This window comes from Silene latifolia, chromosome X (assembly GCF_048544455.1).
Source record: "Silene latifolia isolate original U9 population chromosome X, ASM4854445v1, whole genome shotgun sequence".
Classification (NCBI taxonomy): Eukaryota; Viridiplantae; Streptophyta; class Magnoliopsida; order Caryophyllales; family Caryophyllaceae; genus Silene; species Silene latifolia.
In genome coordinates, this window is record NC_133537.1 from 324,504,095 (window position 1) to 324,576,183 (window position 72,089).

The following is a 72,089-nucleotide window of genomic DNA, read 5'->3' on the forward strand; positions in this document are numbered from 1 at the left end:
GGCGGCCAGTTATCCGGTGTGAGGTATCCCAGCCCTTGTGGAGTTATTCTTCCATCTGACGGTACTGTAGCTAGATCCAGCCTTGTTACTAGTTCGGCTGGTATCTGTCGAAGCGGATTCATGCTGCCTGATGCTCCTTGCGTCAGATCCACTACTGGAGCCCTTCCTTCACTTGCCTTGCTTGCTGAGGTGACAGATTGCTGCTTTAGAATATCTATCTGCGCCCAGAGCTCTCTGTCTCTTTTCCTTGCTTTGGCTTCAGCTTTCTTCTGGTCTTCTCTCATGTTCTCCATGGCCTTTTGAAGGTTCTCTACGCCAGCGAGCAAGATCTGTGTTGGACTGGGTGGTGGAGTAGGGCCTGAGCTTGTTGTTCCTTTATCTGATCTGGCTTGGGTTGTGGCAGCAGGGGTTTTAGGGGATAAAGAGGTTTTTGCCGTTGGTATAATTCTCGAGGTATGTCCAGGAGCCTGCGTTGCCACCGTTGATGCCGGATTTTGAGTAGAGTTTGGCGGTAGCGACAGTTGACTGCTCCTTGACATGGCTTCTGATACTTGCTTATCCATTTCGTACTTAGATTATCAACGATTGACGACCACAATGCCCCACGGTGGGCGACAATCTGTTTAGGTGATTTTTACCGAATTGGTTGTTTCGGATCAATGCGGTCTTACTCGTTGGTTGCTTAATTGATTGTTGGTATTTGATGCGTAAATAAATAAATAAAGCACGTAATATAAATTGACACGTGGGATTTGGTGACGCGGAAAACCCAATGTGGGAACAACCGTGGGAGTGACGGTACCCTGCCAAATATTGCACTAGCTTTGAATGAGAGAAAGAATACAATTGGGACGTAATGTAAATCTTGCTAGCACGAGGTATTGTGTTTATGAGATCTTGAATGTCCTCCTTTGATTGCTTCCTTGGCTATTTATAGGGTAAGAACCCTAGGTATATCCTACCATGTTTATGGAAAGGAGTACGACTTCCATAATAACTCTTTCCATATCTTACCGTCTCCCTCAATTCTCCCTGATCTCCCTGACTTCTCCCTAAATCCCCTTTCCTAAACACAGATGCTCTTTTCAATGGGCTTAGCCTTCCTTTACACGCACTCGTTGGCCCATTCCCTTTTCAGCGTCCTTGCTCCCATTCGTGGGCTCCCCTTCTTTCATTCCTCCCTTCATGGTCCATTACTTGCTAAGTGGGCTTTACTTATTGTGTGAATTTTAGCCCAAACAAATCCGTTTCATTCAGATATTTTTCTATATCCCGTGCTAAAGCACGACATTTGTGAGGGTTAAATTAATTGAGCGGTTTATACATAAATGAGTTGTAGTTATAATAGTATGTTATAATTATAATGTACTGATTATAATGTTAGTAATATTATTATAAAAAAAATTTATTATTTAAAGGACTTTTAGATTAAGTTATTTTTGTGTGAACCTATTTTTATTATTAAAAATAATGATAACTGACTATGATAAAATAACCTAATCTAATATAGGGTCAGTACTATGTTATTATAAAGCGCCCCAGAAACATATATAAACAGTATACGACACATCTAGAAGGACGATTTACAAACAATTAAAAATACTATTTACCCCTATATTCTTTTAAATAAAAGAAAATATTAGAATTATTGATTCATATTCATTATCCTTTCTTAAGAACAACCCATATTAATAAGGATTATTTAACTTAAAAAAAAGGAAAATTTATTTTAGAAAGAAAAAAGCAAATAAAATTGAAACCTTATCAGCTCAAACCACCAACTTAAAAAAGAACAAATTAGTATACTGCGGGTATATTAAGCGTGAATAATAGCCGTGTTAAGCCTATTTTTAATTGGCTTTTGATTTGATTGTAATATTTTATTCTGATTGTAATATTTTATTCGGTGGATGCAATATTTAGTCAAAAAAATTAAAAGTCATAATTTTAATGTGAGCCAATCATATTTGTCAATCAATTGAGCGGGAAAATTGTGAGTAAGTCTTATTCTTTTATTAGTTTAGTGGGGAAGCGAATCGATCCGTATTAGTGAATTGTTTTATTTGTAATACACTCAACATATCGTATACGCTAAATAGAGCGAATCGCGAATTCGTAAATTCGTATTACGAATTCGTATCGAGCGTATTACGTATCTGGTAACATTGCTGTTAAATTCAACAACGGGTCTGGGCCGCACCCAAACGGAGGAGAAAGAGTCCACATACAACAGGCCCAAGAGGGTTCCACTCTAAAACCAATTGGCAATAAAGGGAGTAGCCCCTTGCCTTATAAAGTGATAATTCTTCTCCTCTTTTATCAATGTGGGACAACCCTCACATGTGGAACTTTGGGTTTCTTCACAAGCTAAACTTATTTTCAATTTGGAGAACCTTTTTTTTATTTTGAGGCATACTGGAAGTTTGAAATTTTGATGTAAAGTATTCTATGTTTCTCGGACTCATAAATTTGATAGCACATTTGTGCAACTTCAAGTGTAATGTTTACCGTTGTTCTTATATTTTGGATTAAATTTTATCCACTTAGCTGGAGTGATTTGGATTTTTCATGAAAATTTTCAAGTTAATGGATTTCGCATCCTAGATCTTTTTATGAAGAGAATATATAAAAAAAGCACAAAATAACAATAATAATATCACATTTTTATATTGGACATTAAAACATGTTAGCTTGTATAGTTGTATAATATGGAAAGAATAAAAAGAGCGAAGTTGATACGTTTTATTTATAGAATCAGTTGGTTTTTTTACTTAGCTTTAATCAAACTCAATTTTAATGTCAAAATTTATTTATACATTATAGCTAATTTTTGTACGTTATTAAAATGGCAAAATTTATTTATACATTATAAGATTTTGGAGATTTTATTTGTATTATTATACTCTTTAATTATACTTTATAATCTATGGAGTATTATACTTTATACAAACACTATAATGTTTAGAGCCATAACTTTTCTGTGTATAGAAATATAAGATACTGAATATTTTATTTGTGGCAAAGATTGCGCCTATAGTTATGGAAATTCTATAAGGTAGTATAAATATAAAATACCAATATTTGGGCCCACCGAGTTTCTTGTTTTACGGAAAAAATTATACTTACACGTTGAATTGAGTTTTCTTATTCTTTTAGTTTAGTGGGGATTTATCTATCTTACTTATACTTTGTTTAAATGCACCATATTATTTGTGTTATATTCAATTCATTTTAGGTTTATTTTACAAAGTATTTGTGTAAGACAATTTTACATAAGAATAAATACATTTTTTTTTCCAAAAAGTACATACAAAATTTCCAGTTGTGTTTTTCATTTATTTATGTTAGTAGGGCTACTTTCAATAATGAAAATTATCACAACAAAATATGAAATAAAAATATAGAACATCTCGGGATAAAAATAGAGAATTTTACTTACTCGGATGTAGCGATAATTACTTCCTAAATTAATGGAGTGGTCTATGTCTCTTGCTAAGCATCCACATAACTAATTAATTGTACAAATTTGCAAGTAACTTTAACTTCGAAACATAAACCACTCCATAATTTTCTAAATATCATTTTTGAACCAAAAAGAAAATTTTTCTAATTATCAATTATATAATGACTTGTAAAAATGAAGTTTCACCGAACACCTCATCATCCTCAACATCATGGAACATCTCGTAATCCACTTTAATGGGACAACCAAAATAACATGGAAAGTAGTGGTGTCACCAAGGAAAGTACTAGTGACACCAACTAATAAACCAAGTAGTAGTGTCACCAAAAGAGAATAAAACAAATTTATTAGATCTCATCAAATGCTTTCACACTATATAATTAGGAACTTAAGTGACGGAGTCTGAATTTACCATTAATAAAAATAATTAGTCTTCAACTTTGAAGACGGTCGGAAAGAAGTGACGGATAATGCCACTCACAAAACGGATAGTGGGGACAAGGTGAGGGCACACCATGTGCTTCTCTCTCTCTCCTCTATTTAGGTCATTTGTGAGGAAAAATGGTATCCGTCACTCCAAAGTAACGGATACGTGCCGTCACAAATGAGATTTTGTGTAATAAAAAGGATAATTTGACTTAATCAGAAATATTAAATTTAGATAATTCTTAGTAAATGAAAACTAGGGTCTTCTTTCAGTCAAAAATATTAAATTTCTGTTATTTAGAAAGATGCAGTCCCTATTAAGGCTCTGTTTCGCAAGGCTTTTCGTGTAATTTATTTGACCAAAGTAGCTTATTTGATCAAAATTTTAGCTACTTTATTTCTTTTGAAAAGTGTTTGGCAAAGCATTTTTATTTAATCAAATAAGCTACCCGAAATGAAATACTATATATGGGGTGACATTTGAGAAATAAGGTACCTCATTTGTTTTAATTTTCCTTTTTTACCCTTTCATTCTATAATATTAATTAATTATCATACTCTTTTACGTCATTTCACCAAAAATCAGCTACCTTTTCAGCTAGTTTGCCAAACATTTTTTATATAATCAGTTACTTTATTAGTTCCTAATTTTCAGCTACCTTATCAGTTATCTTTTCAGGTTTCAGTTAGCTTTTCAGTTTTCAACTACCTTTTCATGTTTTTAATTTACCTTTTCGGTCGTTTACCAAACAGCCTAATTCTTTCCTGGATGAACCACAGAATAAAAACCTCGTCCACGTCTTTCAACTAGTCTTCTTTGTGATGGAGGTATTTGACTTAATAATAAAACGGGTTGTACCTTGTGGGCATATAGGACACTTTTTTCCTAATGTATTCTGTTTTTTCTTATTCTTTCCACATGAACATACTTGCTTGTTTTAAATTTAGAACAGATATATTCCTCTTAAATAGGAATTTACCCATGTCTTTAAGTAAACTAGTGCTATATAAATCCCAACCCCAACACTCCTCAACTTCAAGCCCATTTTCTAGTCCCCTAAATTTAGAGGATATAAACACTAAACATGGCACTACTATTATGGGAAAACATGCAATTAGCAAGAAAAATATACTTTCTAATTTCATTTTTATTCATGTTTTACATCAAACCATTAAATGTACAAGCACAATTAGCACCAGCTTTGTTTATGTTTGGAGACTCATTAGCTGATGTTGGAAACAACAATCATCTTCCTTTGTCCATTGAAAAGGCTGATTTCCCTCACAATGGAATCGATTTTCCTACTCATAAGCATACGGGTCGATTCAGCAATGGCAAGAATGCTGCAGATTTTCTAGGTAATTATTGCTACTCCCATTCAAGTGAATTTTATACACTTTATATTCATATATGAGGTATATTTTAATCAAACGTACGAAATTCATTTGAAAGGATCGAGGGAGTACTTTGTTGTTTTATTAGCGGAATAATGAGTTAATATCTCCTGGATGGTTTTAAAATGTGCACCTCCATAATCCGAATAATTGTTTTATTGATATAATAAAAGATATACTGAACTCATTACGGGGTCCTTTACCAAAATAACCATTATCACGAAACTATTTTCCAAAATAACCATTTTATATAACTATTTTCCAGAATAACGGTTTTAACCAATATTCCCATAATTTTCAAACTAGTGTAGCTCTCGTACTATAGCATGGTTTTTCTAGATGGAAATGTAAGAAAAATTAACAATTAAACTATTGGTATGTTTCTATTTTCAATTATACATCATATATTTATGGCTACTTTTATTGTGTACAAAATCCGAATATCATTAAAATGAATTAGGGGAGTAGTTAATTAGAGAAATATACTAAGTATTGTAAGTAGTAGTTAGCGATGTAGGCGGTAAACTTAGGCGGAAAAAGTTTGAGATTTGTTGTTTTTTTAGTAAAAGGGGGATGTCAAGTGATTCTGTAAAATAATAATTATTGCATTATTGAAAAATTTAACAACTTTTAATTTATAATTACTAATTTTATTTAATTTTAATAAAAAAATAATAGTTATGAATTTAATAAAAAGATTGGAGTTATAATTATTAAAACATATTTATTGAAAAGATAATTTTATGATACTTAATTCCTAATTTAGGTAGATGCTTTTTGGAGGGAAAACTAAGAGAATTTTTATTCTCTTAGTAGTAGGGGGATTACCCATGATTAAGATGCAAATCCACGTCCATTTATGCACCCCTCTTGGAACATGTCTTCCTCTTTCCTTTATTGATTTCCCTAGCTCTGTCCTTACCCTGCAACTGTGCAAATACCAATAAACATACCAAATCGATAAAGAGTTAAGCGAGTTGAGTTCAAGTTATGATTATACGGGTCACGTACGAATACGAGTCGAGTTAATACAAGTCAGACTGAATTTAGCGCAAAATACTTCAAACATTTGTTCACACTCTTTTAAACCAAATTTTCATAATACTTCTGCTATAATTTCATATTGATGTAAATTCAAATTTTGATTACCCTAAATCATGTTCATCGCTTCTATTTTTATCCATTTTCATTCTTATTATTAGCACGCTCATTTGTGACAATTCATCTCCAAATCACTGCTAATAAGGGGTGGGAAAGCATTTGATTGTTTTTTTTTTTTCATTGCAAATACTCAATGGTTAACGGACCAGCTATATAAATTGAGGAGAAATAATGAAGCATGATTGACTCTGTATATTAAGAGAAGAAGTAATTATTTAAGATTTGATTGTTGATTATGGCTACTTTGCAAAATAATTATATAAAATTGTTATTTTGGTAATTAGTTTTGACATAATAGTCATTTAGGCAAAAGACCCCTTATTACGATCTAATTACTAAATTAATTAACACTAGTTGAGATCTCGTGCTAAAGCACAGCATTTGTGAGGGTTAAATTAATTGAGCTTTAATTTTTACATAAATGAGTTGTAGTTATAATAGTATGTTGTAATATACTGATTATAATGTTAGTAATATTATAAAAAAAAAGTTTATTATTCAAAGGACTTTTAGATTAAGTTACTTTTGTGTGAATCTATTTTTATTATTAAAAATAATGATAGCATCCTAGATCTTTTTATGAAGAGAATATATATATATAAAAAGCACAAAATAACAATAATAATATCACATTTTTATATTGGATATTAAAACATGTTAGTTTGTATAGTTGTATACGATGGAAAGATTGAAATAAGCGAAGTTGACACGTTTTATTTATATAATCAGTTGATTTTTTTTACTTAGCTTTAATCAAACTCAGTTTTAATGTCAAAATTTATTTATACATCAAAATTTATTATACATCATAAGATTTTGGAGATTTTATTTGTATTAATTATACTCTATAATCTATATTATACTTTATACAAACACTATAATGTTTGGAGCTAGAACTTTTCTGTGTATAGAAATATAGGATACTGAATATTTTATTTGTGGCAAAGATTGCGCATATAGTTATGGAAATTCTATTATTATTATTAAATAAGGTAATATTAATATAAAATATCAATGTTTGGGGCCCACCGAGTTTCTTGTTTTATAGAAAAAATTATACTTAGGCCATGTTCTTTTGTACTGAAATTGTCTGAACTGAACTGAACTTAATGGAGCTGAACTGAACTGAATTGAACTTAATAGAGCTGAACTGAATTGAACTGATCTGAACTAAACTGAACTGAAATAAAAATAAAAGATTATAATAATAATAATAAAATTAATACCAATAACAATAATAAATATTATAACAATATTATTCATTATTCATTATTATTAATATATTAATATAATATAATAATAATCTAATAATATATATATATATATATAAATAGTAATATAATGATAAATATAGTATTAAAAATATATTAGTAATATAAATGTTAAAATTATTAATAATAATATAATATTAAATAATACAATATATTAATTATAATAACCAAAAAATAAATACGATAAATATAATATAATATAAATATTATAAATAATTTTATCAATTAATAATAATAATAATAATAATAATAATAATATATGTAATATAATAACAATAATAATAATAATAATAATAATATAAAAATAATAATAAATATTAATACTTTATACTACTAATATTGCCATTAATCATAATAATATAATAATAAATAAATATATTAAATATAAATAAAATAATAAAAATAATAATAAAAACATTAGTAATATAATAAATATATATTAATATAATAATAAAAATAGTAAATAGATTAATATAATAATAATGATGATAACAGTAAGAATATAAAAAATGAATAGTATTATTAATGTTGAAATAAACTGAATCGAATCGATCGAATCGAATCGAATGGAGTCGAACTAAATCGAATCGAATTAATAAGTGAATTGAATTGAATCGAATCGAAACTTATAAGAACTGAAATTAAGTCCAAAAGAACAGGGCCTTACACATTGATTTTTTCGTTGGCCCACTAATGTATTGAATTGTAGTGAGTTAAGATGACAAAAAAATAGGCCCACTTATAGGAGAATGCATTTATGCGGGAAAAACATTAAGTTTTCTTATTTTTTTAGTTTAGTGGGGATGTAATTTTCCCTTTATTTATTACAATTTACAAGGGCATGGTCGCATTCAAAAATCACAAATACTTGTATAAAATTGTAGTTAGACATGTTATGATCTAATACGAGTATAATATTATAAGCTTATGGATTTGAGAATAAATTTTACACTAATTTATTGCAAGTATGTGCTATTGAGAGACCGTCTCTCCAAAGTTTTTGTGCCGAAAATATGGCCGATTCAGGATAATTTTCTTAATCCAATATTCCAATAATGTGTCTTTTTTTTTTCTTTCTTTTTTCTATTCAAAAATTCACAGTATAATTATTTCTCCATTTATGATATTAAAAATTCATGCAAATGTCCAAAGATTATTTGTTTTTAACTCAAAATTGTCATAAGGTGTGAGCATGACATGATGAGTTGGGACAGTTGAATAGTAATTTAGCCGACTCAAGTAATAATCATAATACGCGTTTATTTAGCAGTTTGTGTTGTTCATATCACATACATATGTCCGTACATGATTGAATGCAGCATTCAACATTATTTGCAACTTACTTCATTCTTTTGCCATGCATGTATATTGTTACTTACGTACGTGTTCTGGTTTGATGCTGTGGACATCTGGTCATATATATCATTATTATAATCTACTGGGGGGTTCGATTCTCAATCGCAACATAAGTGCACTCAATTAAACCAAAAAAAAAAAAACTAAAAGTATAATCTGTTTTTATGTAATCAAATTTAAAGTATAGCGTAAACATAGTGATATTAATGCAATGATAAAATCTTAAGGATGAAGTCTTGAAGTAAACTAACTTGTTCAACAGATCTGTTGCATAAAAATATCAATGAAATACGTAGAATCTAGATGTTATTGATAACATGGCTCATGCTTTATGAAACAATTTATGAATATTAAAAATTGAGATTTAATGAAACAATATTTGAGATTCAATGAAACACTATCAAAAAAACAAGTTACCATTAACTATAATACTGGTTATATCATACATTATGGTTACATTTAACCATAAAATGTTTACATATGCCTGTTTAATACTTCAAACGAAAAGTGACCGTCTAAAATAAGAATTTGCGTTCGGGTAATGGTACTAACTTATACAAGTCTCATGCTCTATGCCTCTATGACTTAAGGAGTACAGTCGCCACCATCCCTTACATTTGTCGACCGTCCATGTCAAGTAGATACAAATATTTCGTGTAATTATTTTAGCAAATGTTACAATTAACTAATACTCGTATTTCATATTTGTATTATTTCATACTTCCTCCATTCAACTCCAAACTACCATATTGATTTTTGCATACTATTCACAAATGAATCTTCAATTGCAATTTTCTCTCAATATATAAGTGAAAATATATTCTTGTCGGATCTTATTTGATTCGTCTTTACGAGTACATTAAAAATATGTAACTTTTATAATTTTTGCATATACGTAGCTAATAGTCCTAATTATTCATTCCTCTCTCCAATTCACAAACCCACCATCTTCTTTTATTCAATCCTTTAATCATCTCCTAAAATCTTGTGTCCACAACAAAGGGGAAGAAAATACCAATAGAAGGGAGTATATGAATTTGTATATTCCCTCTGTTCTGATCATTTGTACACCACAACAAAGGGGAAGAAAATACCGAATAAAAGGGAGTATATGAATTTGTATATTCCCTTGTTCTGATCATTTATACACCATAACTGTTTTGTATGTCAGATGTATTATCAGATATCCCATTTTAACGAGAGAATAAAATTAAAATGTAACAGCGGAAAAGTTGGGGCTGCCGTCTTCGTTACCGTATCTATTACTGATGCACACAAAAAGCAATAACTTTTCAAGTGGAGTTAGCTTCGCATCTGGTGGTGCTGGTATTTTTGATGCTGATGATCAACTTTTAGTATGCTTCTTTTCTCTGTCATCTATTTTCCACATTCGTAGCATCTTCTATATGTTGCACCAACATCCAATTATGCATTAGGAAAACCAAAAACATATCATATTTTCAACAAACGGAAACGGAAAAAGTAATATCGAATTATGCATTAGGAAAACCAAAAAAAGTAATATCGAATTATGCATTAGGAAAACCAAAAACATATTAAAATGCGGTGAGCGTGGATCGAACACGCGACCAACAAGCAAATAGAAAAATCCAATTATTTTCCCAAAATGCAGCGAGCATGGATCGAACACGCAACTTTCAGTCTGACATTCTCCCAACTGAGCTATTACCGCTGAATAAATAAACTGACTTAAAGGTATTTTATAACTATAGCGTCAGTCGATACCGATGAACAAGCAAATAGAGTACTATGCGGCTGTACAAGGGACAATAATGCAGCAAACGGGACAAGCAGAGGCCAGTGACTTCTTATCAAAATCAATATTTGCGATTGTGATTGGAAGTAACGATATTTTGGGTTACTTTGGATCATCCTCGAAGAAAATGAAGAAAACTACACCTCAAGAGTTTGTGGCTTCAATGGTTCAAGCTATTAAAGGACAACTTAAGGTATTCCTCTCTTATGTGCTTATCATTTGTATACAGTACGACACTTTTAAGTAGTACAGAGTACGTAGTTTATGGCACTTCTCATATTAGATTTCTTAGTTAAATGTTTTAGGCACGACCGCACGACGAGTGTCAGTATATAAAAGACGGTAGTCAAAGTTTCGTGTTAAAAAAGAGTTTTGGGTCAAGTCGGTCAACCCACGAGGCCATGATACAAAATCGTAAGAACGAGTAGAAGTAGCTGAAAAAATCACAGGTTATAGAAGTAGCTGAAAAAATCACAGGTTATACTTGTGAGCTGTGGCTAAAACTGTCCGTTTTTCGTGTCTGGCAGACAATATACGATATGGGGGCTCGGAAATTTGTGATAATTGGGGTCGCATCAGTTGGATGCAGCCCAGCACAAAGAGCGAAAAGCAAAACAGAAGCATGCAACGAAGAAGCCAACATTTGGGCGTCTAAGTATAACCAAGGACTGCTCTCAGTTTTGCAGCAATTTAAAACAGAGCTTCAAGGCTTCCAGTATTCTTACTTCAACACCTACGATGTCTTACTTAACCTCATTCAACAGCCTGCTAACTATGGTATGCCTCGATCATTGTCAAAAAGACACATAAAAGAACGTTAAAAGGAAATGAATTACAGAGAAAAGGACTTCTCTAACAATTTATACATGCATAAAATTTGTGTGCAGGATTCAAGGAAACGAAAACTGCGTGTTGTGGACTAGGAAATCTAAATGCACAGGTCCCTTGTATACCAATATCAAATCTTTGTACCAACAGAAGTGACCATGTTTTCTGGGATTTCTACCATCCAACCGAAGCAGCTGATCGGCTATTCATAGACATCGCTTTTGATGGCCCCAAACAATATGTGTTCCCACTGAATGTTCGTGAGCTGGTTTCTTCGTAAGCTGTTGACAGTATTGAGTACAAGTCATATATATTTAGGTAGCGTAATTCATTTACACAGCTCGTAAAGCATGGAGTCATTATCAATTTACATAAGTCAGTAAGTCACACCATACAATTTCTAGGATTTACGTGATTGATAATAAGCAATGCTCGAGTTTCATACAGTCCCAAGATGTGCTAATGACATCAGTACTCAATGAGACATGGAAACATCCGACTCAAGAAAAAATCATGGCTTACCATAACCATGGTTTGTAATGTTATTCTAAGCAACACGAAAAATGTCTTGTAAAAAGAGCTGGAGATTGCCGTTCCTAGGCTCGAAAGCCAACAGTTTATCAAGTGCATCCTGCAATTACAGTAAAAAAAAAAAAAAAAAAAAAAAAAAAAAAAAAAAAAAACTACTGTTAACATAGCAATTAGAGATGCAAGATGTTTTATGTATTGCTGCTACTCAGTGAAATGCACTATTGCGTATTTCTTCGGTAAAACTTAATCTACGACAATAATGAGAAATAAGACCTTGTATTGTTGATCTTGAATTACTAAGTTCTCGGTAGATAGTCGCTCGACGTGGTTATTGTCAGAGGTTGCATCCAATATCAAGGCCGCTCTCTTTATAACATCCTCAGGAATACCTACGGATGTTCGTAAATGTTTCTTTTGAAGTCAAATATTCAGTCAAGATAATAAAAAATTTTAAACTTCAGTATGGACAACATATAGTTGAAATAGCATTGTCTCAAAAGTAATTGCAAACGTACCAGCAAGCATTGCACAATGCATCCCTGTAAAGCCGCAAGATGATCAAATGAGGATGAAAAGTCGAACAAACAATTACAGATATTGCCTCAAGAAGTAACGAGTAGTGAGACACCTACCATAACTCAAGTGTGCCTGTCCAGGAACTAATCTGTATAGCATGTCATGAAACGTTCAGTTTACACGATTAAGCTATTCAAATATGATAGCAAAGGTATGTAAGGGCTTGCAATATCCTTAGCCATGTTGATAGCTATGGTTAGGGATTAGATGGTGGTGCAGTCTATGAACTGTCCTTTCAGATAGAAGTATTATGGAATTAACAAAAACTCATAATGGATAGTATCATCCTAATGAAAGTATACCGACTAGGAAAATTTTGGTTCATTTTAATGTGCATAAACACTGAACAGGGTCGGCCCAACAAGTGCTTCTTAGGAGGCACTTCATATATACCTGAACTTCTAAAAGAAGAAGCACCATCATGAAAGCTTCTCAAAGAAAAAATACCTGTACAGAAAGACAATGTCTTCCACAGGCAAACTGCTCTCCTCGGGCCTCAAAACACTCATTGTGTAAAACATAATCTTCTCAGACTACACGATTTATAAAAAGTACTGAGAATTCCATCAAGAAGCAAACCTCATTAAGTTGAGTAATGCTCAAAAATTAACACAGAATTAACCTTGGGCAATACACACTCCTGAAATATTTCAGTCAAGTGAGTGCAAAGCAAAACCTGTATATCGAAAATTAACCATCAGTCATCCAAAATCTTCTCTTCAAAGTAGTAACAGATACTGTTAGCAACTCAGAACAGAAGCTTTTGAAAAAAAAAAAAAAGTTCAACTTGAAGATTATGCAAGCGAAGACTTCGAGCGATTCATGACAGGACAAATTAACAGTGGAAGTACTAGTACCACAAGAAGGCTCATAAGAGTGTCAAGAATGCAAGCAAAATAAATACCACATAATTTTAATGTCATCAGAAATTTGTTATAACAAATGCATAACGAGTAAAACGGAATAGTATTTAAAAGCTGCACTCATAAGAACATCAACTTCAACTCAACGACTCTCTAGAGCATAATTATTCATCTAGCCATGTGTATGGGTGTCAGTGGGTCACTTTCTTGGTGTCTTCTCCATTCACAGCCTTGGTGTCCACTAATAGAAAGAAACGAAAAAATAGCTTGGCGGTTATGTCAGTAAACACTGGCTCAAGTTGGTACATGTTGACAAATTAATGATTCCACTTTCAGTTATACTCACTCTGGTGTTTACCCATTCCTGTGCACTCACGAATTATTTGAGATAACTTGGGGAAGGAAGTTCACCATCTAACCTTTGGAGTAACTTCACTTTCCGCAAAATATTTCACAGTTCCACCGAGAAGACCAATGCCATCTGAAATGGGCATGTGAAGCATTATACACTACCGACTAAGTTACTACAATCACAGATCAGGTCACACAGGCCTCCAATTTTTACCTTCCGCAAGAGTGCCTTTCCCAAATTCATCCAGAAGACAAAGAGATCTCGCCGTAGCTTGCCTACAATTATTCCCATTTAGCCTACCTTGATTAAGAAAGCTTGGACAAGATTTCAGAGGTAATTGAAGACTCCTGTTTCCAGGAGAGCAGCTAGAGCACTATGCAAGTGACAGCTAATGGAATGAAGCACTGATATTTACTATTCAACAGAGATGATCAACTGATTTATATCTGAATCTTCTCAGTATATCAGTACCAGCCACGGAAAAGATGATGTTAAAATTAGTAAGTACCACCTCGTCTTCATCCCAAGCTTATTGTTCCCATTCGACTCTTGCAGTCAACCGGTGTCAATTCTAAACACCAATTTCTTTAAAGAGTAAATTAAAAATAACTCCCTTTTAAAATTCAGTTTTTAAAAATTACTCCCTTATATAATTTTTTTCTAAAATTACTCCCTTAAGATGCACTTTTATTAAAAATTGCTTCAAAACTTATAAGGGAATAATTTTAGAAAAAAATTATATAAGGGAGTAATTTTAAAAAACTGGATTTTAAAAGGGAGTTATTTTTAATTTAATCTTCTATAAATATACGTAAAGATAAAAAAAGTAAAATATCATGTTTAATTTAGAGTAAATTATTAATTACAACCACGCTTAATCCACTTTTTTACATTTACTCCCACGTCAAATTTTTTTAATAAATTACACCCAACTTAATAGCTCAGGTTATAAATTGCACCCAATATCGGATTCCTACCACATTTTCGTCAAATTTCAAATTTATTGGGTTAAAACATTTATTTTAGGACGATTTTGCCCTTCTTCCTTCCTTTATTAAGCTCATGTTTGTTTGATGTTTAAAATCTCATTCATTCCCTTCTTCAATCTTCTCTCTCATATCTTCCCCAATTTGATTTCCTTCATTGTGTTCCTCATCATCAAGGTAACTCATTCCCCATTGTTTTGTTTCCGTTCATTGTGTTCAGTTTAATTAATTTGCAGTCAATAAAATTCATGACTTTGAAGAATGAAGGAGAACTTACCCGGAGATTAATTAAGGTCACCAAAATTAACCTAATTTAAATTCCAACAATCATAAATCCATCAATTAGGGTAAAAAACATTGAATACTTTCCAAGCAAAGATTAACAATCACACAATAAACTACAAACAAATACGAAAAAACAAAAAGAAAGAGAACTTACATAAATTTGGGGATGGATGAACAATCTTTCAAATAAAGGAGCTCAATGATTCAAGGATTATGATGGAGATTTGGGGGAATATTTAGGGGAAAATGTTTTAAGGGAAATATTTGGGGAAAGTTGAGGGAAAAAGAGATTGAGGAGATGAAATAGAGGAAATAACTCAAAAATCACACAAAACTTAAACTAATAGTCGGGGGCAAATTTGTCATTTCATAATTTTTTTGGCCGGAAAATGGGGTTGGGTGCAAATTATAACCTGAGCTAATAACTTGGGTGTAAAATAAAAAAAAAATTGACGTGGGAGTAAATGTAAAAAAGTGGATTAAGCGTGGGTGTAATTGATAATTTACTCTTTAATTTATGAAAACAACTAATATCATAGATCGTCTTTAAAGGGCTGTATACTAAGTTGTAAATTAAGAGAAAATATCCTTCAAAACAGCAGGCAAAATGAGAACAATGTTAATGGGATGGAGGAATACAATTTATGCACACTCCACACGTCTGAAACTGCTCAATATTTATACCTCAACATCATGCCTACTTGTTGTAAATCAATCATAAATGTTGATTGCTCAGCAGCAATGAGCTTGCTTCCCATTGCACAAAATATCCTATCCACAAAATACAAAAATTTGAGTGTTATGAAGACAAGTTTGTGGCACCTTCATTGTAAGAAGTTTGAGATATCAGAAAGGTACCTATCAGTTAATCCTATCACAGCAGCATCCGCAGGTACAAAACTTCCAATATGAGATAGGAATACTATCAATGCTACCTGAGCCAAAAAATCCTATATTATGAAACACAAGCTGCTCAAAATTTTATCGCACCTCACTTTTGCAGGTACGTGAACTAAACAAAGGTGACAAATCCAATAATAAATTTCAGGCACTTTTTTGGAGACAGTAATATCCTGCAGGCTGAACTATAAGAATTCTAAACTAAATGGAAAAATACGGTCATGATGGTTGTGGCTCGGTTTTGAATAATGGTCAAGTCTGCAAGAAACATGAACAAGGGGTATTCTGACAGGCCTTATCAATGGATCTTATATGCTGAAGCAGACACCAAAAACTGAATGTCGGAGCATGGAACCAGAACTAAGGGGCCTAAAGCATATTAATATTTGAGTGTAATCAAACATTAACTTTTGATGTATGTCAAATGAAATGCGGAGTACTTCGTTATAAATTATAGCAAAACATGAGTGATTTGAGTATTGATTCAGTAGGTGTCAATAAAAAAAATAAGTTCATTTTTCCATCTAAAACTAGAACTAAGAACTCTTTGAAAATGGAACATTATAAAATAAGTTGGGAAATGGAGAGAGCAGAGTGGCATAATAGTCATGTATATTGGTATAGTGTCGCAATTAGACCTGTTTGACAGGTCAGTCGGGTTACAGATTTGGTCATTTCACGCCGGGTAAGATACGGGTAGGTTTGTTTCGGGTTTGTAAGATACACGTTTGTACGGGTCGGGTTAGGGACAAAAACGGGTCAGATTAACACATACGGAGTATTTACAAATGTCTGCATTCTTTAATTTTAATAATAAACATATAGATATTTTTTTTTTAAATATCTATATTTAATACTCCATATGATATTAGTAAGATTAAACATTTTTTGTTTAATACATTCAATATCGCAAGGATATACGACATATTTGATTGATCCGTTATTGCGTACATGACAAGCAGTGACTATATTTATATGGTAATCATATATTTATATGGTAAATCATTTGACTAATTAAGCATGTGGTAAAACTATGCTTTAAAAAAATCATATTTTATTCTAAAACTTTGACAGTTTAGAAGTTTAGATTATTTTTATCATTTTATATTAGTTTTATGGGCTTTTTTGACAGAAACTACCTTTTATCTAGGCTCGTTTGTGATTGACTACATTTCTTGTTTTTTTTATTCGACTTTCTACTATTTTACTTCTTTTTGCAAAAGCCTATAAAAAAATCCAGTTTCAGCAAAAAAAGTCAAATTCCCGTCGTTGACTTGCCATTTTCATGCGTGAATCTAACTCTTTACTTCATAACCCTAATAATTGACGATAAACATTGATTAAACCCAACATTAATCACCTCAATTTGTCCATCTCTTACCCCAAATCAAAGCCTAATTCACCTAAACAAAATCGCCATCAACATTTAACTGAACATGGTAAATTCTTTTTCAACAACTATGATCTATCATGGGCAAAATCAACGCCTAGTCTTAACTTTTCGAAAATCATCATGGATTCAATGTCAGGATCACTTATCTGCTATCTCATTAATTTTATTATGTTCTGATGCCCGCCATCTTCACCGTGCAGAGGACAAGAGGGTACTTTTATATAACTGCGATGAAGAGGGAGATTGAGGTGGTTGATGCGATGAAGATGGGATGGAAAGGACTTTTGATAGGTCATTGGGTATGGAGAGAAGCTTTTTGGGATTTTGTTAGATGAACAAAGGGGAAAAACCTGGGTTGTATGTATGAAAAGGGAGAAAACAGCCAGTCAACGTGGAAGTTGAATTTTTTCGTCAGAAGTGAATTTTTGGCAGGCTTTTGCAAAAAGAAGACATAAAAGGTAGTCAAAAGCCAAAAAAAAGTTACTCTCGCACAAACGAGCCTAAATAAAAGGTAGTTTCAGGAAGAAAAAAAAAAAAACCTAGTTTCATTTTTTTTAAATACAAATTTTCAATAAATTTACCTATCTACGGGTCGGTTTATATGTTGGGCGGGTCTTGACCGTAAATATGCGGATTATTGTCGGGTTGGATCGTTTCCAACTTCGGGTTGAAGAGAGCGGGTTACTCCCAGGTTATTTTCGGATGGGTTTCGGTTGGTTTTTGGGTCGGGTCATCTTTTGACAGGTTTAGTTGCAATGCATAGCAAAGAGACAAAAACAGAGCTTGACAGGATAGATTGGTGAACTTGAATGTTGAAATGAAAGACTCTTCGAAAGTATGTCTGAGGATCTCATGGGCAGCCACAGACTTATACTACCATAAACTATGTTACTCAAACACGTTCAGAAGTATCCGACACAGGTGCGTGTCAATGTGGCGGAGACACTGCTTTGTATATGAAAAATATGCATATTAGCTTTAAATAAGGTCCAAGTGTCATATCCATGTCCGAGTATCGAGTGTCTGACAATGGTACGCGAGGGAATAAGAAGAGTTGGAGTAGCATAGCCTAGGCATCAAAGCCACACTAGGTCAACCACCTCATCACTTGGGGGCAGGGGCAGAAAAGAAAGGAAGAGGTCTATTGAGTGAGGAGTGTTTTTATAAGTTTTTGTTTTTTTGTGCATATTCCATTAAAGGCTAAGCAAGGAAAATCAAACATTCCTATTACTGAAATCAACAACAAACAAAACAAAAGAAATTTATGTGCTTATCTACAGTAGGTCGAGTAATTAAGTAATTAACACACCTGCTTTATATAAATACTTTTTCCAGAATAATTAGGTCCAGTGATGATGTTAATTCTTCCTGAGAAAGAGCAAACATAATGTAAGTGTCGCTGCAACTTTGGACAAACACACGGTAATGGCCAGATATTTAGGTGCAACGCCTAAAGCCACTGACCATTATCAAGAATTTTCGTGTCATTTGGAATAAATGTATCGACGGTCATCTCCTGCAGAAGATGCCTGACAGGAAGCAGTGTTGCATATTACAGATTCATTCCACAGCACCCTCCTTTTGAAAAATTATTGGTCATTATTTCATCTTGTAAGACACAGTAACCGGCACTAACCTCCCATTTTGTATATGGAGTATGGATTCAGTAGTCAGAACGGGCCTTACATAGTTGTTTTGCTGAGATACCAATGCCAAAGACAAATAGCTGAACATGTGAAACCAGATAAACTGGTATCAGAATCGTTTAAACCAAATGACAGACTAAGCAGTAACGTTGAATAAGATCTACATACCAGTCAAGTTCTGCGGCAAAGTTCACAGCCTTGAGCAAGTGTGCCAAGAATAAGAGAACGTGTGATATCAGATCCCTTATAATCACCCTCTCCATGTCTATGCCATTTGAAAGTAAAAGTAAACAAATCAAAACCAAGCAAGTGTAGAGAAGTCGTGCCAGCATTCTCCATCTTTTCAGCTAGCAACACCGGCCATGCAGGCAAAAAGATGAAGCATGTGTAGACACAGAGTAGCATGCTAACCCAAAATCTTGTGATATATGTCTCCGAGGATGTCATCCAACTCTCTTGTTTTTGAGGTTCGGTAGAAAAACCTTCTTGGCTCGTTGTCACCGTCAGAAAACTGCATTATGTAGCACTCCTAATTCAGTCACTCATGCTGTTCTCATTGATTTATAAGCTACTCGTTTAATGCAACTTACAGCAAATTCGACATCTTCAAGATTTTTTAGTGTGGACTCGTCGAGCTTTTCCTCAAATATACATAGCAGGTATCCTAAACAGGTGTTCAAACACATTGACGTTTCCCCAAGTTAAAAGAAAAGACATAGTACAGTACATGAACAGAAATAACATGACTTGTGAAGATTCAGTCAGCCTGATGATGATTACACAATATGCATCAGCCTTAAACAGAAACACACCTAAAAAATATAGAGTCCAAGATATATTATGATAGCTTTTTCGTCTTTTTACTAGTGAAGTTACTAACAAGTACATTGATGTCACAAAATTATGTTGACACACAGAAGGAATAATACAAATCCACTAGTTCTCTGATTCCTCAAAGTATTATAACTATATGACAGGCACAGGCCAGATCAACGGTAAAAAAATACAAGGGATACTTTACATCAGACAACGAGGTACAAATTGTAGATCAAACCTATTTGGTGTATGTACACAGTACAAGGCACAAGCTTTCCTCCATGCAAGTGGGGCAGCCGTGCAAGCTCTAGTGATGAAACCTGCATCATATTTGAACCTGAACCATCAATAATGAAACGTTACATGAATGTGCATTGCTCAATTTTCAACTTGTTTAATAGCTACCTCTTCCAGAAGTTCCGGCAGTTCCTCGTATATTTGCCTCAGTTCGTCCAACTAGGTATGAGAACAAAATTCAAAATTACCAACTGATACTACTACTTTGCAACAACAATATCCCTATAGTACCCTGTATTGCTCGGACTCTTCAAAATTACCTCGCGTACCCATATTGGACACTCTACACTCGGACATGGGTAGGACACTCGGACATTTCATTTTAGACCAAAAACATGATTTTTTTTTTCCATAAATAGCCAAATCCAACACTTGGACACACACCCATGTTGGATACTTCTAACCAACTCCGAGCAACATAGGTACTACCAACTCACAGAGGTCGTCTACAGAATAGTTAATGTTCACTTGTTTAATTTAGAAAGAAATTCCGTGGAATAAGAAATTGACACTGCTAAAAAGGAGCATTCCATTTCCTTCAACGAGAAATTATAAACTGCTACAAATATGTATTCAATATCTGACCTCATCACAGAAACCCTCTTTGACAATTGTTGAATAACCTTTCTCTTTTACTCTAGCTACATCAATGACACCAATGACCTGCACAGTGCAAAGCATAAATTATCCCACCCAGAGCCAAAGAAGAAAGACACAATGAAGAAGCTAGATGTTGAAATAAGTAACACAGAAAAGAACTCTAAAAGAGGCTAAAGAACATTGACAAATATGGAAAAACAGAAACAAAGAAACTTACCCTTGACAAAAAAAACATAAGAGAATCTTTAGCTAAGTATACAGATCACTCACACATCACATATCACAGTTAAGTAAATGGATAAAACGTCGTTTTTAGTTAGGGAGGAAGGGAGAGGGACTTGAATAGAATTATCATCATCATCATTATAACGAAGATTGTCAGCAATGTGGATGAAGTTGCAATGCCTAACCAGTTCATAGATATAGGAGAGCTCCGTTGTAATGCATAAAGCAGCCTGCAATATGGCATGAATAGCTAGGTTTAGACTCAATAGAGAATTATGTTACTCTTGACATTTTTATTTCCCAATGTGTCTCTCCTCAGTTTGTCATATAGGCATATAACACAGCAGCAGGACATGAATCTTAGACACGTCCTTTCAGCCAAAAAAAATACTCCCTACGTCCCATTCATTTGTTTACCTTTTTTATTCTTGGTGAGAGGTATTTTAATCAAAGGTAAACAAATGACTAAGACGGTGGGAGTATGATTTTTTACAAAAACAAACTTTGTCAGACACTAAGACAGGAGCCTGCGTCTAAAACTTCAGGCTCAACGTGTATAACATAGACAAAGATAATGGTGCAGGACAAATACCTCATCGATAATTTTGAGGTTGACATGGTTGATATGTTCCCTTAGACTCTCAGATATACCTACTTCAAATATCTTGTTCAAGTGCAGCAGGGACGATAGGCTCTGGAAGAAGAGGGTTCGTAGATGTAATAAACCCAGATTAAAAGAAGAAAAGAAAGACATGATAAAATGACGATGGAATCTCCGCAAGATCTTGCGTAAAAGTAAAACCGTCTTACATTTGTTTTTAAGTGTTTAACGACCATTGTTTCTGGGAAGGGTAAATGTGGTAGTTACAAAAGAAAAACAATTGGAGAGGAAAGTTAATATAAAACCCATTCACTAATTAGTGGCACCATAAACCATGGTAGTTACAAAAGAAAATTTTGAAAGAGTATTTGAATCAGATAACATGTGGCTTTAGTGTTTTAAACGAAAATGGTCTTATACAAGAATTTGCAATTTTGGAGAGAACAAAACAACAACAACAACAACATCAGAGCCTTAATCCCAAAATGATTTGGGGTCGGCTGACATGAATCATCCTTTCGAACCGTCCATGGGTGAACGCACGCCTCAAAATGCGAATAAAAAGGGAAAATGAAAAACAAAAAGGGAGAACGAAAATGTAATGGAGAGAACAAAGAGCAAGAGAAAAATAACCCCAAGAGTTCGACATGATTATCTGACCCAAAACTGTTTTAGAAAGCGTTCAAGCAAATTTTGCTAAACCACCATTAACCACTTTTATTTGGACTTTGAGATAAGAAGATAACTCATAACCTACTCTTTCAATAAAGAACTTCAGGTCTTAAACGAATTGGCTTCATTAACTAAGAACTGATTATATAACAGTTTGGTTAGGTCATGAATTCTGAAAACAAATAGTAAATAGATATTGCTGCAGTAACACCATGTAATTATTCACAAGTGGTACACTGGTACCCACTAATAATAATTCAGCACAAGGTAAGGAAATAAAATTTCTCCGCACACTCCAACTACTCATCCAAGCCATCCCACGACCATCAATTGACTGCCATACCCCTATCAAGCTTAACTTCGCATCTTTTCACAGCCCGCTGAGAAGGTAATTAGCCTTCACTTCCTTTGGACACTATCAAAGGCTACCAAACCTCCTACAGGAAGTACCTGCCACCACGGCTTAGGCAATTTACATCCTATTCGAAAATGATGAACCTGAGGAAAAAGGATATAACGCAGGGATGTTGATCCAGGATAGCAGGAACAGGAAGTTTTGGGTCAAAGCAGCTGCGGCAGAAAGGATGTAGATGGAATGCGCAGAATTTGGGAGATGAAATGTTTTACCACAGTTTTCTTTTTCGTATATAATACAAGATGTAAATATGATAGGTCACACCAACTCGGCATGTTGATATGGTGTAAAGAACGTACTCCGTAGATATTTCTTGAGAAACATCCACGCCTAACTAACAGTTATAAATACAAACCCAGACACTCGAAAAAATGAAGATTGTCAAACCAACCAAACCACTGTGAAGAGTCAAAGCCTTGACAGATTCCACATATTTCACCAAAAAATCACTTAAAGAACCTGCTACTGACCTTTAAAAATGCTGCCCAATCACTACTCGTACATAATGAGCTTGGAGAGTTAAATTTCTGCAATAAAGCAGGTAGATATTTATAACTGAAGTAAATAATTTTCAAACATTCCGAGTGCTATGAAGTAAAGTGTCAGACATAAAAGATAACCTTGAATACGGAATTGGGAAAAGAAATTACATGGCAAGAGCACAGCGAGAGAAAAAGTGTGGTACCTTGACTAAGTATGGAACATCTTTTATGGACTTTAGTGTACCACGCAAAGAGACTATCAGTTCTTCAGAATATAAGAAAAAGGTTATCTTCACAACATTAAGAAAATTCAAATCATCATTTATCATCATCATCAAAGCAACAGAATCGCATCTCCGCTATGAGCCATTTAATCCATCCATCTCTTCTCCTTTTATTAACTAAGAATTAACATAGAAGTGGTTCTTGGTTTCTTGGGATGTATGGAAGATCATCAAAGAGAATCTGCAAGGAATACTCGTGCCAGTCACCAAGAAAGTTCAGTTATCAGCACTCTCCTACTAGTCTGACGCGCTCTTATCCCCAAGGATCCCCATATCAGTCAGAACACTCGACTCTCTCGAAGCACCCAGTTTTAGCAATTTAACATAGCTATATTATTCAATTCTCTGTCACTCCAAGTGTTGAATCCTCGAATCCTTGCTCATTTATGAAGTAACAAACTAAAAACATACTTGCACATACAAAAGTTACTTCCGAAGTTAGTCAGAAAGGTTTGCACTTACTCCGCAAAGAGCTCTGTATCCAATACATTCACGTGCACATATAGGTTCTGAAAAAATTTCTATTATCAAAACATCTACTGGAAGGAGTTTATCACACCAAAACAGGCTTACAATTTGCACTGCCTACAAAAGTCATGCAGAAGGATACAGCATCAAGTCGACTGTTTAGAATTTCCAGGTCAAGTATAGGTCGGAGGAACCAGTTTCTGCATAACAGGACACCATGTGCCTGAGCTCTTAGTAAGTATTGTGTCAAGTTATTCAAATAATATCATAATTACCGGGCAAGCTTACCTCAAGAGACGTCGACCCATTGGTGTGACACACTGCAACGAAAGAAAAGCACCCATACCAAATTCAGAAACAATATTATCAGTAAAGAATAGCAGACAAGAGCCTGTAGTCCTGTACCTTATTCATAACACCAAAAACAGAAAACCTGCAAATTAAAAAAAAAATAGCTACTCAGATTACATTAGTGCACAACTTAAGAACACAAGACCAACAAAAATAAAAGGTACCCTTCTTTTGATCGACCAATGCCCATATGGCTGGGATGCTTATCAATTTGGAAAATCTGTAGTGCTTCATGAGCTGCGGCATCAAGTTTAAGGAATTTATTTCTAATCTTATGTCAAGAAAAACTATGGACAGCCTTTGTATACAATGCATCCCAAAAGAGCTTGGATACTATATTCGGCATAGTACTCTCTTTGTCCCAATCATTTATTTGCCTTTTTTTATTCTTGTGAAGAGTATGTTAATCAAAGGCAAACAAATGATTGGAATGGAGGGAGTATATAATTGCATCTCAGGATATCTCCAATATAAACTATAAAGCATAACAAAATATTATCCTTCAAACCATCATATCAACAGTACACTAGAGGATACAGTGAAACTTCAGATACAGAATCAATGGCAATTGACGTGTCTCCATATTCCATGGGTTCAAGGGTATCAACAATTCTTTCGTTCTCCAATATTGCAAGAAGACCCCCACTAGCTCGAACTTGAACCTCGCTTGCTATATCCATCATGGAACTAAGCTGACAGAAAACCAAAAATCAAAGAATTACATTCGGAAAATGTAATAAAAGGGAATTCTACAATAAAGAACCCAATCCATCTCTAGCTGTTTGCCCACTTTAAAATACGTGACTCTCAGGGCAAAAAATATTGGGTTTGGTTGGAGTAATCAGAGGATTATCATTATAGTAGCATCAGAAAGTCTAAATGTTTATGATATGAATGACAATTTCGAAAAATTATAATTGGATAAAGTAAAGCAAGGGGATTCACTCTCATTTAGTGCAATGTTGTATCGCAATGATTTTAACTGAGCAAAATAGCCTTCAAATAGCTGCCGCTTTAATGCAATGTATTATGCAAACTGTCCATTGTTGAGCAATATCGCACATATCATACCTGCTGACTCACGTGATTAGATCCATTTAGATGTAGCAAAAGTGAACTGAACCGAATGAACCTAATCCTAGTTAGCCCAATCCAAATGCAATCTGAACCAGAAAAGTACAACCCAAATTTGACCCAAACCTAATATGTCCCAATTCAAACTGAAGCGATACGAAAATACCCATAATGACTGATTTGAAAGTTGAAACCAGGAGCTTTTTTATAATTATGACCAAAACTGACTCGTAACGATCAGAATGACCCATCCCAAATATGACCCGACCCGGAAATGATCCAACTCAAATTGACTCATCCCCAAAATGATCTGATAGCAGCGCCCCCATAAATGACCAGAGCCACACCTGACCCGAGTGAGTTGTTTGCTAAGTCTAATCTGAAGTAATGAAGTACATTGTTGATGGATGTGCCAAATATCACTCCCTAATAAGTGTGTGCTTATAGTGGATGCCTAACATGTTTATTTCTAGGGTGCAGAATGCAGCTGAAGAGAGAGTGGAAACTTACAAAGGTTATGCGCTCTTTAACACTCAATCCATCATCCATTCCCGAAACTCTGAGATATATCAACCTATGATATTCACAAAATGAGTGAGAATCTAAAAAGAAAGAAAAAGACAAACACCACGAGCATTTTAGAAACATGCCAATAATCATATACTTAAAATAAACTCAGTACCATTTTCACTACATTTTTAAAAAGGACTGACAAATAAAACAATATTATCATTTTCTCATTTTCTTCCCTTTTTCAGGGCCCCGTTACAAATCCAGGGATTACTAATACAAATATATATACATCTCATGTCTTTATGACATCACCTTGCAACAAAATAACACTCCCAAAAACTAATGACTATACAGTATTAAATGGACCACTTGGCGTTTCATATTCAATTTAGCAGTGCAAGAAAGTGAAGCAGCATCTCAATGTTCCAAACAATAAGGTCCCAAATCCAGATCACTCAATTACAAAACAGGAAGGAGCTAAACTATGGATATAGGTAGAATGAAAGGCTTCAATAATAATTGCAGCTGATCTTGAAGCTTTCTGTTCCAAGATTTTTAAGAATCAACATAACGCAGCTCAAGATCAATGTTGCAGAAAACTACAAGAATATGAACCTGTGCCAAGCTTGCTCGTAACTAAATAATGAACTTTTCATTAGCTTCAATGTGGGTGCCAAGTCCATTCCATCTGCAACGTTTTGTTATAGGATTACAAAACTGATGGCTTTGACGAATGCAGAATAGACCACATACCATTTCTCTGCAAAGCCGATAAGAACGCTTCTTCACATTTGGTGCTGGTGTAAATGATCGCAGGTTGGGCCTGATATTTCACTGTTGAAATACCAAAGTCAAAAACAATATTTTAATACCATGACATGGACAATACCAAGCTACATTACTTCATCAATGAACAATATGACAATTATAAGATAGAATCTCCAACCCAAATCAATTAGAGGATAATCTGCACCATCCTCCCAAAATTCAAGCACATTAAGTTGCCTAATAGTCGAATCGTAATAGGAGACTCCGATTCTGTCAAATACAATGGAACTGGTTAGCAAATGGCCAGAGCATTACACAGGTTATTGAGGCTAACCATCTAGTCCAATGGCACGTGGGTCGTGTTGCAGTAAATATTGATGAATAACATAATTCTTCAAATTAGGCATTAATAACGTCGACCAGAAGCTTAGGAGGCAAGTACCACGATAGCACTCTTTCCAAAATTAAGCATTTAAGGAGTAATATATTGCATTAGACATACCTATGACCATGCACAACACAGGCCATATAAACCTGCATAAATGATGAAAGAAAGCACATCAATTTCTGGCAGTTGATGATAGGCTAAACTGCTAAAGGTAGTTTGTTGTAGAGTAACTCTGAAGGAAAATCTAAGATCAGAATGTTGTTTCAGTGTTTTTTTTTTTTACTTACATTTAACCTTGTTCCATGTAACTAATATTTTTTACAGAAAGTAAAGGCTAAAATTCACAATGGATGTCCTCGCTTTTTGCACTATTACAGATTAATTATACAATGGTTTCCTCCTACACTCGTCGTTCATATATCCAGCGGATAATAAGTACAAGAATAGAAGGTCCTTAAACATCATTGCATCCCTTCTCCCTCATGTCGATGAATCACATCTTGTTCAACTTACAAACAAGTTATAGACTATGTTCTTTACATCTCCAAACACCTCTTTACCTCAATGCCAAACTAGCCTATGTGATCTCTGTATGGCATATTGAGCCTCCTATATACACTATTAGAAAAGTTCAAAGATTATCTTCACAATCAATATTATATTTCGATAAAACATAACAGCTACCTTCATATAGAGAAAACACTAGAAGAATTGTGAATTTCAATTCTGTATAATATGACATACGGACAATAATCATACTTTACTTATAAGCAGCAAGAAGATCATGTATTCGTCCGTGCTACTTAAATCTACCTAATACTTGCTCTATGTTTGTTCAAATTTATGCTTTCTTACTTTAACAAACGTGAGGAAATACCTGATACGCAATCCTTATATTTCAATAAACATAACAAGTACCTTCATATGGAAAAAACATAGCAGAATTGTGAATTTTAGTTGTGTATAATGTGAAAGGACGGACAATAATCATACTTCTAAGTTCTAATCAGCAAGAAGATCAATTATTTGTCCGTCGCTTTACCTAAATATACCTGATACTCCCTCCATTCAAAATTACTCACTTATTTTCAACAAATGTATGAAAATGAATTCAATAGTCAATCATTCCCTTTCTAAATGAAAAATAATCAAACAATGATCAACTCAGAAACCGGCAAACCAAATTACGAACAATCTCCACAAGTTGAGGCGATAAAATTATAATCTAATTTACGGATAAAACCTTAATTCACGTCGCATACAATAATTTCGCACATCATTACCGCATAAACGAAGATTATCAAAACTCCAATAAAATCAATACGAGTAACTAAATAGGACACTTTGTGCGGTTGAATCTGTAAGAGAAATTACGAACAATCAATCATCATCACACACAGCAAAAAAAAAAAAGAAAGAAAAAAAAAAAGAAAAATCAGCAACAAGAGCGATAAATTGAAGCAAATGGAACATAAAATCGAGGTTAACATGATGTTGAACTACTAGAAAATGCAATTTCGGTGAAGTACGAACAATAAAGTTGAAGAAAATGTTGTAAAAATGAGAGAAATAACCTGAGATTGCGATTCGGCTTCGTCAATTTCGTCTTCCATTGTTGACAGCTGAGAAGATGAGCAGAATAGAATAGGAAGGTGGAAGAGGGGAGAGAGAGAGGGAGAGGGAGAGAGAGGGGGGGGGAGGGATTTGAGAGCCGTGTATTTCGCTCTTATTTATACCTTTTGTTCAGATTTAACAAAATTCAAATGCGAGCTTTATTATGAGTTTATCTTTAACTAGGTAGTAACTAGGATCCCGCGCTTTGTACGACCTCTTTTAATCAATCAATCATCAGCTACTCTCCTATAGGACTGTTCTATACCATAGGACGGGCCCAATAAGACATATTAGTCCAACAAGAGATTTTGATTTAAAAAAAAAAAAAAGGCTAAGTTGCTGTTAATACATAAGAAAACGTGGCCTAAATGGAAAAGGAAGTTGTGCTTGTATCCTCACGTGGGACCCACTCCATGTCTCCATGTAGTACCGTGTTAGTTAATGAAATTATTCATACCACAAATTAGTTAATCACGATACATCTTTATAATTAAACCTTTATAATTTGGCTTATAAATGTTGAATGTTAAATTAAAATGTCTAGTTCTTAAGCTAAAAATACATGATTTACAAATTAAAAGATAAACTATCTAATATCAAAATATTATATGTTATTTTTAGTAATTTGGATTTTTAATATTTGTTTCATTTTTATGTTGGATTTTCAGCTATATTCAAAAAAAAAATTGTTGGATTTTCAACTTAATATGTCATTTTCAAACATATGATATTGAGTTTTCAACTTATATTTAAAATTGAAATTTCAGAATAATAGACAGAGTTTCATTGTTAAACCTTTGAGTTTTCAATTTAAAACATAAAAAAACAATTTACTGATAATTTCCCAACTTTTTAGTTACGAAAACCTCAAGCTATCAAATTAAAATCTAGAATTTTGAACTTAAAAACTCATAATTTAAGTTTAAACTAATTTTTTTAAAACTAAATCTCTTAGATACTTGGAATCTTCCAAGTTAAAATCCATGGTTTTTAACCCAAATATGAGCTTGAACTTATAACTGTTTCTCAACTAGAAGTATACCAATTGAGTTAAATGCCAATATTTCTAAAAACAAATTATAACTAATGATGACATAGGCGTTCATTTTGTTGCTGCCAAACACCAAATATCACGTAGCTAACGCGGGATTCGAACCCACACCTTGTGCCTTTACACATGCTCTTCCATTTGAGCTAGTTAGCTTTTGACAAAAGTACAACCTAAAACATGAGTTTTTAAGTTAAAATGTCAAGTTATTTACATAAAATGAAAGTTTTAATTCAAATCCAACTTTTGAAAAAATAATTTGAAATAACCGAACTTCAGGTCAAGATCTCAATATAGGACTAGCTAAAATACACAAATTTGAAGAACTTGACAAAATTGAATGACAACCAATGCATATAAACGAAATGTTTATGACACGAAATAGTACACAAAGACACAAATTTGACAAACCTTAATATCGAGTCGAAAATTTTGCTAAATACACAAAATTACCCAACATTCTAAAAATATCGTTATCTGAAAAATACAATAAAGATCGAAATTGGACTATAAATTTAACGAAAACTAATATACAATTAAGAGAAGGAAAAAGTTACTTACTTTATTTTATCAATTTAGCACGAACCCTGTATTTTGTAATGAAGATGGGTAAAAAAAGTCTTCTAAGGAGTTTATAATGTGATTGACTTAGATTAAGCACATAAGAAAAAAGAATTTGATGGTGAGGACGAGTTAGAGAGAGGAGAGAGAAGGAAATTATGAAAGAGAAACAAAAATGGTAGCAAACTGGGTATTTGTAATCTTTTTTCCGGTAGAAAATACAATTAGAAGGGATTTTGGACTGGGCTTCAATTAGGGAGGTCTTATCATATAAGACCGCCCTATATAACAATTTGTGATCAATCATTAATCAATACGTATATATAAAGCAAGTGATATTAGAGAGTCCAATTTTATAGAACTTCTTAATATATAAATGTTTGGGCCAAATTCTGAATATTAGGACAAGAAGGCTAATTGGACCGAGGAGCGAGACGAGTTCATGGGTTGGTGATCAAATGAGGAAAAAAGGAAGTCGTGGGTCACACATAATGGGCTAAGGGTAGCAGAAAATAGGCCCACCGGGTGAATTTCAGTTGACTTGGGAAGCAAGCTAGCTAAACCCTAATAGGGTTTTGCCCTATATAAGACATGAAGGAGAAGAGCACTTCATTCATTCATACACACGTCGCCTCATGCATAGCACTAGCAATTGAATCATCTTACTTCATGTACTTGTGACCTAGATTACGTATTATTGCTAATTGAATCTTGGAAGGATACCAACTCCTTCCCGCGGTCGTTTCCCACATTGGGTTTTCTGCGTCCCCAAATCTCTCGTGTCAAGTCTCTTATTTACGTATTTTATTACTTGCATTAGCATCTTATAATCACACATACAATTCAACAAACGACGACGTACGATTAACAATATTAGACCGCTTTAACCCTAATCAGATAACTCGGTAAAAAATACCAAAACAGTTTAGCGTCCATCGGGTCATAGTGGTCGTCATCGTTAATCGTGTTACAAGCAACAGTGAAACTATGTCAGGAAACAAGCAGAACACCGCATCAAGATCTGAAGGGAGTCAGTCACCACATCTGACGGAGGACCACCACCCGTGGTAGGAGTGCAGGCTTCAGTATCATGGCCTCCGCAAAAAGCTAGTCTCTCACCCAAAATAAGCCATACAAAAGCAACCAGGGAGGTAGAAGTCCAGACGAGAACGGAGAAAGAGGCGGGGTCTGTCCAGTAAGAGCCAGAAGCCCGTGTAACACCCGCTCATTTCGTATAATAGTTATAATAATGCTTTTACATTACTTTATTGAATTAACTCCTTTTTAAACGAAAATTTTTATTAAATCTATAATTCTACAGCTTATTTTATATAAAATATACGTTTTCGTCGGATAGAATAATAGTAATAATATTAATAATAGTAAATTTCCGTCTCAAATTATAATAGGTTTAAGACGAATTTTCGTCTAGCAAGACCGTCACATTTTCACATGTGAGACCAATTTATTTCCGACCTATCCCGTATTGACAACACATCACTCACTTTTGTACCTAAATGAAATATCATTTTACTTTGTTGTCCCTCACTTATATCCCATACGGACCAAACCCCTCTCACATTTTGTTTTTGTGGTTGACCAATCCAAACCCTCCTTTTCCGATTAACCTCTTGAACAAAGAAATGAAAAACAACAACGCAGTAGCAGCTCATGTAGCAGCACCATTTTCGCGAGCTTAAAACTCAGATTTCCCGCTCATTTCTTCACCTCTTCCTCTGATTTTTGCACCTCTCTCATCCCCTTCCTTCCTCCTTCATTCTAGGTGAAGGGCTTGAAGATTCAGACGGAAACTCTTACATTGTTGACGACACTCTTGAGGATTAGAGGCAAATAAGGTAACGGTGATGGGATTACTCGACATTATGTCGAAATCTATATGTGCTGAAGTTTGTTTTACCCTTTTATAACATAAAGTTTGTGTCTTGATTGAGTTCATGTGGTGTCCTTTGAGACGGTTTTATTCGAGTTTTACTTATCCATTTTGAGAAAAGTTGGTACCTTTGGATTCTTGGTGGAGTGGGGAATCATGTTGGGCAATTTGTTTGGAGGGATACTATCATTCCATGCTTAAAATTTCGTCTTAAGACGGACGCAAAACTGGACATAAAACCTTGAAAACAGGGGCTGTGTTGGGGCGTTTTTGGACGCGATTTGTGGGTTGAAATGGTTGTTGGTTCGAGTCAATTTGATTGTTCATGTCTTGTATGCATATACATGAATGAATATAGTCTTTTGTTTGGTTTAATTCCGCCTTGTAACATGCTTAAAAACTTGTCTTAAGACGGCCTCATGAATTATTAGAAAAACCAAGTATAAATGAGTTGATGATGGATGATTTTTGGGGACTGTTTTGGGGTCGATTCCACGGATGAATTGAACCAAATAGTTGATTTCCGTCTCATGTGAATATCCATGTATGTAATGGGTTGGTTGTATGTGAAAAATTCCTTTCTCTTCATGCTTAAAATTTCGTCTTAAGACGGTCACAAATGAGCTTCTTTAACCGCGAAAATGGGTTTTGTCGGGCAGTTTTTACGGGCTGTTTTGACGGGTTTCTTTATACTAAATTGAACCAATTTTCTTGCTTATGTCACAAGTATATGTACATGTTTGGATTGAGTCTTTTGTACGGGTGAAATCCGCCTTAGTTTGGCCTAGGAAACCTTCCTAAAACGGCTGGGCAGAGAAGGGATGGTGAGTTTTTTTTTGTGCTCTGTACTTAAATTGAACCAATTTTCTTGCTTATGTCACAAGTATATGTACATGTTTGGATTGAGTCTTTTGTACGGGTGAAATCCGTCTTAGTTTGGCTTAGGAAACCGTCCTAAAACGGCTGGGCAGAGAAGGGATGGTGCGTTTTTTTTGGGTGCTCAGACGTCTTGCTCTGCGTCTTTGCTTTGCTTCTTTGCATTATTTTGGTGCAAGAACCAGACATGTTTGGGCAGTGGGCACATGGAGCAGGTTGGCTGGGCAGCACGACTTTAAATCCGTGGGTGTCCAGCTCGTCTTTTGTGTAGTTCGCGACCGTCTTTCCTCCTTTGTTTTATGTCTTCTCATGTCCTACGTTAAGTTTTGAGCATGCCTTGTGGTTGTTGGGTTACTCGTATACTACGGCATATGCTTATGAATGGCTCACTGGTGATTATTTACGTCTCATCTCATGTTTTACATAATGCAATTGTTCATTCCCGCTTGTTTTCATTTTGCTCAAATGGCTTAGTTATATGAAATAAAATGGTGGTCCTCGTTATAAAAGTATGAAATGGCGTGGAATACTCCATTTAAGAGTTTTTACTCGCTCTTTTTCATTTATTTATCACGCCTCAAGTACGTATGATTTATTCTACATGTTAATTAAATTAGGTTAATTTTTATCCGTGAAATATTTTTATTCGGGTTTAATTAAATTGAATTTCTTCACATGTTTTATGTATCTTAAATTCCTTATTTGCCGTTTATTTACATATTTCTCACATGAATCATAAATGTGGAACTTATTGTTTATTCATGTCATAACTATATGAAATATCTTCATTTATCTATTATATGAGCTTTAATTCATTTATTCTCATTTATTTATCGTATTTCAAATACGAGCGATTTATTCCACTTGATTAATTGATGAGTCGTATTCTTGTGAAAATGTCATAATGCTATGCCTTCTTTCTTGACTAATTTACACCTCTCTCGTTGGCCGTTCTGCCGAGGGTTGGTTATTATACTCTTTCGACACCTTTCTCGTTGGCCGTTCTGCCGAGGGTTGGTTATTATACTCTTTCGACACCTCTCTCGTTGGCCGTTCTGCCGAGAGTTGGTTACTATTCTTTCTCGACACCTCTCTCGTTGGCCGTTCTGCCGAGAGTTGGTTACTATTCTTTCTCGACACCTCTCTCGTTGGCCGTTCTGCCGAGAGTTGGATATCTTATCTTATTTCTGCCGCTCTCGTTGGCCGTTCTGCCGAGAGTTAGGTACTCGACTTCTGTTCTGTCGATCGAGTCTTGGGTGTGAACCGTTCAACAGTATGTCGAGTCTAGGTTACACTAGGACCTACCAGGGGAAAGTGAGTCTAAGGGTAGCTAGTAAAGGTCTTGCATAGTCGGATAGTTGCATATGGCATACTTGCGTAATTAATTGCATTTCATTTCTTTACCTTCTTATTTAATTGAGTATGTCCATAAATTGCCTAGTTATTATCCTATTGTGTCTTCTCTTATTAATCCATTATATATATAATCTCGTGTTCTCTCATGTTTCAAGTTATTTACATTTTAATTAACATGCTTGCCTATCTGAGTTCTTTGTTATGTTTGTATCGATTTAATGTGGCTGGGAGGATCCTTGAGTTACTCCCCACTGGCTGTGGCGTTCATGTTTACATGGATGACAGGTACTAGTCGGCGGTTATATGGGGTGAAGACATGTGTGAGCTAGCGAGTACCTCGACCCTTGGATCATGTTATTTTTACCCTTTTATGACGCGTAGACTTATGTCTTAAATATGTTATTCATGGATATCTTTTTCCCGTTTACTAAACTGGGATTGTAAACATCTAAATTTACCCATTTGTACTTGTTTACCTATGTTATGGATACCTCGTGTTAAACTTCGATAAAAGTTTTTTTTAAAAAAAAAAGTTCAAAATTTTCATGTTTTTCCGCTGCAGTTTATTAAGTTGTATCTTCCGCTTTAACGCGGGGTCTCACAGCCCGCCCCGCAAGTCATGCCCGGAACCAGGCTCCCCAACCTAATCCAACCCAAATTATAATTAATGGGATGGATAAGTTGCAACGTACGATTGATAGCATGAGGGAAGAAAAAGAAAGGCGAAGGAGCGGGCAGCGGAAGAAAACCGTGCGCTTTGGGCTCAGATAGACGCCTTGCAACAACGAAGGGTAATCCCAACACCTGTGGCAATCACAAGCTAGACTCCAACAGTAAGCCATTAGGACGAGGCATCAAGCAGTAGGGAACTAGCACGATTATTCCCCGCGGACCTAGTTACCAGACTAGATATCGGTTCAACGCCAGAAAGAGGAATACTCCCACGAGGGCTAGGATGCCTCACACCTGATGGCTGGCCGACAACAAGCAATATGGAACCAAGGGCGGGTAATATCCCAACTATTAATTTTGCTATCACTAATCAAACATCTGGTGTAGAACTTGTCGGTATGCGGGAGACAAATTGGCAACCAGGATCCTTAATGGCGACAATACCCTAATCACCACGCATCAGAATCCCGCGACAAACTGGCTGGGGGCAACATCCAGAACCAGTAGTTCGCCCACGACCCTCACATAGCTTATGGCAGCATCATGGATAGGCAATATTTGGAAATTAGGGACATGCTCAACAGGATTCTAGGAATGTCAGCACCCCTGGAGAAGGGGACCCCTGACACCTACGCAGATTCCCCGTTCTTAGATGTCATATCACTGGTTACGGTGCCAAAGAGATTCAATCCCCTCACAATGACACCCTATGATGGCACGGCAGACCCCTTTGATCACGTCAGCCAGTATAAGCAAAAGATTGTGGTGGTAACGCTAGTCGAGCACCTAAAGGAAGCTTGCATGTACAAAGGATTTGGGTCAATGCTATCTGGAGCAGCCCTACAATGGTTCGTTGGCTTACCAAACAAATCAATAACAACATTCGCTGACTTGGTAATTGAATTCATTCAATAGTTTGCCAGTAGTAGAAAGGCTGTGAAGCATACCAGTGACCTCTACATGATAGTTCAAGGGTTTGACGAGAAAATCAGGGATTACATCACCCGATTCAATAAAGAAAAGGTGGCAATACGAGGATGTGATGTGCTGACAGTAGTAGAAGCATTCAGGCATGGGCTCCATCAAGATTCAGACTTATACAAAGAACTGACTAGGCACCCCTGCCAGACCTTTGAGGATGTACAAGCTAAGGCAGAGGTGACAATGAGCTTAGAAGAAGACGTATTGACAAGGAGAAGTCTGCTAAGTATAGAAAAAACTAGCAAGAAATCTGCACTGGAAAAGGACGAAGAAAGTTCCAAACCCTACAGCAGGATGGTAAACAAGGTGGAGGAAAGACAAGATTGTAATACCCCGTATTTTATATCGCTAATTGAGTCAAGTAATTGTTTAGTCGTATTTGATATCATAAGATCGAGTTATTCGTAAACTTGTTGAGACGGGTTTAACTGAACGAAGTCACGATAATTAATTCTTTTACCAACCACGCTGACCCATGACATTTACCCATTTACCCGGACACGATTACCCATGACCCATTTTACCATTTAACCTAATTATAACCTAATTCTACCCTAAGACTACAAACCCTACTCCCTCAACCCGCCACCCTCATTTCAGCAACACCAATCCCCATTTTCACGCAATTCGAGAGAGAGAGAGAGAGTGTGTGGCTGTTGTCTACGCAGCAGGGATGAACTAGGGACCTTTGTCGACAACCGTGCGTGGCCCTGGTGGCGGTAGTGGCGGCAGGAAGAAGGTAAGAGCAACCCGTCTTTTCTCTGTTTTTGTTTTCTGTCGAGGGTTGTTTGTTGTTTCGTGTCTATGGGAGGCGTTCTTGGTGGTTGTTGATGGGGTACAGGAATAGTGGGGTATGTGACGAGTGTAGTGGTGGTGGTTAGGGCGGTTGTTGGTGGTGATAGTGACAGTAAAAGGGGGCAGCGAGGGGGGGTGGCAAACGGGTTATTAGGCGGGTTTTCAGACGGGTTTAGACGGGTAGGTTTGGGGTGGCACCACCGTGGACTCGGGGGAGGTCGAAGTGGTGGTGCCACGGTGTCTGGGATCGTGGGCTGACGGCGAGCAGCACGGTGGTAGTTGGGCAGGGTTATGGTGTTGGTTGCGGTGGAGGAAAGGAGAGAAACAGGGGGGGTTTGGTGATGATGCACGGTGAACCACGCGTTAGCAGCCAGCCCTGGTTCGACTCGCCGTGTGATCGATCGACAGTGGTGGTGGTTGTTGGTGGTGGGGTTGAAGTGGGTGTTGGGGCTGGTGGTTGACACGGCCTCACGGTGGCCTGTGGTGGTGTGTGGATGAGTGCGAAGGGGGTACGGGCTGTTTTGGTGGTTCGAAACGGTTTTTATTGATTTAATTGTTATATTTCGTATCGGGTCGTATTTTAAATTAATTAGTTAATTCCCGAGTCTTCTAAATAAATAATTAATGTAATTTCCGAATTAGTTAATATAATTAGAAATGGATTTTGAGTCGGGTTTGTTAAAAGAGAAAAGTTTCTATATCGGGAAAGTTTCTATTTTTAGTAATTTCTATTTTGGGAACGAGAATAGTTAAGTAACCAATTATCATTTATTTACCTTTCAGAGGGCGAATTGTTGTGGAAATATTACTGAGCACCCGACTATTTGACTGCAGATCTGAGGTAGGGAAATACACTTGACTTACCGGTGTTGTTAAATTGTGTTGAGTTGTTGTGTTACATGTGGCCGAGCTGTGATCGATGACTTGTGCGTGGTTGTAATTTATGTTATGATTCATATACTGGAGTGTGGTTGACAGAACTGTTCGTGTTGATTATGTTATTTCATTATTTTGATAGCTGGCATGATTTCATTCATTGATATACATATCATGTTGCATTGATTACTGTTGCGCATTGCATATGCATTGGAGTTGGAGGATGGTGTGGTGGTGACGATGATGAGATATGATGTGATGTTGTGATAAGGCCCAGGCGGGTTCTGCAGGACTTGCCCTGGTGTCCTCAGCTGTTGAGCTGGCAGATCGACTTCGGTCGATATATATATATAGTCTACCGGGGATCGGTATGGCTGGGTTGTCCGGGGTTATGAGATATGAGATATGAGTTGAGTTGGAGATGGAGGTGACGGAGGAGCATGCATATCATGTTTATTGTTTCATTGTTTTCCCTACTCAACCTCGTGGTTGACCCTGTGTATTCGTGAACACCTGTGATGAACCGTTTTATGGGGAGCAGACTTGACAGGTTTAAGAGATAGGACGGAAGCTTGATGGGCGTGAGACACTGGATCAGACGACCTAGTAGCTAGATCATCATCTAGAAGACTTCACTTTTATTTACGTCAGTTTTTGTAATTTAATTTAAAAGGAGAATTTTGTAATAATTAAGTTAAAATATTATATAGATTGCCTTGGAGTTTAATTTGTTATTCACTACCTCGGGAAACCGAGATGGTAACACCGTCATTTATCTGAGGAGTCCTAGTTCAGGCCCTTAAATAAATGGGGGTGTTACAAAGATACTCAACCACTCCCTAAGCTAAGTGAGTACGGGTTCACAACAGGGATGACAGGGCTTCTACGAGCACTAAGGGAGCTGGGAGACAGAGTAAGGTGGCCCAGGCCACCAATAGAAGAGCAAGCATGGAGAAAGGATAGCAAAAAGAAGTGCGAATTTCATGATGACACCGGGCATACCACAAAGGACTGTTACACTTTGCGGAGGGAGGTCATGCACCAGTACAATTTAAGAGACCTGAGCCACGTATTACCGCGTGGGGGCAGATAGCAGAACAAGGTGGGGACCATGAGTCAGACTCAGCCTTCGGCATCACCTACCTGCACGAAGATAATAAATGTGATAACAGGCGGCTAAGACCTAAGTGGCTTAACATACTCAGCCGCAAAGAGGCACGCTACGAAAAATAAAGGTAATATTCTATAATCCTCCTACAGGGTCACTCACAGCAGCCTTCCAGCTCTTACCTTCGATGAAGTAGATATCCACGATAACCAAGAGAACCACGACGCACTCATCATAACACTCTTCATGACAAATTGCATAGTAAAGAAAGTTTTGGTAGATACGGGGAGTTCAGTCAACTTGGTCATGTTGGAAACCATAAGAAACATGAGATTCAGCGAGAGGGAACTGCAGAAGAAGAATACTGCAGCAGGAGCCAGGAACCAGGCCAATATTGATCAGGGAGCAGGAAACAGTCCCAGTCAGACTACGCTGATAATAGTCACTGCCAGGCCTACTTTGGGAGGTCATAAATACCAGTACAAGCTCAACCACCAGGTGCCACCTTGGCCAACTAAAACCTTGATCAACTAAGCTCATAAAAGTCCTAGGGAGACAGGCTTAATTCACACTGCATCTAAGAGAAAATCAAACTGAAAGTCAAGTTGCTGAAAGAGACATAAAGCATAAAGCAGATTGCCATTTCTGGCTAAACAAAGAAGGAGTTGATGCTGAGGTGCTTTTTCTTGTCTCTCCATATTACATATATCACCTAAGAACCAATGTCAAGGCACCTACTGCACCCATTCGTCCTTATACTCCCAGCCAAAGCAACATAGCAGCCTAGGAAGCAGCATGTCACTATCAGTGCAGATTTTCTGTTGTTTTATTGCAGTTTCCTTTAAATCATTTTGTCATCATTGTAAAATATTTTCAGCATCTTGTGTTATGTCTTAACAACTTATCCTGACCCTTGGATGAGATTTATAGGTTAAACTTGTAACAGATTTCCAAGAGAGAGGCCTATATAAGGACCTCTACTCCAACTGCATTGAGGCAACTTTTGATGAATATTAAACCTGAGTTTTCTCTCAATTTCAAATCTCTATAAATTTTGCTTAGTATTTAGTTAGGAGTCATGACTGTTAACAACTTGTAGGTGTTGAACAAAGTGTGTTAGTGAGGTTCATTCAATCATGTGCTCAGACTGTGGGTTGTTTGGCTTTGCTGTTGGCTTGAGTTGGTTTTTATCTGTGCCTGGCTGTGATAAGTTCCAGTTTAAGTTGTCCAAATTGTTAGCTTACTTCCCCGTGAGTATTTTGTGGGATTTGAGTTGATAATTATATCATTTGGTCCCTTTTCAGTCTCACACAATACTCTTGTGTCAAGCTGTCTGATTCATTCTGTCAGCCAGCTTTACTTAATCAAACTAAAATATTTAGAATGTCCCAAAAATCTTGAAATTTTACTCAGAGTTAGTTTAATCATTTAACTAGCTTGTCACCAAGTTTCATGATTTTAGTAGCTCATCTGGTATTTTTAATCCAATTCTGAAGTCTATAGCATTCCTGAGAGGTTTCAGGGAAACTTGTCCAACTAAAGATTGAGTCTTTGTGTCCGGTTTGGGGTTTGACACTGCAATTTGGTAATCAGAGTAAGGTTTAACACAATTCCACCTTTGTGTTAGTCTTGGGTTGAGAGAATATGTGAGTTCATTATCCCTACCTACAACAAAAACACAAAAACGATTATGAGTGAAGAGAGACTTGCTGGTATTGAAATAAGAATAGAAACTCTTGCAGGAAATGTAGACACACTACTCAATGCTGTCCATGTAGTGATGGAGAGGTTTCCAAACCATGATCTAAGAAGACAGCCATCTGCTAGAGGAAGAGGCCAGGTAGAGGCAAGGGCTTCTTTATGGGAGCAGGGAGAGGACAACCACCATATGGATATGAATCAGATTTTGAAGAAAACAACGGGACTCAAGAAGAGGTTCCTGAGCACACAGACACGCACTTAAAGGTAGAAATCCCTAAATTTTCTTGTAGCTTAAATCCTGATGATTTATTAGAATGGATTAGGGATATTGAGAAAATCTTTGAGTATAAAGGTTACACTGATGTTAAGGCCTTTAAAGTTGTTGTCTTGAAACTAAAGGGTTATGCTTCTCTTTGGTATGATAACCTGAAACACCAAAAGATTAGAGAAGGGAAAGAACCACTTAGGTCTTGGGCTAAGCTTAAAAAAAATTTGGGTAAATTTGTCACCAAAGATTACACTCAGGATCTCTTTATTAAGCTGTCCAAACTTAGGCAAGATGAGAGACCCATTGAGACCTACTTGAGAGAGTTTGAGCATTTAACCTTTGATATAGTGTTTTAATGCACCAATTTTCCTCTCTATTTTCATGTTTTCCGACTCAATTTGAGTCGATCTTATGTGTCTTGCATTGCATTTTGTGGCCCGATTCCCTAGTCTATGATACCATGCCCGTCTCACAGGATTTGGAGCGGAAATAGAGGATTCGGACCAAGCAAGGCCTTTGGATAGCATGAGCACGAAGAAGGAGTAAGAATTGCTGAGGAGGTACTGTCATCCGGCTGGGACTACATGTACACTTGGCTTGTTGGACTTTGGTGGAAAGTTACAGCGAACTCCCAGCCGGTGCTAGCACCGGCAGCCGGTCACCCGGCTGGGAGAACAAGAGGAAGGAAGAAATCAAAGAAGTTACAGAGAACTCCCAGCCGGTGGTAGCACCGGCAGCCGATCACCCGGTTGGGAGTACAGGCCAATCACAGAAGTCAAACTACGAGAGGAAAAAGTCAAGATGCACTCCCAGCCGGTGGTACCACCGGCAGCCGGCCCACCGGCTGAAAACACCTGATGTTTGATTTCAAGAAATTTCTTCCAGCGAACTCCCAGCCGGGCCAAGCACCGGCAGTTGGCCACCGGCTGGGAGTACTAGTCCGCATTTTGAAGCCTCTTTGTAATTTTCACCCTAATTGTATGCAACCTATAAATACCCCCTCATTTAATCATTTTAGACACACAACCCTAGATCTGAAAATTTCCTTTAATTTATGCAATCTTTCCTTAATCAAAGCACTAATCTTTCCTTAATCAATATTAATTACTTAGTAAAATTAGTTTAGTAGTAGTTATCATCAATTGTTTACATTTGGTTATTGGCTTGTAATTGGAAGATATTGAAGAATCTCTTCATTAATTCAATCAAAGTAACCATCTTTCCTTATTGTTGGTACATTTGTCTTCTTATTTACTTTGTTTAATCAATAGTTTACATTTCAAGTTGTCTTTTATCATTGTTGAAATTTATACCATGTCTTCTACTTTGATTACTTGTCTTTCTCCAATTCTTTGCATGTATCATTTGAATATGTGTGAGTAGAAATCCTCCTAGGGTTTAGAGGGAGTCTAAATGGGCTTAATGGGTATGATTGGATGATTAATATTTGGGTTTTTGGTGAGTTGTTTAGCCTTCTTATCCATGCACACAAGGTGTTTGATGAATTGTATGAGTGAAAGCACATGCCTTTCTTCATTATTTGATTAATTCTCCTATGAATGAAAGTTTATGGAGGGTCTTGTTGTAAGTTTAGGATAAGTGGTGATGCTTAATGAAAGTTAGGTGTCATCTTTAGGAAGGTCAAGACATTGATTGTTTTTCCTAGGCTAACCCTTACCCTTGACCCATTAAATCACCATGTTTATCCTTAACCCATTTAGATGAACCCAAAAGCCCTAGTCTTTAAATCAATCGTTTACACTTCATCTCAATTGCTTGCCTTAGTTTATATCTAGTAGTTTAAGTTTGAATCAACTCCCTTCAATTTTCCCGACTAAATTAAACTCGTTTTGAACTAAGTAGAAACCCCTCCATTCTTGTGGTTCGACCCCGATTTATACTACTAAATTGGGTTACTAATTTTGTTGGTGATAAGAAACCACGACACTACATACACCATAATTTCTTACACCATCAAATGGTGCCATTGCCGAGGATGGCATTAAGTTATATTTAGTTTATTAAGAGTCTTTGCTTTAGTTTTATCTCATTTGTTAGTTTGTTTTAGTAGTTGTGTGCTTCATTGTAGAGTGTGTGATTTCTTGCCCTCCCCTAATGTGTAAAGACACTAGGAGACTAACGGTTTGTCGAGTGCATGCCTAGAAGGAACCATCAAACTCTACTCTTCAATTCCGGCCCTGAAAGGCTTTTTAGGACCTTAAGGACAAGGACCCTTGATAGAGTTCGAAACCTTCCTCAAACAAACATAGACCAACTAAACCCACACACCCTACCAATCATTGACACCACAACCCCACTTCAACCAAACAACACAATTGAGATCCCTATAGAAAATCCCTTTCACAACTTTCCACTTCCAAGTCCACCTCAATCACCACCCCCTCAAATACCAAACCCACCACCACTATTAGCTCTACGTGACCACAACCGGCCTAACCATAATGATTCTTGTAACACGATTAATTTTAGCACTTTGGCTCTCAACAACATTGAGATGCACGCCGCCCAAGTGGGTTGATTGAGAGAGACTTGTTCGGGGGACACATTGAAGAAGATGCTCATGCTCACCTACGAAAGTTCAAGAGAAAGGTCTGAATGATGAAGAGGAACGAGGTATCCGAAGACACTCTAAGGATGATGTTGTTCCCATTCTCTTTGACGGGTAAGGTGGACCGGTGGTTGAATATTCACCCTCCGGATACATTCACAACATGGGACGCTTTAGCCAAGGCATTTATGGCCAAGTACTACCCGTCATCCAAGACTGCCATGCTTCGAAATGAAATCCACACTTTCCAACAAGAAGATGGGGAATCCTTGGGTGAAGCATGGGATAGATATCAAGACCTTATCGCTAGTTGTCCTCATCACGGGATTCCGGAGTGGTATATCACCCAAACCTTCTTTCAAACCTTGTTGTCTAGAACTAAAGAAATGGTGAATGTTTCCGCGGGAGGAGGATTTGATCATTTAGGTGATGAGGAAGGGACGACACTAATTAAGGAGATGGTAGACTCGGAAGCCAATTATGGATCAAGAGGAAATATGGTTAGGAGGAATGGCAAATACCCTAAGGAGAACTCTTCTAGTTCAAATGCCGAGACAAATGCTAAGCTTGATCTTCTTACCAAGAAACTTGAGAAATTGCAAAGGAACCAAATCCATCAAGCTACCGCCTCACATGGTCCACCCATGGAGGAGGTAGTTCAAGTTTCACCTTGTGAACTATGTGGTGGAAATGGCCACACTTTTGACATGTGTATCAACAACTACAATGGGGGGGGGGGGGGGGTATGAGGAGAATGTCCAAGACGTTAATGCCTTTCAAAGCTATAACAACAATACAAGACCACCCTAGAACAATCCCAATGTCTACAATCCAAACACCAACTTCTACCATCCGGGTTTGAAGAACCACCCCAACTTTAGCTACAAGAGTACCAATGTTCAAAACCCACAACATCTTCAACCCCAAACCCCAAATAATCCACCCGGATTTTCTCAACCATGGGCTGGATACTCCAACAAAAGAAATAACCCCGGAAATCAAAACCAATGGCCCAACAACAATCAAAACCAAAACTATTGGAACCAACCTCAAGGTTACCAAGATTTTGGAGGCAATCAAAACAACCAAGGGTTCTATCAAGGGAACCAAGTGAATCAAGCTAATCAAGGATTTGGGCAAGGGCATGCTCAAGGGTTTCAAGATCAAGGTCAAGGGCCAAACTTCAATAATAATGGTCCTAGAGGTAATTTTCAAGGGGGACAAAATAACAACAACCAAGGTCCCAACACTCAAAATGACTATGGGTTCCCTTTACCCATAGCCAATCAACCTTATCAAGAACCCCAAGGTGAACCCTCCCAAAATGAACTTTTAAATATGGTGAAGAACATGCAAGTGCAACATAGCCAAGACATGGCTAATTTCATAAAGGTAAGCCAACAAGAACAAGCAAACTTATGGGGTACTTTCCTTAAAGATATGAGGGAAATGGAATCAAGGATGGCCTCTCATGCTTTAGCTAACCCTCAAAGGCCGCCCTATGTTCTATTAACCCAAGGACAAAGTTCCAAGGACGCTTCAAATAGCCATCATGCTCATGCGGTGGTTTTAAGGAGCGGTGTAGAGCTTGAGGACCCCTACAAAGATCTTGAGGTAGAAGTTGATGCGGATCCCAAGAGAAAGAGGATGGAAATTAATGGTGGATAGAAAATCCCACCCATGACACCGTCGGCTAGAATGAGTGAAGCCATGAAGAGGAAGAAAGCTTGTGAAGAGTCTTCAAGTGGAGGAATTCAAGTGGAAAAGGATGTTGATGGGTATGTGGAAGACCTTCCTTATGAGGAATAATCTATCGAAGAAGTGCCTTTGTAACACACCAAAAAGGTAACAAAGAATTCGAATCCTCCAAAGGTACTTTCCGATTCTCAACTTGTTTCTCATATTCCTTACCCCTCAAGAGCAATGAATAGTAGGGAAAACTTCAAGTAGGCCAAGTTTTGTGACATGCTTGAGAAACTTTAGGTAACCCTACCCTTTACCGAAGTAATCTTGAACATGCCAACCTACACAAAATTTCTAAAAGACGTTTTAACTAAGAAAAGAGTCTTAGGTGACCAAGAAATTGTGGCAATGGAAGAGGCATGTAGTGCTCATATCCTTAACAAAATGCCCCATAAACTTGGTGATCCGGGAAGCTTTTTAATCCCGTGTGTGGTTGGTGGTGTTCCTATTTCTAGAGCTCTTTGTGACCTTGGAGCAAGTGTGAGTGTCATACCTCCACAAGTTGCAAGGAAAATTGGCATTCATAATCTTGCTCCTACTACCATGACCCTCCAATTGGCGGATAGGTCCGTCAAGCGCCCTTTAGGGGTGCTTGAGGACATACCCGTCAAAGTTGGAAAACTTTTAATTCCAGCCGACTTTGTTGTGCTTGACATCCCATAGGATAGCCATACTCCCATTATCCTCGGTAGGCCATTTTTGGCTACCGGAGGTGTTCTTATTGATGTGAAGAATGGGCGGCTAACCTTCCGGATTGAAGGCGACAATGTCGAGTTTAACCTCCCTCATTTGATGAAAGGACCCAAAGTTGAAAGGGTAAGCACTATTGAAGTGATTGATGAAATAGTTCATGAGATAGCTCAAGAAGAAGCGGAAATGGAAGAGGTCTTCCAAATAACATTACATGATGAAGCAATGAAAGAAGATCATGATGTGGACAAAGAGCTTTTGAAGAAGGTAGAGGGCCTTCTCCCTCCAAAGGTACAACTCAAACCTTTACCTCCCTCACTCAAGTGTGCTTTCCTTGGTGAGGGGGAGGCTTACCCGGTGATAAAAAATGCTAACCTAAGTGAGTCACAAGAAATAAAACTTTTGAAAATTTTGAGAACTCACAAAAGAGCACTTGGGTATAACGTTGATAACATCAAAGGGCTAAGCCCGAGTTTTTGCATGCATAGAATTATCTTAGAGGAGAGGAGTCAACCCAAGGTCGATGGTCTTAGGAGGATAAACCCTAAAATGGCCGAAGTTGTTAAAAATGAAGTTTTGAAATTACTAGAGGCCGAGATTATCTATCAAATAACGGTAACAAGTGGGTAAGTCCGGTTCACGTGGTACCCAAGAAGGGAGGGGTGACCATGGTTGAGCAAGAAGACGGGACTCACCTTCCTACTAGACCGGTGACGGGATGGAGAATGTGTATCGACTATAGGAAATTTAATGCCGCCACCCTTAAAGACCATTTCCCAATCCCCTTTATAGACCAAATGCTTGAGAGACTTGCGGGGCATGCGTATTATTGCTTTCTAGATGGTTACTCCGGGTTTTTCTAAATCCCCTTTCACCCGGAGGACCAAGAGAAAACAACTTTCACATGTCCCATAGGTGTTTATGCATATCGTAGAATGCCATTCGGGTTGTGTAATGCACCCGACACCTTTCAAAGGTGCATGATGGCCATCTTTACGGACTTTCTTGAGAAAAGCATGGAAGTCTTCATGGATGACTTTGGTGTCCATGGAGACTCCTTTGATCATGGTCTAGTCAATTTGACTAATGTGTTGAAGAGATGCGAGGAGCACAACCTTGTCCTAAATTGGAAAAAATGTCATTAGCTCCTAACAACTCATATTCGGGTTCATTTTATTTTGACACCCTAAGTTCAGTGGGTTCATTAGTTAAAGGTTCCAAAATCATCGCTCTGATACCACTTTGTAACACCCCCATACACCAAGTGCCTTACCAGGACAACTTAAAGCATGAAAGTGCTACCATCTCGGTTATCTGAGGCAATGTATATCAAATAGACAATAAAGAAACATACTTTATTAAATAAGTTTAAAGTGTTATAAGTCCAAAAAACCAACTGGTAAAATAAATACAACTGTTCCTCAAAACTGTAAAACCAACTAAAGTAAAAGAAGTTCATGACACAGCGAACGACTCTAGTGACTCATGTGATGACTCCATCCCAGCTATCCCTCGTGCCAGCCAACTCATACCTCCTGAATAACTTCTCACCATCCCCGAATGGATCACCACAGTTTTTAAAACAATTAAACGGGGTCAGTACTGATTACACAAAACAATACAGCTGAAACAATATACAATCCAAGTCAACCAACCAATCTCCACCACAACTCCACACACATGCCAGAATACTCATCGCAACAAGTATTCCACACCGCCAATGGGGTCCACAGCCGTTCCCACCTAAGCCCCGCTCATCTCATCCGAGCGATAAACCCAAGTTCCTAAATGTGCACATCTCTTCTGTGGCGGGTTCCACATAACGCAAATCAAGGGCGTGAAGCCACTCCTGCAAGTGACTCCACTCAGCCGAGGACGCACCTCGCAAACCATAGACAATTATACAACGACCACATTATACAATCAACAATCACAAATTCCAAATTCGATATGATATAAACCAACAACAACGACTAATCATCAACAAAGCCATGTAAAAAATACTGAGTAGAGAAACCTTACCTGGAATAGCAATCACAAGACCATCAGAGCAGCTAAGCAATACCGTTCCTCTACGAATAATCCTCCTATAACACATATGCATACAATTATCACCTAAGCAATACAATCCTCCCAAAACCCCCAAATCTACCCAATTAGGGTTTTAAACAAACTTATCAAAACATTATAAAAATTATACAAGAATCTTACCCTTGACGCGACGAACTCAACGGTATAAAGAACAATACAATCCGACGATTCTAGCCTTGGGATTTGCCAATACCGCGATCAAAGTGAACTACGTAACTTCTTTTCTTTTCTCTTGAAAGGTTAAGAAAGCAAAAATGATTAAGAATAATGACGGAAGCCTTTTATACTAATCACGCGTTATTAACAAAACCAGGCTAAAACAATTCGTAAGACCGACTTACTCGATCGAGTAAGTGACTTACTCGATCGAGTGACCCTTACTCGATCGAGTGTCACATGTACTCGATCGAGTACCCATTAGGCAGACTATTGTTTTGCGTAAAAACACACTTACTCGACAAATTAAGCCCCACTTGATAGAGTACCCATAGATATAGAAAACCGTAGTATTACAAGATCTTATAAGTTCAGTTCAGATCCAATAGGTTCAGTTCAGTTCAGATTCTATAAGTTCAGTTCAATTCATATCCTATAAGTTCAGTTTAGATCCTACAAGTTCAGTTCAGTTCAGATTCTATAAGTTCAGTTTAGTTTAGATCAGATCTATTTCAGTCCAAAAGAATTGGGCTTTAATTCATTTGTTATCGTTTGTTATACTATGTTTAATTAACATGTAAATATGGAGTATAATGTTTATTCATGTTAGAAAAGTATAAAATGATGCTATATACTTCATAACTGAGTTCTCATTTGCGTATTTACGTTTTGCCTCGTATTTCGTATCACTTAATTCATTTGTTATCACTTGTTCTATTTTAAGCTCAAGTAACTTGTAAATTCGAAATACAATGTTTAGCCAAGTTATATAAGTATGAAATGACTTAGTATATTTCATTTATGGGTTATTATTTGCTCTATTTCATGTTTTCATCATATTTCAAGTATGAGTGATTTATTCTAAGTAACTACTGGTAATGAGTCGTACTCTTGTGAAAATACCATAATGCTATGTCTTCTTGCTTGACTTATATTTGGCCTACTTGTGCTGTTCTCGAAAGTATGGTTTTGGCTATTTGTGCTGTTCTGGAAAGTACGATTTTGGCTACTTGTGTTGTTCTGGCAAGTACGATTTTGGCTACTTGGGCTGTTCTGGCAAGTACGGTTTTGGTCACTTGTGCTCTTCTGGCAAGTGAGTTTTATCTTAGTCTTTTCCGGGGAAAATTTAGTCTAAGAGTAGTAAACGTCTTGCTTGCTTATGGTCATTGGCATATGTCTTTCTCACGAGAGTTTACATCTTATGTGGTTAAATGTAAGAGTTTTGGTCCTATCGGACAGATGGAAGCCTTCTAGTTGCGATATGATCGCCGGGATTGATGCTCCCATACGTTCTCATGGTGAGATGCAAGCCATAAGTGCGCATGTGACATTAATAGCCACGTCCCGCGAAATGTTTGTTAGAAGATTTACAAAGTAATGGCTATGGTTTTTAACTATTTGTATTACGATGATTGACTACTCGTTTATCTATCTCACATGACTTAAGTACTAGTTTTGTGTAATTTGGATAGTTGCATGTGTCACATTTCATTGGAATTCATGCTTGTGATTAACTAATCGTATCTATGTTCTTTCCTTTACTTCACTTATTTAAATATGCCTATGACATGTTCATTTGCTATCCTATATCGCTTTCTCTTATTATTCTAACTTGAATGATCCCATGATTATTTGTCCAAGTGAATTGTATCCCGTATTTATTATGCCTTGCCTTATTTGAGTTCTTTTTTATGTTCATTTTGATATAATATGGCTAGGAGTACCCTGAGTTACTCCCCACTAACTGTGGCATTCATTTTTAATGAATAAACAGGTTGCAGATCGGTACTTATTTGGGGTGAAGACATGTGTGAGCTAGCGAGTACCATGACAATAGGATACATCGAGAGATTGGGTCTTTCCTTTGAATTTACTCTTGAATTTTGTTAATATGTGCGTACTTCTTCCTTTATCTATATAAGTGAACCCGGACATCCTAGTTTTCTCAATCATTGTCTTTTACATTCTAATAATCACTCGACTTTTACTTGCTTTTGCCTTAGTCTCTTAGTTAGTCTTAAAACCAACTCATCACTTAAGATTGAACTAAACTAGTAGATAAGCAAACAATTCTGGAGCCATAATCTCGTCCCTAGGGTTCGACCCTTGCATACTACACGACTACTTGTACACTTGCAAGGTTAAAAATAAGATTTGTTTTTACACAACAAGTTTTTGGCGCCGTTGCCGGGGACGGTAATATTGGATAAGATTATTTGTTTTCATCTAAGCTCAGTTCTTTTATTTGTTGCTTGTTTGTTTTCTCCTCTTGTCCTAGTGCAATCTTTGCATAAGGAATATTTGATCTTTTGTTAAGTGCAGGAATAGGTGCTACATCAGACCTCTTCTCCCACTTTATCACGAGATCGAGAAGACATTCCCGGTAAGAAGAAGATTAGCTCTTTCGGCAATTCGAGGATCTCCACCCATTGCTAACCCTCCAACCACCCAAATTTCCACATTTAAGAATCCAAACCAACTACCCTCTTCCTCCACCTTATCACCTCTTCACATTCCACACAACTCTCCACCACATAACTCTCCAATCAACTCACCACAAAATTCACCAACACATTCACAACATTCCACCTATACCAACGATACTGAATCTCCTCGAAATAACCTCATAAACGACGATATGGCAGATCAACCTATGGGATATTACAATAGGCCGGATCCCAACCGCGCTTGTTCGGCTATCAACTATGGAGCTCTTGCTCCCAATACCTTTAAGCTTCGATACCATGTGATAAATTACATGCAACAAGACGTGTTTCATGGAATAAAAAGTGAGGATGCCCATCAACATCTCACAACATTTAAGGAGAAGGCGGGTTCTATCAAGCACAATGGTGTAACCGAAGAGCAAATGCTCTTAATGCTCTTCCCTATCACCTTGAAAGACAATGCTAAGAAGTGGTTGAATTCTCATGAGCCGGGTACATTTACCACTTGGGAGGCTTTATCCAAAGCTTTCATCAACAAGTTCTACCCTCCACCTAAAACCGCAATAATTCGCCATGAGATTCAAATCTTCAAACAAAGACCCATAAAAACTCTAAGTGAAGCTTGGGAACGTTTTAGAGATCTCCTCTCATCTTGTCCACACCATGGTATCCCAAAATGGATGACCACCCAGACCTTGTTCCAAACTCTTGAACAAAGGTTCCATGACATGATCGTGGCGGCATCCGGTGGAAATTTTGACAATATAAAAAACGCTCAAATCATGGAAATGATTCGAAACATTTCCGAGATGGAGAATTGTTATGCTAGATATGTGGACTACAAAAGTGAAGGACCTTCCAAGATAGAGATGGAGTACAAGGCAAAATTGAATGATTTGACAAAGAAATTTGAAAAGTTTAAAATGGAGAAGCAGCATGGGGACTTGAAGCATGTCAATGAGGTCGGACCTAGCCATTCCAAGGTCTATTACGTCCAAGAACCTAGGTCTCCTCCTAGGCACTATCCTCCTCAAATGCATTGTGACTATTGTGGCGGTGTGGAGCATACCATTGAGTATTGTTCATCTATTCCACAAGATGACCAACAAGAGTGCTTTGCTCTTCAAGGACAAGGTGCACCGAGGGTCTCTTACCAATGCCATGAGATCTTCTACCGTGCCTTCCCTAACCAAGATCCGAAACTTTCCTATGCGGGGCAACCATTGGACCCCAAGTATCAACAACCACAATACATGCCTCCACCAAAGCCCGATCATTCTAGGCAATACAATCAAAACCAAGGCCAAGGCTCCAACTACGGCGGATCATAGACAACATGACAACACAAACTACATCCCACCTCATCAAAGAGACAACTACCACAACCAACAACAAAACCCTCCATACCAACAACAAGGGTATCAACAAAACCCACCATCTCAACAATCATTCAACCAACAATAAGGATACCAATAAGGGTATCAACAACAACAAAACTCCTACCCACCTCCACAAAATCAACAACAATACATAGAAACCCAACCCCACCTCCTCTCTTGAGAAATTGTTAAGGGAAATGGATGTCAAGGCCGAGAGAAGAGAGGCTCAAGTATACCAACAATTCAAAAGTTTGAAGACCAAGCTCTCAAATGTCCAAGCACATAAAAGGACATTTGACACATATATGGCCAACCAAAGCCCCTCTTTTTCACAAAGAGCTCCACATTCATTGCCTCCTCAAGGTTATCATCCTAGGGATGGACCACCACCACACCAATAAGCTTATGTGGTGACCTTGAGGAGTGGGATAGATTTGGAAGACCCTTACAAGGACTATGAACCAAAGAGAAAGAGAGATGCGATGAGAGATGGTGAGAAGGGTTCTACTCTCTCACTAACAAGTAGAGTTGACAACACTAAGAAGTGGAAGGTGAGTGACTAAAATTAAGATGATGAGAACTTTGTTTTGGAGGAAATGGGGGTTGAAAGAGACCAGGAAAGAGTGGTTGAAAGAGACCAAGGGAAAAGAAAAGAATCAAATGAAGTGGTTAACACCAAGCAAGCCTCAACTTCGGAAAAGGCCAACAACCCTCCAATACCATTTCCAAATAGAAGTAGATAATGAATGAGAAGAGGAAATTCTACAAATTCTTGGACTTGTTGAAAAAACTCGAAGTTTCACTAACTTTCACCAAGGTAGTGACACAAATGCTACTCTACACAAAATTCTTGAAGGATGTGTTGACAAAGAAGAGAAGTATTGGAGGAGATGGTCTAGTGGCTCTTAGGGGGCAATATATTGCGGTATTACTCAATCCCATGCCGGAGAAACTACAAGATCCGGTTATTTTTTCCATTCCTTGCATGGTGGGTAATGTGAGTATCAAGAAGGCACTATGTGATCTTGGTGCTAGTGTTAGCATACTTCCGCTCCCTATTGCAAGGAAAGTTAGGTTGCATGACATGATTCCTACTTCCATGACCTTACAACTAGGCGATAGGTTGGTACAAAGACCAATGGATGTCATTGAAGATGTGTCAGTTAAGGTGCGCAATTTCTATATCCCAACGGACTTTGTGATTCTTGAAATTCCGGAGGACCAACAAACTCCTATTATACTTGGAAGACCCTTATTGGCAACCGGGGATGTAAACATAAGTGTCAAGGAAGGGAAACTAACCTTCAAGGTGGGGGGAATGTGGTTGAATTTTCTTTGACCGTGGCAATGTCACAACCTATGTTTGAGAGAGTCTACTCCATAGACATGTTAGAAGAGGCTATTGAAGATGCTAAGGATAGATGCTTGGGGGAGCATTTGGAGGAAGATGATGAAGCTCTACCACCGATCATTGATGAAGTGGAGGGTAAGAACCCTCTAAACGTAGACCTTAAAACTTTACCCCTCTCCCTTGAGTATGCCTATCTTGATGAGGGAAACTCCTTCCCCGTGATCATCAATGCAGACCTAATGGCACCTCAAAAGGAAAAACTTTTAAAAGTCCTCAAAGAAAATAAGAAAGTCATTGGGTATAGCCTTGATGAACTCACGGGAATTGATCCTCGAGTGTGTATGCACCGTATCACACTTGAGGATAGATTCACTCCTTCCGCCCAACCTATGAGAAGGTTAAATGAGAAATTGAAGGAGATGGTAAGGAAGGAAGTTGATAAGTTGCTTGAGACTGGAATTATCTACACCATCTCGGGGAGCGATTGGGTGAGCCCGGTTCAAATTGTTCCCAAAAAGGGTGGTATGACCGTGGTTGAGAATGAGGAAGGTGAACTCATCTCCACCCAACCGGTCACGGGATGGAGGATGTGCATTGATTATAGTAAGCTTAATTCCGTCTCAATCAAAGATCACTTCCCCTTACCATTCATTGACCAAATGCTCGAGAGACTTGCAGACCACGAGTATTTTTGCTTCCTTGACGGGTAATCCGAGTTTTTTCAAATACCCATCCACCCGGATGATCAAGCAAATACTATCTTTATTTGTTCTTACGGCGTCTTCCCATGTCGAAGAATGCTGTTTGGCCTTTGCAACGCTCCCGGGACATTTCAACGAGCCATGATGTCTATCTTTTCCAAGTACACTGAGAAGTCTATGGAGGTGTTCATGGACGATTTTAGTGTCCATGGCACCTCATTTGATGATTGCCTAAAGAATCTCTCCCTTGTGCTCCAAACATGCATCCGATATAATTTGAAATTGAATTGGGAGAAATGCCATTTCATGGTGCAAAAGGGGGTGGTTCTACGGCATGTTATTTCTAAGGAGGGTATCTATGTGGATAAAGCAAAGATAGAGGTGATTGAGAAACTTCCACCACCCACAAATGTCAAGGGTGTGAGGAGTTTCTTAGGCCATGCGGGGTTTTACCGAAGGTTTATGAAAGATTTTGCAAAAATCGCTAAACCCCTCACCTCACTTTTGGCTAAAGACACTCCCTTCATATTTAATGAATCTTGTGTTGAAAGCTTTTGTAGGTTCAAGCAAGCCTTGATATCGGCTCCAATAGTACAACCACCCAATTAGGACCCCCTCCCCCTTCGAATTGATGTGTGATGCAAGTGACTTTTCATTGGGGCGGTCTTGGGTCAAAGGAAAGACAAGAAATTCCATGTGATAGCCTACATAAGCAAGCCCTTAGACAATGCTCAATGCAATTACACCGCCACGAGAAAGAAATGTTGGCGGTGGTGTATGCTTTTGAGAAGTTCCGGCCTTACCTCCTATGCTCCAAAGTCAGTGCCTAGACAGATCATACCGCCATCAAGCAACTTATGGTTAAGAAGGATGTTAAGCCGAGATTGGTCAGTTGGGTATTGTTGTTGCAAGAGTTCGATGTCACAATCAAAGATAAACTGGGATTCGAGAATCTTGTTGCGGATCACTTGTAAAGGTTGACTAAAGAAGCCCGGGGAGATGTTGATGATGGGAGCTCCATTGATGAGTGGTTGCCCGATGACCCTATTTTAGCTATCACGCACTCTGACCCTTGGTATGCGGATATTGCTAACTATTTGAGCTCTAGCTTTATTCCGGAGGAACTTGACAACCAATCTCGGAAGAAGTTGAGATATGAGTCTAGGAGGTATGTGTGGGAAGATCCTTTATTATATAGGAGATGCAATGATGGAATTTATAGAAGATGTGTCACTCATGAGGAAGGGAAAGCAATCTTTCTAGCTTGCCATGCTACAACATATGGAGGGCATTTGTCCACTTCTAGGACCCAAGCTCGAGTTCTTCATTGTGGATTTTATTGGCCTTCCCTATTCAAGGATGCTTATGCTATGGTCCATCATGTGATTCTTGCCAAAGAAGAGGTAACATTGGAAGGCGTGATGAGATGCCTTTGAACAGATCTTAGAAGTAGAACTCTTTGATGTATGGGGTGTGGAATTTATGGGACCATTTCCGTCATCATTTGGCAACCAATACATTTTGGTTGCGGTGGATTACGTGTCTAAGTGGATAGAAGCAATTGCCGCCCCTACTAATGATTCACGAGTGATAACCAAACTCTTCAAGGAGTACATATTCCTCCGCTTTGGAGTACCTCAGGCCGTCATAAGCGATGGTGGGCCACACTTCATTAACCGCACCATTTATGCTCTACTCAAGAAATACGGCGTCCGGCATAAAGTGGCTCTTGCCTACCACCCCTAAACCAATGGGCAATTAGAGGTATCAAATCGGCAAATCAAAGCTATTCTAGAGCGGGTGGTGAATAGGTCTAGAAAAGATTGGAGCACCAAACTCAATGATGTGCTATGGGCTTTAAGGACCGCTTACAAGCCCCCGATAGGCACTACTCCTTATCGCTTGGTCTTTGGCAAGTCTTGTCACCTAACTCTTGAGTTGGAACACCGGGCAAGATGGGCTCTTAAGGAGCTCAACTATGACTTAGATTTTGCGGGAAACAAGCGCTTCCTCCAACTCAATGAGCTTGATGAGTTGAGGTTGGATGCTTATGAGAATGCCAAACTCTACAAGAAGCGGACTAAGCAATGGCACGATCCAAGATTATAAGGAAAGAAATTGGTGTAGGAGACAAGGTCCTAGTCTTCAACTCCCGGTTCCAATTGTTTCCCAGAAAGTTGAGATCCCGATGGTCGGGACCCTTTGAGGTAGTGACCGTGTTTCCTTATGGCTCCTTTAAATTGAAGAACAACAAAGGCGAGTGTTTCAAAGTGAATGGACAACGAGTGAAATTCTTCTATGAGGGTCAACCTATTGAGACCCGAGGTGAAATTGATTTAGAAGAACCCCCACTCTTGGGGATGAGTAATGTCAAACACGAACAAGAAATGGTTTGGTTGAGTCCCACAAGAACCACCATTTGTAAATAGCATGCATATAGTTAGATAATGGGAATTTAGAACGTTTCTACATGGCAACTTGGATTGTGTGACGGGATCCTTCACTTGGCCCAATCCCTGACATGATGCGTCGGCTTCAATGAAAACACGAGGAAATAGGCAAGTGAAGGAGTCGGGTTTTTTTTTTGAAGAAATGAAGGCAACACGATAAAATTCAAGGTATTGGGCTCCTCAGTCAGCGGACCGACAGCAAGCACTTTTTAAATTGAGGAAGAATTGTTGAATTAAAATGAAGGGGGGTGTGAGTCGGTAGGCCGGAAGCCAGCTAACCGGCTGGGAGCACCCCCATATTGAAGACAATGGAGAATGAGGAAGGCAGAGGATCCTCTGCCGGCAGCCGGCTCACCGGCAGGGAATCATGTTATTGTGGAAAATACGAAGAAAATGAAGGAATGAGGTTCCTCTGCCGATAGCCAGCCCACTGGCAGGGAACCCTGACAATGCTGAAAAAACGAGGAAAAGAAGATGGGAAGGCGTTCTGTGCCGGTGGACCGGCAGCCGGTGCCATACCGGTAGCGAGCCAAGTTTATTTTGAGAAAAATTCGGATTTTTGGAAATTAGGGCTAGGACTCCCTGCCGGTCAACCGGCAGTCGGTGACATACGGGCTGAGAGCCCCCGAAAACCCCATTTAATGCACGAGATTCATCGTTTCAAATCACAATTTCAGAATTTTTCTCTCTCACTAACACTCTTTCCCTCTCATAATTCCCCCAAACTCCATTAAAACACCTTCCTACCTTCACCAATCACCTACCCACTACTCCTACACCACTACCTTCCCTCCCAATCCTACAATAATGGCTAGCAAGATGACAAGAGGTGATATTATAAGGGCACAACAACAACAACTTGTCGAGGTGGCGGCTAATGACACAAACCCAGATCCCGACTTTTCGGAGGTTGAGTTTGTCACACAAACTCAAAAAGGTAAATTTATACTCTTCAAATCTCTCCCCCTAACCCTGACTCGGTATATTTGCCACCCCTCTATGCGGAACATGTGGAACCTTGGGTTAGATAAGGAGACGAAGGCCTTACTTTAGGGTGTGGGAATGAAAGGCATGTATACCATTCATGAGAGGACCTACCCCCGCATCACTTGGAAATTCTTGAGTATTTTCCGTCTTGACAAGCACAAACAATCGGGGATGGTAGCTCAATTACATTTTCGTCTCATGAATATAGATCACCCGATTTCCCTTTCCCGACTTGCCCAAATTTTTGGGTTGGAGAATTCCCCTACCCATAAGGCGCCCGAAGGTCTCCATTTTTCCCGAGTGTGGAAGGCTATATCGGGACTAGATGATAGAAATAGGGTGAAATGGCCGACAATTTCATGCCACAATGCACCCATGAGGATTTGGCATCGATTTATGGGGTGCACCGTCTTTGCTACCGATAAATCGCGGGTCTTCACAACAACAGAGCTCAAAATTTTAGGCTCATATTTGATCACGAAACCTAGACCCTACAAAATCAATGTGGCTCATCACATGGCCCTTCACCTAGTCAAATTGGCTAAGTCTCCTGGGCAAAAAGTGCCTATCCATATGGGTGGCATCATCACCCGCACAACCAAGCATATGGACCCTCCGGTGCACTTCTCCACCATGAATTGGGTACAAGGAGAGACTTACTTGACAAAGGATTATATGATGATGTCACTTTAGTGGATCAAAACAAATTCTTATGACGGCCTCGAGTATTGGCAAATTCAAAAGCGGAACTCAATCCCGCTCCCAAATGCTTCCAAAATGAAAATCAAACCCGACCAAGAATCCTACCTCCTTGAGATTGAAGCGGAGGAAAACTCGTCCCAACCTCTCCCTAAATCCACCGCTCACCTATGGGTGGGACAACCCGGCGGAGGCCATGTCTAGCCTCCGGTTCACAATGCCAACCTTCCATTTCTTCCCCGGACCGTTCCAACACGGGGAAGCTTCCTCAAGCCAACCACAACAACCATCCCCACTCCATCCTCAACTCATTGAGTTCATGGAGGCTATGAACCTAGGAATGAAAATGGCCGCAAGTGAGAGGCTCGGTTTGCAACTACGAATGAACCGCCTCTATTTTGATCAATCGGTGGGCCAATTCCCAATTTATGATGATTATCAAAGAAGGCAATACCAATACCCCTTTGGCCTTCACCCCTCCTACTACCTTGCCCCGGATGGTGGGCATCCTAAAGACGGATCTTTTGTCTACGGCGACATTAACTTGCGCCCAGACTACTTTAGTGCTCCCATCTTCCCCACTCCGACTTCTACTCATGGGGAGGGGCATGATACTCGATGGTTCGGGGGGACCCATTTCATCTTTGGCATGGGAGGTGACGCTAGCGGCTTGGGGGCGGGTTGTGAGGTGGATATCGACATGACGGTCCAAGGGTTCGATATGGATGGCCAAGTGGCCATGAACAGGGATGATTTTATCCGTGAACCCGAGTTTAGCAATGGGAAGAATGATGATGATGATGATGATGATGATGATGATGATGACAGTGCGGACACCAAAACCGAGGAGGCCTAGTAATGATGGTCATCCTCCCTCCCTTTCAATCCAAAGCCAAGTATGATCCCTCAATCCAAATTTCTCAATCATATTTATTTTTATATGCATTTAGTTTATTTGTAATATATCTTAGGATAATTATTCATCTAGTTGCATTCATTTAAGCTTGCATTAGATTTAAATTTTGTAAAATATTGTCACATATAGGAATTGCATTCATATAGAGTAATTTGCATCGTACCTTCAATTTTGCATATAAGATAGCTCATGCATTGCATCCTGTGGACACGGGGGCCCACGAGGGCACTTGGAAAAATAAGCGTTTGCATTTGTGGACTCGCCACCAATTTATTATGGAAAATTGGAAACCGTTCGAATACCTCGCACCATGTCTAGACACAAAGTAGTGACATAGACACTAAGAACTCGTTACCCTTAGAATTCTATGTCTAAAATGACTCTCGTGGATGCCAATGAACACGGATGTTCACAGAGATCTGGAGTAAGGGGTGAGGGTACGTATTAGGAAGCTCTTTTGATCGAACACCTAATCCCGCCCGCCGCGATAGCAGCCTCTACTAATGATTAGGGAAAATCATCTATACTTGATATGTTGTCGATTATATGCATGCAATGCAACATCCAATAAATTAATCCTAGCATGTGAGAATTAACTAAGTCGGTGAACATATAATTTAGCATACAATTATGTCGAAGTAGGGATTTAATTGTTGATTACATGTGAAAGCAAACAAACAATAATAAAGAGACAATAAAATACAATAGTTAAGATTACAATAATTACATTGGTTTGATGATTGATTTACGTCGAAAATACACTTAAAACGGATAATTTGAGAAAAGAAAAGGAAAATAAATTAAGGTTAGAAAACAAACAGATAAGTAGTGATAATACGGGTAATAGTTGGTTAATACGTAAACTAATAAATTAGGTCAGAGCAACAACGGAGGTTCAGAGGCAGAACTCAACCCGGAACAGGCGCAGCAGAGCTGCGTCCCTTGGAAGAGGCGCAGTGGTCACTGCGTTTGTTCCTGAGGTGAGTTCTGGCTGTGAAGCCGGGAACTGCATATAGTTAATGTTCGTTGGTAATTTAATGATCGATTATTGATATTTGACTCAGATGAAAGTGATTTAATAGATTATTTACATGTGAGAGGGTCATAAAAGCAATAAAGAACGGACTCAAATTAGTTAGAAAGAGTAAGAAGGCTAATTACAAATGAATTATTTAATTAGATTTATTAATACGATTAGGTTTATTTACACACACAAATTAAATTAGATTAGATGATAATGAACAGACGAAAATATACAAAAGATGAATTTCAGAGGCTTGATATGGACGAATCGAATCTCTAAAATTCGGATTTGATTTTAATGACGAAAACCCGCAAATATTAGTTATTTGAGATTTAAGTCGGAAATTGAAAGCGACAAATTACTAATTATGTGTGTTAAAAATATCATACGAATGAATAATGAAGAAAAATAAGAAAATGGAACAAAAGAGACGAACCAACGAAGAACAAAGGAAGAAGAAGAAAAGCAGAAACAGCGGCAAACCTCAAGAAGAGGCGCAGCAGATGCTGCGGCTCTTCGAAGAGGGGCAGCAGTTGCTGCGTTTCTTCTCGACGTCTGATCTCTGTTAATCACAAAAAAGGGTTTGATAAAAGGTTTTATAAAGCGGTTTTAAATATATTTTCGACGTAAATCTTACAATAATTTATGCAAATGTAAAATACAATAATAAAACATGGGATTTACAACCTCAGACTTACATGTTTGACGAAACGAGATTGACTAAGTTAACGATTAGTGATTGCTCGACTCGAATGTACGACGAAGGCGCCCTCTTAAGAGGAATTAAACTAAATTGATTAAGTTGATTGAGTGGAATTGGTCAAATTGGCCGGTCATGCAAAACGAGGCTGGTACTCAGAAGGATCCGAGCTTACGTGGTCGAAGGTTCAAGCACGTAGACGCCAATAAGCAAAGAGCACGGTCTTAGAATGCAAAGGGAGAAGATAAGGGTGGACGGTCGCGTGAGAAATATGAGGAACGAAGGTCCCTATTTATACTAATCACATGGAGGAATTTGGGTTTCGGTAAAACTTTGGAAACAAATCTCGAAAAGATCTTAAAATAGGCAGAAAGAAGCTGGGGAAGAGGCGCAGCAACCACCGCGACTCTTGGAAGAGGCGCAGCAGGTGCTGCGTCCTTTCCCCAGGAGTTTCCTCCGCAGGAAGAAAGATTTTCCGCGATTCTGTTATGGAATTGGGGTCGATCTCAACTTCCTTATTATTTAAAATATAATTTCGGGATATATTTTGCTAAAAAATTAAAAGATTGAAATATGGAATAGAAATATCCGGATCATTCCAGAACATTCTGACTCGGCATTTTAGACGGGTTATTAGAAAATGAAGACGGTTTTTGACGCGGACTCAAAATGAACTCTATTTACTGTCAAAACGACCGTAATGGTGCGTAGATGACGACCCAGGGGTAGACATAAGTATTTGAGCTATCACTTGACGATAAACTTACGAATTGTCATAAATCATTCCGTGTACCAAGCAGGTGGCCCAATCATCACCGGGTTGTTTGCGGGAGGTGCAGAAATGAGGTATCTATAGAGCCCCCACTTTGACTGAGGCTTGGACAAGGCGAAAGTCAAAGTATAGCCATCAGGTCAATCGAAGATTACAACCTAACGACAATGGCGACGCGAGGCGGCTCAAGGGGTCTGAGCCAAGGACCTGTCGTCGGGAACATTTTAGAGTCTGTCGACTATCGGGGAGGGTCGTTTAAAGTCCATTAGACTACGTAAGGAAGTTCGCCAGCCATAAGAAGAGACCATACCCAAGACTTCTTTCTTTGAGGGGAAATAAAACGTAATATTTGATACGTGCATTTTATATAGTCCTTTTAGGCCTTTTTATGCACGTATTTCTATGCTATTATCGTAGTTTTATGCTACGAAATGCCCCGAATATGATACTTTGGTTTGTTTTGCTTTATTTGCTGTAATGGACCCGAAAGTGGTGAAATCAGGCCTTTTACCGTCCGTTTAGTATGCATTTGGAGGAAGAGTGAATTTGGAGCGGAAATGTAGGTGTCTTGGGATGCGTGAAGCCATTTCGGGAGCTAAATAATCAAGTCAAAGCTAAAACTAACGGAATAAGTAGCTGCTGGAGTCATATTTCACTCGATTGAGTGCATTTCTAGTCGATCGAGTACTTATGGATGGTTGAAGAGCTCGATCGAGTGCTTTCTTAGCGCGATCGAATATTTGCTTATTAGGGTCTACTCGATCGAAGATAGTTTCTAGTCGATCGAATGGTTTGAGCTCGATTTGCTCGATCGAGTGGTTTACAATCACTCGATCGAGTGGTTTCTCTAATGGGTTCGGGCTTTTTAGTCTATTTTCGTTATTAGGTCAAATAAAAATCCTATTTCTTATAAATAGGAATGAGGGACGTCATTTGTAACGCTCTCCTTCTCTCTTACGATCTCTTTATCATATACACTACTCTTTATACTACTTTTCTTCTTTGTTACTGGATACTAATCTTCCCTTTATTTTCCGATCTCTGTAATTTTCTCTCTTTTCCCTTTTCTCTTTATTTAATGTTTACTATTTCTCTTTCCTTTATTTTTGTTTTTCCCTTTGCCATGTCTAGCTAATTCTCCCGGCTAGGATTAGGGGATTCGATGAATGAATGTTAATTACTAATTAGTTCATAGATTGTCATTGTTGTTTTAGTTTATGTTGTTAATCGCTGCTTTAATTGTATCTAGCTAATTGAATCGATGCCTTTAGCCTTTTTAATTTTGGTAAGCCTTGACCTAGACCGGAAGGTTGGAAGGGGTGAGACCTGCAGTGAACAATAGAATGCTTTAGTGAGGGCGGAAGCTAAGCTAATAGTATTTTAGGGCGAATTGAGACCGGAAGGAGATATTCGTTGCCCCTTAGACCGACACACCGACTAATCTGTGACTTTAACTGCAATCAACTGACGTTCATTGATGACCCGATATCCTAGTCTTCTCTCTCTTGTTGATTTCTCTTATTCCTTTTTCTCTTGCCTTAATCTCATTACTTTAGTCAAATAATTCAAAACCCCCATCTTGTGACCTCAGACGGACTAAATTGACAAGTATATAATGACCGCCTCCCTGTGGAGATCGACCCTACTTACCGATGACTTCTGTTAGTAGTATCTAGGTATTTATTTTGGTACTGAAACGACGGTATCAAATTTTGGCGCCGTTGCCGGGGAGGCAACTATTTTATTTATTTGTTTAATTTTGTCTGTTTTTAGCCTTAAGGGATTTATTCCTTGAGCCATATCTCATCTTTTTCTTTAGTGCTGTTTTGATAGGTCCTACAGGTCCTACCTAGACAGTTCTAGGTAAAAGATCGTCAAAGAAAAGGCTTAAGTACCTTTGACCTGTCACCTATGTTCCATTATATGGCGCAGCAGGTGATTTACTGCGAGAGATGTGGTGTTGCTGGGCACAATACAGCTGTTTGCTCAGCTGAAAATGACGAGGTTTGTGCGTTCAAGCAGTGTAGACAAGCTAGCCATTCCGCTGTAGTTGTGCCGCCACTTCTGCCCTACTAACGAGGCTACCACAGCCTCCATTTATTTGGCCACCGCAACAACAAGCTCCTCCTCCTGATAAGCGGAAAGAAGAGATTGCTGAGCCGAAGTCTTTGGTGAAGGCACTTGAACTCAAAGTGCAAGAACATAATAGACAAATTTTTGCGCAAATTGATGAGCTCGAGTCTGAAATAGCTCAGTTAGTTGCTGAGTCGAATATTGGGCAACCAGAGGAAGTTTGTGTTACCTACGCAGAGAGGGGTCTTTCCCACGAAGGACCCGTGTTGCCTAGTGCTGCTGATGACTGGGAAGACTCGGATTACGAGGTTCTATCAGATAAAGACACCTTACACGAAGATTTTTGCACTGATCAGCAAGAATCACTCGATCGAGTGGATTATATTGATCGATCGAGTGATTTACCTGAAGAGACGTTCGATCGAGCACAATGTATCACTCGATCGAACTGATGCTTAGAGGAATTACTCGATCGAGTGATTATCAAGAGGATAGCTCTCGATCGAGTAACATTTCTAATCGATCGACTGATTTGGCCAGTGTGAGAAATAAAACGTCATGTGGGTTTGTTCTAGATGACGATTTTGCGGAAGATAATGGTTACGGTGAATCTCCCTTATTCAAGGCCGAGCTGGATGCGCTTGAGGCTGCGATTTACGGGACGGATTCCACTAAGGAGGGTGATGAGAAGACAGTTGAGTCGGTGATTGTTCCTAGCGCGGAAGAGGTAATATCTTCCTTTGTCAATGATTCCATCATTGAGAGCGACCACACCGAGGTAGTTGACGATAATTATATTATTGTTTCTTTAAATAGTACATTGCCTCATTTGACTCGTGCTTCGTATTTTAATACTATACCCCCTCCTAGCTGGACGATTAATTTAACAGTTTTTCACCGTACTTGTCATCAGAAATTTGTCAACCTGAATCGGCACCCTAGATTGTTACTAATTGCTCCCGAGCTCCTTTATTTTGTTGACAAATTTAAGAGCTCTCATAGGAAATTTGTTAGACTTAAACGTTTATACATGTTATTTTCCTATGTTGCTATTATACTTTGTTGCTACTTATGCTCTTGTGTAGCACATGCGCAGTTATACGATCTACTGTTAAGAGCTTTGAGTTGCTTTGATTCTGACTGACTGGAGCAGTTGTTGAAGAAAAGAAGGTCGAGCTGGGACCTGTCTAAAGCTAGCGCTACCCGGGAGGCAACCCGGAGATTTTATTTTTAATTGTTTTTTCGAATATTTCACTTCTTTTCAGTTGTATGTAATAATTGGTTTTCATACCATAGACGATTCGGCTAAGCTTGTTCTGTTAGTTTTGCAGGCTGTTTTTATTGCGTCTTTGCAGGAATTTATTAAGGATGGCTTGATCGAGTACTTTTTGTACTCGATCGAACCCTTTTGCTGTTGAATCTACTCGATCGAGCATTTATGCTACTCGATCGAGCACCTGCAAAGAGAGAAGTCTTCGATCGAGCACTTATGCTACTCGATCGAGTACCTGCCAAGGAGAAACAACTCGATCGACCACTACTCTTCTTCGATCGAGCAGTTTAGTATGCCCAGTTCATTCGATCGAGTATCATTCTCTCTTGATCGAGTGCCGTTGGATGCCCTTTGCTTGGATTAGCTTCTTATGACGGTATTTGGCAGCTGTTTGCGACCTCCCACGTTGTTGGCTGGTTTGGGGAGGTCCCTTATTCGCGTAATCTTGTAAGCTTTTCGCAGCTACACTCTTTCTCTTTTAGTTTGCATTTCCTTTCCATGTTTTGGTACAATGAGGGCATTGTACGGTTTGGTTTGGGGAGGTTATGCATCCATATATCTGTGTCTGCATATTGTTTTTATTGCATTTCTGTTGTCACGTTTAATTTTTCCGCTTGCATTGTTGTTTATTTTCGTAAATTTCAAAAATCTCATAAAAATAGAAAAATTTCAAAAAAATTCAAAAAATATCACGTTTATTTTTGCATATAAGTTGAGTCGGAACGGTAGATTTTAATGATGAAATTGGACTGCAATTGTCTTTTTGCTTAAGCCTTGCATTAAACTATATATTCTTTTAGCTTTGTCTTTTGCATATCTACGAGTTTATGTTAAAATTTAGCTGAACGAATAGACTTGACCTGAAATTTTGGCAAACTACTTATAAATTCTATGGATTTAGAGCCGTATAAACTGGTATCATTTGCGACCAGTTTCATGTAGGATTGTGAGTAGTTACTCCTTGCATAGCATGTATCATTAATTTGCACGTATATGAAATTCAATTGCTTTTTGCCTACATACACTCGGGTTAATGGTTGGTGTCACATGTGATAGGTTAATCGCGTACCTATGCAAAGATAAATTCCCTAGACAACAAATGAATGTAGTAATAGGGGTCGAACACAAGGAAACGGGAATTACGTCGTGAATTGCTATGGGTGGATTTTTATCAAGGTCGATTACGATTTGGTTTTGGTTTGTTTGGTTTGATGATTAATAAAAAGTTGCAATGTAAATAATATGATAAAAGATAGTCTAAAGGGTTCGGGTCACTCATGCAAAGGTAAACATATGAACATGATAAACTTGATACTAATAATCTTGTCAATTACTTAGGCTTAAAGATACCCACCTTACGGCATTAGTATCAACCATAGACCGGGTCCTAGAAAAACTCTCGTCCATGACTAGGTCGTCCTACCACACATGCTTAGTCTAATTCAATTCCGTGCCTCTCGACTTTAGAGCGAATAAACAAGTTTTAATCTACGACTACGGCCGATAATCAAAGATTAAGCATAACAAAGCAAGCATGTGATGGAAGCAATTGATCAATATTATTATGAACTTTATTTAATCATATTATATGTTTGATTTTGCATGGCTCCCCTAGCCTTTAGACTAGAGAATTTAGCTACTCATACTTAATTGTAAAATGCAAACTAAATTGTAAGTAATGTTGAACATGGTTAAATGAATTATACTAATTAGGTGATATAACATACGAAAAGAATAAAGCTTAGGTAAATATGAGATACTTGATTATGATAACTATGTGATAACTAAAGCAATGATGTAAATTGTAAACTTGTAATAAGAAATACCTTATAAAGGAAGACTTGCATGGAAGAACAAACAACTAATAACCAAAAGATTGAATATCAAATGCTTGAATATCTCTTGAAATACAAAGTGTTGAATGATTAACTAAGGAATGCTTAAACAACTTGAACTTGAAATGAAAACTAATGAGAGAAAACTTATAATGCTTGAGGCTTAATGTAGTAAACTTGGACGTAAAATGGGATGCCCAAAACCTAGGAATACCTCTCCTATTTATAGGAGAGGAAGGGAAAAACGTAAGAGTCAACAGGCATGCAACCCCGATTGGGGATGGGCGGCCCCGATCGGGGTCGTGTGATCCTCGGTCAAATCTCTTAATTTTCCTCTTAATTGCTAAGGTATCCAATGTTGGTGATTAAATGTGCGATTAATCACCCGGTTAATGTTCTAAATTCCTAGCATCCTAAGCTCTCTTAGCATCCAATGCTTGCCACCTTGATATGGACCTTTATTTTGGGCTTGACTTTGCATTTGGCTTCATTTGTAATTCCTTGCTTCAATCCACTAATCTTCATGCAAAACCCAAGTAATCTTCACATACTTAGTCCAATATTTGGCCTTGTTTAGCTTAGTGAACTTGGTGTACAAATATCATAGGAAAAAGCCTCTAAATGCTTAGATTCCTACAAAACCGTAACAAACACAACAATACACCTAGAACACAAAATTAGCTCAAAAATATACTAATTAAAGTATGATAATCAATAGAAACCGAGCTAATATGAGGGGTAAAAGTATATATAAAATGAACATATCAAACTCCCCCAAGCTAAACCCTTGCTTGTCCTCAAGCAAGAAACCAAATCCCATCAATTGCTATATCCAAACAAGCTAAGCATAATGATTTAAAAACCCGAAACAACATGGGCAAGGGATAAAGCAAGACATGGATGAGATTTACACGACGGCGTAGCATAGAAAACTTTGAATGAACCTTTAAGCTTTTGCATGATCTTTTGACTTATGGACTCTCACGGGACACTCAAACTCTTTTATATGTGAAAGGATAATAATTTTTTTTTTTTTGTGAATGAACACTCAACTATCCTCAACTTATAACAATGTGCCCGCAATCTAATATGGTAAACATGTCAAATCTAGCAAGCAAAGACAATCAAGTGTAAGCATGAATAAGAAGCCAAATGGGTAGGAAGAAGTCAAATAAACATGGGTAAGAAGGGGGAACAAAAGAGTTATGGCAATGTGGAGCTAAGTCAAGCTAGCAACTACCAAAATGAAAGGATGCTCAATCCCAATTCTAACCCAATTTTTTCAATTCAAACCATAAGAAATTTCTCCAAAATATGATGAATAATGCTTGAGAATTTCTCATATCCTTTCTTCTTCTTCTTTTTCTTTTCTTTTTTTTTCAATACATACTTCTTTTTCTTTCATGCTTTTTCTCATTCATTTGCTTTTTTTTTCTTCCTTTCTTTTTTCATTTTCTTTCATTTTCCAATTTTTTCAATTCTTTTTTTTTTCTCCTTTTTTTTCCTTTTTTTTTTTAGCATTAAGACCAAGCTCACATGACTTCAAACAACCAAATATATCCCAATGAGCACCCAAACACTATCCAACTAAGCTACTAGCTCAACAAGGGTAGGCAATTTCAATGATGTAGCTAAGGATAAATTTTGTGAAGGGGTCAAAAAGGCTAAGATATCATGTGAATGGCTCCAAAATGCTAAAACAAATGAATGCATGCTTACCAAGAAATGACATGAAGACCATACTTGTGCGTTTTGATGTAACACACATTATAAGGAGACACCTACACTCACCTAAGTGAGACCAAATAAAGATGAATTGGCCTTAAAGGAGGTTCTACCTTACCATTTTGTAGCTTGCCACAAGTCAAGATCAAGCCTATTCGGTTCATTCTCCATCTCCCACCTACTATGTCAAGACATCCCCATGTAGCTAATATCCCATCATTAAAGAATAAATCATTAGCAACAAGCTATTGTTAGGATAAGCAAAGAGGAAAGTAGGCAACAAGCAAGCACAAAGCAAAAATTTCTCTCAAAAATTTTCAAATTTCCTACACTACATGCAAACTACACTACATGCAAATGCAATCCCCCCCCAAGCTAAACATCACATTGTCCTCAATGTGTCAACTATCCAAATCACCCAAGCAAACCATAAAAATGGCTCAAAGCACAAAGCAAGGACTAGAGGTTATGTTTAATGGGTTGCAAGATCTAAACTAATATGCAAAGCAATTAAAAACTTACTCAACTTGCTAGCCCCCCCCAAGCTAGCATGAATTCGGGGGATTTCTTCATTGATCAACTAAGAAAAGGGCCAAAAATTGAACCCCTTCCTCCCTTTCTTCTTTTTCTTTCCACTACCACTTGATTCTCCTTGTTGGCCACTTCCACTTGAGTCATCCCCTTGAAGAGGAGTGACATACTCACCAATATCTTGGCCACTACCAAGACCTTCACCATAACTACTAATCCCACCATAGCCACCATAGCCTCCATATCCGCCATATCCTCCATAGCATGCCTCAATCCCATAATCCGAACCACAAAAGTCCGGGCCGGGCTCATATGGAGCAAATGTACCTGCATCAGTGTTAGGAGGGGGAGGGGGAATAGGAGATGGAGGAGGAAATCCACCCGGAGGATAAGTATAGAATGAAGGGTGTGGCCCCTCGGGTCGGATAACTCCTTGCCTAGCAAAATGATCATAAATAGGATGTAATGCAAGTCGTTGGTCATCACGAATTTGATTAACACCTATGTTCATTTCTCGCATCATGTTCATCATTTCTATGCTAGATGGTGACTCAATGCTAGAGGTGGAATGACGTGTTTGGGAGGATGAACCTCCCACACGTCTCTCAACGGTGGTAGTTGACTCACCTCTAAGGGCTAAATGGTAGGTCGGTCTAACAAAGGGGTCACTTCCACTACGAGGCCTAGTATGAACCAAAGCCTTTATTTCTTTCTTTTCCTCGGGTAGACGAATGGAGTCTTGTCTACCTATCTTCCAAATCATGTTGGGATGAGCATCTTTAAACCAATTACAAGAAAGAAAGTATTCATAATCAAGACCAACTCCCCTAGACCTAGACTCAAGCAATGGTCTCAAACCGGTAGTCTCTTGGTTGAACCTACACAAATGGTGAGCAATTTTTGTGACCAAACCACCTAAGACAATGCAACTATTCTTGGGGTTAGTTTGTTTGGTCAAGTGGACTGCAAAGTGGTAGGGGATATTGATTCCCCACTTCTCATCACCATTAACATTTAAGAAAGCACCCAAGATCTCTAACTCAATCTTCCTCACCGAGTGAGGTTCATTTCTACCAAAAAAGGTCCATCCCATAAACCTTTGCCAAATCCTTATGTCGGGATAATGAATAAATTGATGTGGTGTATGATCAAAACCCGGAAAAGGCAAGTGAGAAATGGCATCCCAAGTTAAAGTGGGGTTATAATCATCGGGTGACTCGGTTGGCAACTTGTGAGGCAAATCAAAGATAGCGGCGAAATCCGCCAAGTCCATTTTATGGTCATCATTGAATAAGCGAAAGGTAACAAAAAGAATGAAACCGGGTTTCCTAAACCTATGAAACTCAAAAGAGCTCAAGAACTCAAGGGTGAGTTCGGGGAAGGTCTTATAATTCATGGTATAACAAGATTTCATGCCAAGATTTTTAAACAAAGCTTTAACATTTTTCTCTATTCCAATATTGTTTAAAGATGCTTGGTTAAAGAATTTCGTCGGTTCCATACCTTTGCTTTTCAGAATAAACCAATTGTTGTATTGAGCTAGTGAATTGAAGATCACATTTGGATATTCCGGGTCATGCCATTGTGGAACATCCTCCATTTGGACATCCGCCGCTGCATTTGAAGCCTCCGCCTCACCTCTCCTTCTCTTAGAAGCACCTTGTGAAGGAGCTTTTCTTGGTGCCATATTTCTGAAATTTTAAGACAAAATTCATCTTAAGGCAAACCAAAATCCATCCTAATAGGCATAATAGTATAAATTAGTGAACTAATTCACACTACAAACATGTAATAATCATTCTACAACCAATTTCTAGTACCAAAAAGCACAAAATCGAATTCCCCCAAATTGACTTAGGGATTGCATAATCCAATTAATTGATTGAAATAGATGAATTTAAAGAGAAAAGAGAAGAGATCTTACCAATTTGATGTTAATGGTTGAACAAAGCTTGCAAATCAATGAAGAAAATGAAGTTTCCTTGTGATTTTAGGTAGAAAAGTGAAGAAAAATGATGGAGATAAAGAGGAGGAGTGCTGTCGGGTTGGAAAAGAATGATAGAAAAATTTCTTTTTTTTTACATACCCGTCATATTGCAAAGTTGCTACAGTACCACGACCCCGATCGGGGTTAGGCGGCCCCGATCGGGGTTGACCATTTCTCCGCTTTTTGACTTCCTCGTATAAGGGGGTGACTTCTTTTTCCTTTTTTCGAAAACCACGTCCCCGAACGGGGTTTTTGCATGGGGTTGCGTGTCAAATGCACTCCATTTTCTCCTTTCTTTATTTTCACCTAAAAATCACAAAAGAAAAATCGTTAAGTTGAGTATTTTATTACTAATCTACGAAAAACAATTAAATTGCAGCAAATCAAAAACAAAAAATGAATAAAAAAAATAAAAAAGCTTGGGTTGCCTCCCAAGAAGCGCTGATTTAACGTCCCGCACGACGAAAAAGCTTGAGTTGGCTTAAGATTTCTTTGGTAGAGGTTGAACGGTCATTTCCTCTATCACACCAACGATCACATTCTCATGGTAGAGCTTCAAACGATGACCGTTTGCTTTGAATTTTTCGCCCTTGGTGGTTATCACTTCAACGGAACCGAACTTGTTGACATTCGTGACGGTATATGGACCGGACCACCGTGATCGTAACTTTCCCGGAAATAGCTTGTATCGGGAATTGAATAGCAAGACCTTATCACCAATTTGAAATTCCTTGTTCAAGATCTTTTTATCATGCCATCTCTTTGTCCTCTCCTTGTAGAGACGGGAGCTCTCATAAGCTTGCAAACGGAATTCATCGAGCTCATTGAGTTGCAACAACCGCTTCTCGCCACTCAATTTCGGGTCCATGTTAAGCTCCTTAATTGCCCAAAAAGCCTTTTGTTCCATCTCAACGGGAAGATGGCACGCCTTTCCATAGACCAACCTATATGGTGAGGTACCAATAGGTGTCTTAAACGCGGTACGGTAGGCCCATAAGGTATCATCGAGCTTCATACTCCAATCCTTTCGTGATTTGGCAACAACTTTCTCAAGTATGGATTTGATCTCACGGTTGGAAA

The 72,089-nt window shown here is 37.9% G+C and overlaps 3 protein-coding genes and 1 non-coding gene across 10 annotated transcripts; 2 read left to right on the forward strand and 2 right to left on the reverse strand.

Moving 5' to 3' along the window:
- Positions 1-4,901: 4,901 nt before the first annotated feature.
- On the forward strand, positions 4,902-12,009 carry LOC141618186 (GDSL esterase/lipase At5g55050-like). Its single transcript, XM_074435296.1, has 5 exons — positions 4,902-5,248; positions 10,297-10,427; positions 10,806-11,042; positions 11,377-11,626; positions 11,737-12,009. The coding sequence occupies exons 1-5, from the start codon at positions 4,975-4,977 to the stop codon at positions 11,955-11,957; spliced, it is 1,113 nt and encodes a 370-aa protein (XP_074291397.1). The 5' UTR covers positions 4,902-4,974; the 3' UTR covers positions 11,958-12,009.
- LOC141618184 (DNA mismatch repair protein MSH5-like) lies at positions 11,662-28,927 on the reverse strand. Of its 7 annotated transcripts, XM_074435290.1 has the most exons (35): positions 28,738-28,927; positions 27,278-27,309; positions 26,954-27,045; positions 26,761-26,841; positions 26,623-26,695; positions 26,005-26,068; positions 24,958-25,112; positions 24,585-24,686; positions 24,475-24,502; positions 24,358-24,389; positions 24,212-24,269; positions 23,521-23,607; positions 23,306-23,362; positions 21,740-21,841; positions 21,333-21,377; positions 20,908-20,985; positions 20,431-20,481; positions 20,264-20,345; positions 19,800-19,873; positions 19,621-19,720; positions 19,378-19,474; positions 19,200-19,289; positions 19,028-19,092; positions 18,873-18,931; positions 16,129-16,220; positions 15,955-16,041; positions 14,213-14,295; positions 14,067-14,128; positions 13,407-13,460; positions 13,232-13,317; positions 12,841-12,872; positions 12,724-12,747; positions 12,482-12,597; positions 12,200-12,308; positions 11,662-11,958 (listed from the first exon to the last, which is right to left on the reverse strand). In XM_074435290.1, exons 1-34 carry the CDS (start codon positions 28,774-28,776, stop codon positions 12,225-12,227), a joined length of 2,463 nt encoding a protein of 820 aa, XP_074291391.1. In that variant the 5' UTR covers positions 28,777-28,927; the 3' UTR covers positions 11,662-11,958; positions 12,200-12,224. The 7 variants fall into 7 exon arrangements, with proteins under 7 accessions (XP_074291391.1, XP_074291394.1, XP_074291392.1 ...); XM_074435293.1 differs by lacking the exon at positions 11,662-11,958 and having other exon boundaries at positions 12,022-12,308; positions 14,213-14,274; positions 16,129-16,205; XM_074435291.1 differs by lacking the exon at positions 11,662-11,958 and having other exon boundaries at positions 12,022-12,308; positions 16,129-16,205.
- A 14,773-nt stretch (positions 28,928-43,700) lies between these two features.
- LOC141624883 (small nucleolar RNA R71) lies at positions 43,701-43,807 on the reverse strand. The gene has a single exon (XR_012534686.1). It is a non-coding gene; the product is annotated as a small nucleolar RNA R71 (small nucleolar RNA).
- An 8,920-nt stretch (positions 43,808-52,727) lies between these two features.
- Positions 52,728-53,324, forward strand: LOC141620740 (uncharacterized). Its single transcript, XM_074437535.1, has one exon. The coding sequence runs from the start codon at positions 52,728-52,730 to the stop codon at positions 53,322-53,324; it is 597 nt and encodes a 198-aa protein (XP_074293636.1).
- The last annotated feature ends 18,765 nt before the right edge of the window (positions 53,325-72,089 follow it).

Excerpts from the sequence above, each read along its gene's own strand:
- LOC141620740 (XM_074437535.1), top strand. The coding sequence starts at position 52,728 with ATGAATGAGAAGAGGAAATTCTACAAATTCTTGGACTTGTTGAAAAAA.
- LOC141618186 (XM_074435296.1), top strand. The coding sequence starts at position 4,975 with ATGGCACTACTATTATGGGAAAACATGCAATTAGCAAGAAAAATATAC. Across the intron at positions 10,428-10,805 it reads ATGCTGATGATCAACTTTTA|CGTCAGTCGATACCGATGAA; the intron begins GTATGCTTCTTT and ends TTATAACTATAG. Across the intron at positions 11,043-11,376 it reads CTATTAAAGGACAACTTAAG|ACAATATACGATATGGGGGC; the intron begins GTATTCCTCTCT and ends CGTGTCTGGCAG.
- LOC141618184 (XM_074435290.1), bottom strand. The coding sequence starts at position 28,776 with ATGGAAGACGAAATTGACGAAGCCGAATCGCAATCTCAG. Across the intron at positions 16,221-18,872 it reads AAAGTATTTATATAAAGCAG|GATTTTTTGGCTCAGGTAGC; the intron begins GTGTGTTAATTA and ends TTCATAATATAG. Across the intron at positions 12,873-13,231 it reads GACATTGTCTTTCTGTACAG|ATTAGTTCCTGGACAGGCAC; the intron begins GTATTTTTTCTT and ends CATGCTATACAG.